Below are 72,089 nucleotides of genomic sequence, written 5' to 3' on the forward strand. Positions count from 1 at the left end.
ACCAAAGCCAGGTAAATCAATTAAATAGTCCCATATCCTCTAAGGAAATACAAGCAGTCATCAAAATCTCCCATCCCAAAAGCCCAGGACCAGATGGTTTCAGCTCAGAATTCTACCAGACCTTCAAAGAAGAGCTAACTCCAATTCTCCACAAACTGTTCCACAAAATAGAAACAGAAGGAATACTACCAAACTCATTCTATGAAGCTACAGTCACCTTGGTACCTAAACCTCAGAAAGACCCAACAAAGAAAGAGAATTTCAGGCCAATCTCCCTTATGAACATTGATGCAAAAATACTCAATAAAATACTTGCAAACCAAACACAAGAACACATCAAAGATATCATCCACTATGACCAAGTAGGCTTCATCCAAGGTTTGCAGGGGTGGTTCAATGTATGGAAATCCATCAATGTGATCCACTATATTAACAAACTGAAAGAAAAAAAACCATGATAATCTCCCTAGATGCTGAAAAAGCATTTGACAAAATCCAACATCCATTCATGTTTAAAGTATTGGAGAGATCAGTGATACAAGGCACTTATCTAAACATAGTAAAGGCGATATACAGCAAGCCTATAGCCAATATCAAACTGAACAGAGAGAAACTTAAAGCCATCCCTCTGAAATCAGAGAGAAGGCAAGGCTTCTCACTCTCTCCATATCTCTTTAACATAGTTCTGGAAGTCCTTGGTAGAGCAATAAGACAGTTGAAGGGGAGCAAGGGATAGAAATCAGAAAGGAAGAAGTCAAAGTATCTGTATTTGCAGAAGACATGATAGTATGCCTGAGTGACCCCCAAAATTCTACCAGGGAACTTCTACAGCTGATAAACACCTTAAGGAGAGTGGCCGGATACAAAATTAACTAAATGTATAAAAATGTCAAAAGGGCTGAGAAAGAAATTAGGGAAAAAAACGCCCTTCACAATAGCCACAAAGGACATAAAGTACCTTGGTGTCACTCTAACCAAGCAAGTAAAGACCTGTTTGAAAGACCTGTTCTTCAAGTCTCTGAAGAAAGAATTACAAGAAGATATCAGAATATGAGAAGATCTCTCATGCTCATGGATTGGTAGGATTAACATAGTGAAAATGGATATTCTGCCAAAAGCAATCTACAGATTCAATGCAATCCCCATCAAAATATCCACACAATTCCTTTACAGACCTTGAAAGAAAAATTCTCAACTTCATATGGAATAACAAGAAACCCAGAATTGCTAACACAATCCTCTACAATAAAAGATCTTCTAGAGAAATCTCCATTACTGATCTCAAACTGTACTGCAGAGCAACAGTAATAAAAACTGAATGGTCTTGGCATAGAAACAGAATGGTGGATCAATGGAACCGAATAGAGGACCCAGAAATAAACCCACACACTTATGGACACCTGATATTTGACAAAGATGCTAAAACCATACAATGGAAAAAAGATAGCATCTTCCACAAATGGTCCTGGTCTAACTGGATGTCTACAGGTAGAAAAGTGCCAATAGATCCATACTTATCACCCTGCACAAAACTAAAGTCCAAGTGGATCAAAGACCTCAACATAAAACAGGCACATTAAATTGGTTAGAAGAAAAAGTTGTGAAGAGCCTTGAACTCATTGGCACAGGAGACAACTTCCTGAACAGAACACCAACAGCACAGGCTCTAAGAGCAACAATCAATAAATGGGACCTCATGAAACTGACAAGCTTCTCTAAAGCAAAGGAAACTGTCATCAAAACAAAATAAAAGGCCTATAGATTGGGAAAGAATCTTCACCAACGCAGAGGGCTAATATCCACTATATTCAAAGAACTAAAGAAGCTGAAAAGGAACAAATCAAGTAATCTAATTAAAAAGGGGGGAACATAGCTAAACAGAATTCTCAATAGAGGAATATCGAATGGCAGAGAAACAGTTAAATAAATGCTCAACATCATTAGCCATCAGGGGGATGCAAATTAAAACCACCCTGAGATTTTACCTTTTAGCCATCAGAATGGCCAAAATGAAAAACTCAAGTGACAGAACATGCTGGAGAGGTTGTGGAGAAAGGGGAACCCTCCTCCACTGCTGGTGGGAATGTCAACTTGTACAACCATTCTGGAAATCTCACATTTTCTCAGAAAACAAGAAATAGCACTTCCTCAAGATCCAGCTATACCACTCCTAGGCATATATCCAAAAGAGGCTCAAGTATACAATAAGGACATTTGCTCAACCTTGTTTGTAGCAGCTTTATTTGTAAAAGTAAGAAGGTGGAAACAATCCAGATACCCCTCAACTGAAGAATGGATACAGAAATTGTGGTAAATCTACATAATGCAATATTACTCAGCAATGAAAAACAAGGAAATAATGAAAATTGCAGGTAAATGGTGGGAACTGGAAACTATCATTCTGAGTGAGCTGTCCCAGAAGTAGAAAGACACATGGTTTATACTCACTCATATAGACATATAATATACGATAAACATACTAAAATTTGTTGTATTTTAGGAGGGGATGCTTTGAGGTTTAATATGCTAATGTAAGTGACCAGAAAGAATGGAGTCTCTGTCTCTCTCTTTGTTTCTGTCTGTCTGTCTCTCTTTCATTCTTGGTCTCTCTCTCTCTCTCTCTCTCTCTCTCTCTCTCTCTCTCTCTCTCTGTGTGTGTGTGTGTGTGTGTGTGTGTGTCTCACTCTGCCTGACTCTTGTGGTTCAGTATGAAAAGCTATCAGCTCTACTAAAGCAAGACAACGAGAGGACTGCTTGCTGACATGACATCATGGACGGTCTCTGTAAAACTACAAGTAAGGTCCGGATTAAACGTTTTTGTTCAAAGTGTTGCCTTGGTCATGGGGCATTTTTGCAGTAAGCAATTCACTGACTATGGACATATCTGTGCATTTAACAAATACTAATGAAATGTGATAATGTGATAATGTGATAATGTGAAAGTCACATGCCAATGACATGTGACTTTATTAATGAAATATGTGACACTTTCCATGAATTAAAAATCTTGGAAACATGACCTGTCTCTCTGGGTTGTGTGTTTTCAGCTGCCCAGATTGAGGCATGTAGGACTGCTCAGGCTTTCTCTCAAGCAGGGTGTCCACTTGTCCCTTTTAATACATGGCTCCTGAACTATTACTGGCTTTCACCAGTTTCATGACATCATTCTCCCCCTCAGCCAATCAGCACCTGATAGAATCTTGAGGTTTCCATGGAGATGAGTAAACAAGCTTTCCTCAGTGTCCAGTAATCTCTGATCCTGTGCACACACGACTTTTTCTTGTGAAGCCCAACAAGCCTTTATCTCATCCCTTTATCCAGATCCTATACCCTTTACTCCTATTTACCTCCGTGACAATGTCAGGTAGGAAATGACACTTTAATGTTTATTTAATTGGACAGCTTCCTAAGTTGAAAAACTTCAAAATGATGTGGGACTAGGGGAATGTACCTAATGATAAGATGGTCTTCTACTGTGGTCTTAGATCTGAAATTCCCTAGGATTGTGACTTTCGACTGAAGAGTTACTCATGTACTCTCTAAAAGTACCTTCATATTCTTTTGATATAATAGGCTGGTAGGGTCTAGGGTTCCCTGAGGTACTGAGTCTTTAAGAGCAGGGAAAAGAGAAGGGAACTAGAGAATTCCTGGGACTGTTTTGGATGAAACAGGGAGAGAGAAAACAGTGTATGTAAAAGGAGAACTGAGAGGCAAGATACTCTTTGACAGCCGGCACTGTTCCACACTAGTGTTGTCAACTCTCTATGAGCAGGGTTGCCTTGCTGACCTGGCTGGATAGGCAGCTGTGTCCTACTCAGTGGTCAGTGAACAACTCTACTAGTCCTGGGTTTATAGTTAAAACTGGGCCTTCAGAGGAGAGAAATGGATCTGTGTTACATGTCTATGATACAAGAACAGCTGTGTTTCCTGCTGTGGTCCTCCAGACAAACTCTCTAAAAGTAATGTTAATGCCACGACTGCTTGTTCAGAGGTTCCACCTGAGCTCATGGGGTCTGAGGCAGATGGGTAACCACTAGTATATGGCTAGAATTCTCTGCTACATAATGAGTTCCTGGAAAGCATGCCTTACAAAGTAAAACTGCTCTCCTTTATTCGAATCTTTTCTTCATGTTAAAAGTCATTTTAAAAAATGTCATATTTTTGTGATTATTTGGGAATTTCATACAATGTACGCTACATTCCTTTTTCATTGCTCCCAGGTTCACATTCCTACCCATGTATCACACGCAAAATAAATTAAAAAGGTATATCAATTCAAATATATGTTGTTCATATACTCATGGGAACGTGGTCAAAGTCTCAGTGCTAATGCTCTTAAAGATAATTGGGTTCAAGCTTTCTGCAAGCTGGCCCCACCCCCTAACAGAAGCCAGCAGTCCTGAAGAGCTCCATACATCATCACCTTAAGCACATTTTTTTCTTTTTGTTTGTTTATTACAATATATTCACTTTGTATCCTCTCTGCAACTCCCTCCCTCTCTTCTTCCCTGTTCCACCCACCCTACTTCTTCTATCCCTATTTCCGTTCTCTTGTCCCCTGATATGGAAGGAATGACTCCTCCTCTTCTATCTGATCCTAGCTTATCAGGTCTCATCAAGGCTGGCTGCATATCTTCTTCTGTTGTCTTCTTTTCCCTTCATTCTCTTTACTTCTGCACTTCTTGCCTCCTTTTCTGCAGGGTTCCCAGAGCTCTGAGGGGAGGGAGAATATTGTAGAGAAATCCCATTTAGAGATGTGTGTTTTACGGTCTCTCTCTGCATCATATCTTACTGTGGGTTTCCGTATTCAATTCCATTTGCTGCAGAAGGAAGCATCTCTGTAGATGGAAGAATATGGCACTGAGCAATCAGTTGGCAGAGGGCAACATAGTTTAATAACAACAGCCTGGGTTGTTTGAAAATACCCATAGGATGCCCTGGCCCAGCAACTCAATTAACTGCAGCCCAGTCCCACTAGTGAAAGACTGGTTTGATGGCTTATTGGAACTTAAGCCAATAAGACAATAGATGGCTTATTGCAACTTTATCCCCCATTGTTAAGAGACCTCCTTAGGACCTCCTTCTTATATTTTAGGAAGTTTCCACCTCAGTAGGTTTTTATATCATATCTCAGATGTGACTCTATTCCAGCTGTATCTTTAAGGATTCTCTTCCTCTACCCTATCTCTCTTGCCACTCCTCATCTCATCCACCCATTCCCTTCCCCTACAGGTCCTGGTCGACCTGTAAAATCTATTGTATTTCCCCATCTCAGGGAGATCCAAGTGTCCCCTACTAGCTCATTCCTCTAGTGCTAACTTCTCTTGGTGAATGGATTGTACGTTGGTTTTTATTCATTTAATAAATAATGTCCACAGATAACTGAATACATACCATATTTATCTTTCTGCATTTTAGTTACTTCACCCAGGATGATTTTCACTGTTTCCATCCATTTCCCTGAAAATGTCATTTCTTTGCCTGAATAATACTACATTATGTAAATATTCCACATTTTCCCCAAAGGAGGTTGTCATTCCTGTGATTTGATCCTTGAAAGTTGCTGTGACTTCAATCATTATATTGAATGACAAACTATCAGGATGAGTATCTTCATTCAGCCTAGAGGTCTCCCTCCATCTTCTTCCAATTTCTGGGGATTTCAATGTCCCCATGAAGCTCATATATTTACATGTTTAGTCCCCATGAGGAACTGTCTGAGAAAGGTTATGATGTATGGCTTATATAATTCCTATTGGAGTTATATTATAGGAGGGGATGCTTTGCGGTTTAATATGCTAATGGAAGTGACCAGACAGAATGGAGTCTCTGTCTCTCTGTCTCTGTCTCTGTCTTTGTTTCTGTCTGTCTGTCTGTCTCCCTTTCTATCTCGGTCTCTGTCTCTCTCTGTGTATGTCTCTCACTCTGCCTGACTCTTGTGGTTCAGTATGAAAAGCTCTCAGCTCTGCTGAAGGAAGACAGCAAGATGACTGCTTGCTGACATGACATCATGGATGGTCTCTTGTAAAACTACAAGTAAGATCCGGATTAAACACTCTTTGTTCAAAGAGTTGCCTTGGTCATGGGGTATTTTTGCAGTAAGTAATTCACTAACTATGGACATATCTGTGCATTTAACAAATACTAATGTAATCTGTGATAATGTGAAAGTCACATGCCAATGACACATGACTTTATTAATGAAATATGTGACACTTACCATGAATTAAAAATCTTGGAAACATGAACGAACTGTCCTCTCTGGGTTGTGTGCTTTCAGCTGCCCAGATTGAGGCATGTAGGACTGCTCAGCCTTTCTCTCAAGCAGGGTGTCCACTTGTCCCTTTTAATACATGGCTCCTGAACTATTACTGGCTTTCACCAGTTTCATGACATCATTCTCCCCCTCAGCCAATCAGCACCTGATAGAATCTTGAGGTTTCCATGGAGATGAGTAAACAAGCTTTCCTCAGTGTCCAGTAATCTCTGATCCTGTGCACACACGACTTTTTCTTGTGAAGCCCAACAAGCCTTTATCTCATCCCTTTATCCAGATCCTATACCCTTTACTCCTATTTACCTCCGTGACAATGTCAGGTAGGAAATGACACTTTAATGTTTATTTAATTGGACAGCTTCCTAAGTTGGAAAACTTCAAAATGATGTGGGATTAAGGGGATTGTACCGAATGACAAGATGGTCTCCTACTGTGGTCTTAGATCTGAAATTCCCTAGGATTGTGACTTTCGACTGAAGAGTTACTCATGTACTCTCTAAAAGTACCTTCATATTCTTTTTGATATGATTGATTGGCAGGGTCTAGGGTTCCCTGAGGTACTGAGTCTTTAAGAGCAGGGAAAAGAGAAGGGAACTAGAAAATTCCTGGGACTGTTTTGGATGAAACAGGGAGAGAGAAAACTGTGTATGTAAAAGGAGAACTGAGAGGCAAGATACTCTTTGAGTATCAAAGAGTATAGTGTTGTCAACCCTCTATGAGCAGGGTTGCCTTGTTGACCTGGCTGGATAGGCAGCTGTGTCCTACTCAGTGGTCAGTGAGCAACGCTACTAGTCCTGAGTTTATATTTAAAACTGGGCCTTCAGAGGAGAGAATGGATCTGTGTTACATATCTAGGACAGAAGAGCAGCTGTGTTTCCTGCTGTGGTCCTCTAGAAAACTCTCTAAAAGTAGAGTTAGTGCGAGGACTGCTTGTTCAGAGGTTCCACCTGAGCTCATGGGGTCTGAGGTACCTGGGTAACCACTAGTTCATGGCTAGAATTGTCTGCTACATAATGAGTTCCTGGAAAGCATGTCTTACAAAGTAAAACTGCTCTCCTTTATTCAAATCTTTTCTCCATGTTAAAGGTCATTGTAAAAATTGTCATATTTTTGTGATTATTTGGGAATTTCATACTATATACATTACATTCCTTTTTCATTGCTCCCAGGTTCACATTCCTACCCATGTATCACACTCAAAATAAATTAAAAAGATACATCAATCCTAATATGTGTTGTTTATATACTCATTGGAACATGGTCAGTGTCTCAGTACCAATGCCCTTAAAGACAACTGAGTTCAACCTTTTCTGCAACCTGGCCCCACCCCCAAACATATGTCATCCGTCCTTTAGAACTCTATGCTTCATTACCTTGATCACAATTTTCCTATGTATTTGTTACAATATATTCACGTTGTATCCTTTCTGCAGCCCTCTCGTTCTTCTCCCACCTATCATAAGCACCCTCCCTCTTCTATCCCTATTCCCTTTCCCTAGTCCTCTGCTAGGAGGACTCCTCCCCTTCTATCTGATCCTAGCTTATCAGCTCCCATCAAGGCTGGCTGCTTCATCGTCTTCTGTGGCCTGGCAAGGCTGCACTCCCCATGGGGAGGTTATCAAGGAGCCAGTCAAGTGATCATGTCGCAGCAGTCCCCTGTTCCACTTTCTAGGGAACCCATCTGGAAACTGAGCAGCCTATGAGCTTCCTTTCAACAGGGGGTCTAGGTCCTCTCCATTCATGGTTCTTAGTTAGAGTACATGTCTCTGCAAGCCGTCCGGGGCACAGGTATTTAGACTCTGTTGTTCTCCTTGTGGAGTTCTTGTCACCTCTAGCACTTTCTATCTCCTTCTTTTTCCATTAGGATTCTGGCAATCTGCCTAAATCGTGGCTATGAATATCTGTATCTGCTTCCAACCCTGGTGGGTAGAGTCTTTCAGAGGTTCTCTGTGGAAGGCTCCTGTCCTGTTCCTTGTCTTCTACTTCTGATGTCTATCCTGTTTGCCCTTCTAATGAAGATTAAGCATCTTTCCTAGGGTCCTCCTTGTTTAGATTCTTTATGACTATAGATTTTAATATATTTATCTTGTGTGACTAATATCCATTAAAGGCGAATCCTCCTCCATTGCTGATGGGAGTGTAACTTTGTATAACCACTTTGGAAATAAATCTGGCACTTTCTCCGAAAATTAAGAGCAGCGCTACCTCAACATCCAGTTATACTACTCCTAGGCATATACCCAAAAGATGCCCCACCATTCAATAAGGACATTTGCTCAACTATATTCATTGCAGCTTTATTTGTAATAGCTAGAATCTGCAAACAAGTTAGATGTCTCTCAATGGAGGTATGGATACAGGAAGTGCGATACATTTACACGATGGCATACTACTCAGCAATTAAAAACAAGGAAATCATGAAATTTGCAGGCAAATGGTGGGAACTAGAGAAGATAATCAGTGAGGAAACCCAGAAAGACATATATGGTGTATACTCATATTATCAAAAAATTTAAGAACTCTCTTCAATGGCTTACTGACTAGCCTATATCTTCCTTTTGTTGTAGAGTCTAAGAGAATATGCACTGCCATATGGTTTCTGATGAGGCAAGGACCATGGAGACCACCATGGCCTCCAGGCACAACACAGACCATCTTGGTCTTTTGAGGGGGCCCTATCCAGAAAATGAACTCTTATCCAGTGCCAGCTGCTGTGACTCTAGTTTCACTTCTCTCTGCCCCATTATTGGGGATCTGCTCAGCCATTTTTATTTTCTCCATTTTCATGAGATCACTTTTTCAAACATTCCCCAAAGAAATGGCATTTTTGTTGTTCTGAAGATAGTTTGCTCTCTGTAGGATTGTTCTATGCTACAGTGTATCTCCTCCATGCCTTCATGGTTCTCTCATGCTCCTTTTTTGTTTTTGTTTTTTACTTTTCTAAAATTTGTTTATTGTTTCATTAATAACTGTTTATTCACTTTGTATGACAACTGTAGCCCCCTTCCTGGTTCCTGCCTAATCCCACTCTCCCTCTTTCTTTTCTTTTCCTCCCATGCCCCTCCTCAGTCCATGATTAGGGAGGTCCTCCTCCTTTTCCATCTGATCCTAGTTTATCAGTTCTTATCAGAACTGGCTGCATTTTCTTCCTCTGTGTCCTAGTAAGGTGGCACCTTCCTCAGGGGGAGGTGATCAATAAGCCAACCACTGAGTTCATGTCAGATACAGTCCCTCTTCCCATGACTAGGGAACACACTTAGACACTGAAATGATGTGGGCTAGATCCATGTAGGGGTTCCTTGAATGTTCCTTGGAATATCAGTCTCAGAAAAGTTTCCGGTGCCCCGTTTTTTTCTCTGCTTGTGGAGCTCCTGTCCTCTCCTGGTCTTTCTATCACTCCCTTCTTTCATAAGATTCCCTGCACTCTGCCTAAGGTTTGGCTATTATTTTTAGCATCTGCTTAGATACCCTGCAGGGTAGAGTCTATCAGAGTCCCTCTTTGGTAGGCTCCAATTCTGTTCCCTGTTTTTTCCCTCTTCTGAAGTCTATCTGGTTTCTTTTCTGAATGAGGATTGATCATTTTACCCAATTCCTTCTTCTTGCTTAGCTTCTTTAGGTGTATACATTTTAGTATGATTATCTTATATGTCTAATATCCACTTATAAGTGAGTATATACCACGTGTGTCTTTCTACTTTAGGGATACCTCACTTTGGATGATCTTTTCTAGCTCCCACCATTTGCCTGCAAATTTCATGATTTCCTTGTTTTTAATTGCTGAGCAGTATTACATTGTGTAAATGTACCACAATTTTTTTGTATCTATAAAGCAACTGAGGGACATCTGGGGTTTGTCCAGCTTCTGGTTATTACAAATAAAGCTGTTATAAACATGGTTGAGCAAATGTCCTTTTTATAAATATGAGTATCTTTTGAATATATGCCTCAGAGTGGTATAGCTGGATCTTGTGGTAGCACTATTCCTAATTGTCTAAGAAAGCATCGTATTGATTTCCAAAGTGGCTGTACAAGTTTAAATTCCCACCAGCAATGGAAAATGGTTTCCCTTTCTCCACATCTTCTCTAGCATGTAATGTTACTTGAGTTTTTTATCTTAGCCATTCTGATGTGTATAAGGTAAAATCTCAGGGTCGTTTTGATTTTCATTTCCCTGTTAGCTAAGGATGTTGAGTGGTTGTATAAGTTTATATTCCCACGAGCAATGGAGGAGTGTTCCCCTTTTTCCACATCTTCTCCAGCATGTGTTGAAACTTGAATTTTTGATCTTAGCCATTCTGATGGGTGTAAGGTGAAATATTTTTGATTTGCATTTTCCCTGATGACTAAGGATGTTGAACATTTCTTTAAGTGTTTCTCTGCTATTCCATATTCCTCTATAGAGAATTCTCTGTTTATCTCTGTTCCCCATTGGATTACTTGCTTTGTTTCTGTTGAACTTCTTTAGTTCTTTATACATTCTGAATATTAGCCCTTTGTCAGATATAATTGGTGAAGATACTTTCCCCATCTGTAGGCTGTCATTTTGTTGTCACGACAGTGTCCTTTACTTTATAGAAGCTTTTGTTTCATGAGGTTCCATTTATTGATTGTTGATCTAAGAGCCTGTGCTGTTGGTGTTCTTTTCAAGAAGTTGTCTCCTGTACCAATGATTTCAAAGCTATTCTTCACTTTTTCTTCTAACAGGTTTAGTGTGTTTGATTTTTTTTTGTTGAGGTCTTTAATCCACTTGGATTTTAGTTTTGTGCAGGATGACAAATATGGACCTATTTGCATATTTCTACATGAAGATATCCAGTTAGACCAGCACCATTTATTGAAGATGCTATCTTTTTTCTACTGTATATTTTTGGCATCTTTGTCAAAAATCAGGTGTCCATAAGTGTGTGGGTTTATTTCTGGGTCTTGTACTTGATTCCATTGATCTACCATCCAGTTTCTATGACAGTACCATGAAGTTTTTATTACTGTTGCTTTATAGTACAGCTTGAGATCAAGAATGTAGATACCTTAAGAAGATCTGTTGTGCAAGGTTGTTTTGGCAATTGTGGTTTTTTTTTTTTTCATATGGAGTTGAGAATTGTTCTTTCAAGTTCTATTAAGAATTGTGTTGGTAATTTGATGGGAATTGCACTGAATCTGTATATTGCTTTGGTAAGGTCGCCATTTTTACTATGTTAATACTGCCAAGCCATGAGCATGGGAGGTCTTTCTTTCTTCTGATATCTTCTATTTCTTTCTTTTGAGACTGGAAGTATTTTTTTTCATACAAGTCTTTGACTTGCTTGGTTAAAGTCCTTTATGTCCTTTGTTGCTATTTTAAAAGGTGTTGTTTCCCTAATTTCTTTCTCAGCCCTTTTGACTTTTGTATATAGGTGGTTTACTGATTTGTTTGAGTTAATATTGTATCCAGCCACTTTGTTGAAGGTGTTTATCAGTTGTAGGAGTTACCTGGTAGAATTTTTGGGGTCACTCATGTATACTACCATATTGTCTGCAAATAGTGATACTTTGACTTCTTCCTTTCTGAACTAAATCCACTTGATCTCTTTTAATTATCTTATTGCTCTAAGCAATGACTTCAAGAACTATGTTGAAGAGATATGGGGATTTTGGGCAGTCTTGCCTTGTCCCTAGTTTCAGTGGCATTGATTTAATTTTCTCTCCATATAGTTTGATGTAGGCTATAGGTTTGCTGTATATTGCTTTTGCTAGGCGATATTCCCTAAGCATATATTGCTTAGGGAAGTGTCTTGTGTCCTTAATCTCTTCAGGACTTTAAAACATAAATGAAATGTTGGATTTTGTCAAATGCTTTTTCAGCATCTAAGGAGATTATCATGTTTTTTTTTTTCTTTTGGTTTGTTTATATGGTAGATCACATTGATGGATTTCCATATATTGAACCACCTGTGAATACCTGTGATGTATCCTACTTGGTCATAGTGGATGATATCTTTGATGTGTTCTTGGATTTAGTTTGTGAGTATTTTGTTGAGTATTTTTGCATCAAAGGGAGATTGGCCTGAAGTTCTCTTTCTTTGTTGGTTCATTGTGAGGTGTAGTTATCAAGGTGACTGTGGCTTCATAGAATGAGTTTGGTAATGTTCCTTCTGTTTCTATTTTGTGGAATAGTTGAAGAGTATTGGTGTTAGCTCTTCTTTGAAGGTCTGGTAGAATTCTGTATGAAACCATTTGGCCCTGGGCTTTTATTGGATGGGAGACTTTTGATGACAGCTTCTATTTCCTTAGGGAAGATAGAAATATTTAAATTATTTACCTGGTCTTGATTTAGCTTTGGTATGTGGAATTGATCAAAGAAATTGTCCATTTAATTTAACTTTTCAAAATTTTTGGAGTATAGGCTTTTGAAGTAAGACCTAATGATTGTTTGGATTTTCAAAGTCTATTGTTATGTCACCCAAAATTCATGTCTGATTTTGTTGATTTGGATAATTTCTCTCTACCTTTTCTAACTATCTTGTTGATTTTCTCAAAGAACCAGATCTCAGCTTCATTGATTCTTTGAATTGTTTTATTTGTTTCTAATTGATTGATTTCAGCCCCAAGTTTGATTATTTCCAGCCATCTTCTTCTCTTGGGAGTGTCTGCTTCTTTTTATTCTAGAGCTTTCAAGTGAAAGCTTGAATGAGATGTTTTGAATTTCTTCTTGAAGTAATTTAGTGCTATGAACTTTCCTCTTGGCACTGCTTTCATTGTGTCCCATAAGTTTGGGTATGTTGTGCCTTCATTTTCATGAATTCTAGGATGTCTTTAATTTCTTTCTTGATTTTTTTCCCTGACCCAACTCTCATTGAGTAGCAAGTTGTTCAGTTTCCATGTGAGTGTAGGCTTTTTGCCATTTCTCTTGTTGTTGAACTCCAGCTTTAGTCCATGGTGTTCAGATAAAATACAAGGTATTATTTAAATCTTCTTGTATCTGTTGAGGCTTTGTGACTAACTATATGGTCATTTTTGGAGAAGGTACCATGAGATGCTGAGAAAAATGTAAATTCTTGTGTGTTTGGGTGAAAGGTTCTGTAGATATCTGTTAGGTCCATTTGATTCATGACCTCTGTTAGAGTCATTGTTTCTTTGTTTAATTTCTATTTTGTTGACCTGTCGTTTGTTGAGAGTGGGTGTCAAAGTCTCTCACTGTTAATGTATGGGGATCTATGTGTGGTTTAAGTTTTATTGGTGTTTCTTTTAGGAATGTGTGTGCCCTTGTATTTGGGGCATTGATGTTGAGAATTGTGATGTCTTCTTGGTGGAATTTTCCTTTGATGAGTATGAAGTGATCCTCACCACCTCTTTTCATTAATTTTGGTTGAAAATCTAGATATTATAATGGTTACTCCTGCTTGCTTCATGGGTCCATTTGCTTGGAAAACTGTCTTCCAGACCTTTAGTCTCAGGTAATGTCTATCTTTGTGACTTAGGTGTGTTTCTTGTATGCATCATATTGTTGGGTATTGTTTATACATCCATCCTGTTAGTCTGTGTCTTTTTATTAGACAGTTGAGTCCATTAATATTGAGAGAGATTAATGACCAATGGCTGTTAGGTCCTTTGATTTTGCTGTTGTTTGTGGTAGTGTATTTGTGTGCTTGGCTATTTTTAGTTTTTCTGTAGTGAAGTTATTTATTTTCTGTTTTTTTTTTCTGACTATTGCTAGCTTTCCTGGGTAGTATATATATGTATATATATATATATATATATATATATATATATATATATATATATATAGTAGTATCTCCTGTAATCTGTAATTCTGGATTTGTGGTTAGGTATTATTTTATTTTTTATTTTAATCACAGGTCATTCACTTGTATCCAAGCCGTAGCTCCCTCACTTTTTCCCCTCCCAATCCCACCCTTCCTCTTTCTTCTCCTCTCTGCCTCCTTCCACTGATACAGGAGGTCCTCTTCCCCTTCCATCTGACCCTAGCTTATCAGGTATCTTCAGGACTGTCTGCAGCATCCTTATCTGTGGACTAGTAAAGCTGCTCCTCCCACCAGGGAGAGGGGAAGTTCAATTAGTCATTCATTGAATTCATGTCAGAAATGATCCTTGTCCCCCTTACTAGGGAACCCAGTTAGATACTGAGCTATCATGGGCATGGGTAGGTATTGTTGAATTTTGTTTTTGTCATTGAATATCTTATTTTCTCCATCTATGATGACTGAGAGTTTTGCTGGGTATAGTAGTCTGGGATGACATATGTGTTCTTTTAGGGTCTGCATGATATCCATCCTGGCCCTTCTGGCATTCATAGTCTCTGTTGAGAAGTCAGGTATAATTCTGATGGGTTTGCCATTATATGTTATTTGGCCTTTTTCCCTTGTATCTTTTAGTATTTTTTCTTTGTTCTGTATACTTGCTGTTTTGATTATTTTGTGGATGGAGGATTTTTCTGTTTTGGTCTAATTCATTAGGTGTTCTGTAGGCCTCTTGTATGCTTATAAGCCTCTCCATTAGGTTGGGGAAATCTTCTTCTATGATTTTGTTGTAAATATTTTCTGGGCCTTGGAGGAGGGACTCTTCTTTTTCCTCTATTCCTAGATTTTGTCTTTTCATGTTGTCTTGGATTTCTTGGAGGGTTTGTGTCAGGAACTTTTTAGATTTAATGTTTTATTTGATGGATACATTGATTTCTTCCATTGTATCTTCCATTCCTGAGATTCTTTCTTCCATCTCTTGTAGTCTGTGGGTTATGCTTACCTGTGTAGTTCTTGTTTTCTTCCCTAAGTTCTTCCTCTCCATTTGTGTTTTCTTTAATTTTTCCCATTCTATCTTCAGATCATGAACTGTTTTGTTGATTTTCTCCACCTGTTTGAGTGCATTTTTCTTCAATTCCTTTACCTGTCTGTTTGAATATTCCCCTGTTTCTTTTATTTCTTTCAGTAAGGTAATTACTTCCTCTCTGAAGACCACAAACTGTTTGGCTGCATCTTCCTGTATTTCTTTACAGATGGCCATACTCTTTTTTATTTTGTCTTCCTCCATTTCTTTATCATTGGCAATAATCTGTTTGACTTTTTCTTTTCTATTTCTTTACAGATGGCCATAATCTGCTTGACTTTATGCATTTTATTTGTTTCCTCATTAACCTCTTCAAAAGTACAGATGTAAGGTCATATTCTTGAATTTCACTTATGACCAGAGGTGTTTGTTCTTGTATAACTGGATTCTGGAGATGCCATGTTGCTTTGGCTTTTGTTGGTTGTGCTTTTATGCTGGCCTCTCTCCATCTAGCTGTCTCAGGTGTTGGCTGTTATTTTCTGGCAGGAAGATGGTTGTTCCTGAAGGAGGTCTCCTCAGATTTTTGGTTATGATCACCGGAATGGTGGTGTTTCTCAGGAATTGCTACAGGTCACCTCAGGCGTATGGACCTGTGTGGTAACTGTGGTCATTGCTAGTCAATGGGGCTCTCCTCTGACGAGGAGAAGTCCTGGAGACAGCTACCCTGCCGCTGGGTTTCTTGCTCTGAATTTAGTGGGCTTCTGTGTTTGCTGGGAGAAGCCCTCTTGAGAACCAGAGAGCCCCACAAGTTGGTCAGTTTAGCTAGGGTGACAGGTTGCACCTTGGTGCAGTGTCTGGGGCTGATTCCATGGATCCCAGGCATCTCTACATTTGAGAATGAAGCTCCGTGTCCCAGTACCCAAGCGGTAATCAGTGGGAGGTGTGCACAGCACTCATGCATGCAGCTGGAGGTTAGAGCCTGGAGTCTGCAGCAGCCCAGAAACTTTTCTTGTGCTGAGTGTCCTGAGGTCGAATCAGATGTTTCCTCCCACCATGGGGTTTCCTCCCAATAGGGAGACCCAGTCTGTGGTGTTTGGGGTCCACAATTCAGTCTAAGATGGCGAGTAGAGCATGCAGGCACAGGTGAGTAGCTCCATGCTGGCAACCGAGTACCTGTAGGAACCTGAGAACTTTTTCCAAAAACGTTTGGAGGGACGTGTTCAGCTGAGTGCACTGAGGTTGGACATGTGTTTGCCTCACTGTAGGGTTTCCCCCTGACAGAGACATGCAGACTCTGCTGCCCTGCCGCCCACAGTTCTGTCTGGGAAGGTGAGTCCGGCACAGAAGTAGGTCTCTGGCCTGGTGGCTGAGCACCCACTGGACACTGGGACCTTTTCCCGTGATTGTCTGGGTGACCTGAGGTCAGTCCCTATTGCTTCCTTCAACTTGGGATTTTCTCTCAACTGGAAATCTCAGTCTCTGGTGTTGTGGGACTCACAGTTCAGTATGGGATAGTGATCAGAACACACAGGCATGTGGCTCTGGGCTGGTGACTGAGCCCCTGCCAGGACCCGGGAACTTTTCAGGTGTTTAACTTGGTGACCTGAGAATGGACCTGATTACTTCCTACACCATAGGGTTTCAACTTACCTGGGAAACACAATCGCTGGTTTTTGGGGGCCCAGAGTTCAGTCTGTTGGTAAAGGTGCAGTCACTGCTGTCCTGCTCTTCAGGCACAGTATCCTTTCCATGTGGCCATCTTGAATCTCTCTTTCTCTCAAGCTTCTTGTAGCTGCTCCAAAGTTCTTAGGATGATGCAGCTGTTGTCATCTTGAATCCAACTTCATTGTAAATCCTTATTTTAAAAAGAATGACTTAATCCTCTTTTTTTTTTTTCAATTAAAAATTGTTTTAAGTGTTCACTCTGAAATGGAGGTAGTGACTACCATCCTGCCTCAGTCAATGAATTGCAGGATGAAAAGCCTGTATCTCCACGGCCATAGTTGTCATTACTTCAGCAAGGCATAAGTTAATGTATATTAACATTAATTCCCAGAGAAGCAAAAGTTTCCTAAAAGCTTGTTTATCTGGTGACAGGAGGAAACTTTGTGATACCCAGACAATCAGACCACCAGAGTTGTCCAGATAATAAAGGACCTTTCACTACTGGAACAACAAATGTGGTAAGTCTTATGGCACTTTACCCTAAAGGTAATTTACATGAAATCATATTTGGAAATTTAAAATCCTAGTGTCTTTCTCTGTGTTTAAACTAAAGAATTAGAGTGTTAACACATCACCTTTTCTTTACATTGCCAGTGAGATAAAGAATAGAGGTCAATACTGTAAACAGGTAGTCTTTAGAGTACTTTGCATTTCTGCTCTCAAACAACCTGGCTCCCCTGAAAACATTCAGCATAAGATTGTGCAATGCTGTGGTCCAAGGTGCTGACAGTTCTCAAAGGTTTGTTTCTTTCTGCTGCTTCTCAACCTTAGTTCCCGAAGTCCTTCAACAGCAGGAACTGAGTTTTCATTTTTCATTATCACTCAGATGTTCTTGAAGATTTGACTATCATAGATACTAATTAAATAAGAGGGAGGACCCAATCCCAAAGCCTTTTGATTCTAGCTAGGATTGAATTATGGAATACATGGATATGGGTTCCTCCAAGCTCTGGTGCTCTCTAATTGTCTTGGTAATATCAGGAGAAGTCTCTGTGGTGAGTGCTGATTTCATAAGTATGCAGAATCCTCCAATGTGTGCACAACCACACATATCTATGTAAAGTCATGGTGCTAATCTCAATAAACAGGCTGTTTGTAAGGACCCCTCTTTAAGTTACATGCTACCTGAAAGCTCCTTTGCATTTTGCTTAAAACGGACACAGGGATCCCAGGTCTGGAATCTGTCACTTTACTACTATATTAAGGGGATCCTATGCTGTGCTTGTTTACTAAATTATTTATTGATCTGAATCACAAGAAATGTTGTTTTATTTGCTCTAATTTCTTTAGGGAGAGGTTTGTCGCTCAATCTGGCACACATACATGTGACACACACACACACACACAAGCACACACAAGCAAACATTGTGTACTAGCTAGCTGGCACAGCAGGATGGAAGGATGGCAGGAGATGGCTTTGATGTTTCCTGTCTCCTCTTTTGTCTTAGACCATCCGCAGACACGATGATGTCAGTTTTCCTCCCCAAGAGCGGTTCCAGATCTTAAGCGCTCTAGGGCAGGACATTAAAATCAACAAAAAATTTTCCAAGGCTTCTTACATGAGCCTGAGAGATGACTTTTTCAAAATGGCAGCTGACCTGGATGAATGTGGAAAAGAAGAAGCAGCCTTTATTCTCTACCATAAATTCCTCACGTAAGAACCTGCAGTTTTTATCTCCTTTTCTGGGACTGTTGTCTAACTTATGCTCCTCTCCTGTACATGTTTGTCACATTTGCTGACAGTTACTGAATTTGACAATGTCAGGTTTTAATCATATTTCTGGCAGTTCACACACAATCTTTTTCTCTCTATTCAAAGACACAAGGAGCAACGTTGCTGTGGTCACAAATAAAGAACTTAATGAGTAGGAGTTCCCTTAATTTTTTTTTATTAGTTATATTTTATTCATTTTGGATACCTGTGGTAGCCCCCTACCTGATCCCTGCCCAATCCCACCCTCACTCCCTCTTCTCCACCCATGCCCCTCTCCCAGTCCACTGATTGGCATGGTCCTCCTCCCCTTCCATCTGATCCAAGTCCATCAGGTCTCATCAGGAGTAGCTGCATTGGCTTCCTCTGTGGCCTGGTAAGGCTGAGCCCCTTCAGGGGGTGATCAAAGAGCCAGCCACTGATTTTATGTCAGAGACAGTCCCTGTCCCCATGAATAGGGAACCCACTTGGACACAGAGCTGCCATGGGCTACATCTGGACAGGGGTTCTAGGTTATCACCATGAATGGTCCTTGGTTGAAGTATCACTCTCAGAAAAGATCCATGTGGCCAGATTTTTTTTTCTCTCCTAGTGGATCTCCTGTCCCTTCCAAGTCTTTCTATCTCCTACCTCTTTGATAAGATTTCTTGTACTCTGCCCAAAGTTTGGCTATGAGTCTCACCCTCTGCTATGATACTCTGCAAGGTAAAATCATTCAGAGTCCCTCTGTGGTAGCTCCTGTCCTGTTCCCTGTTTTCTCCCTCTTCTCATGTCCATCCTGTTTGCCTTTCTGAATGAGGGTAGATCATCTTACTCAGGGTCCTCCTTCTTGATTAGCTTCTTTAGGTGTATAGATTTTAGTATGAATATTCTATATTATATGTCTAATATCCACTTACAAGTTATTATATACCATGTGTGTCTCTCTGCTTTGGGATGGACACAGAAATTGTGGTACATTTACACAATGGAATACTACTCAGCAATCAAAAAGGAGAAAATCATGAAATTTGCAGGCAAATAGTGGGACCAAGAAAAGATCATCCTGAATAGGAGTTCTTCACCTTTGCCTACATGGCCAGCTCTTTGAAAATAATAGTTGGCCAGGAAGTACAGCATATCTGAATTGGTGAATGGATTGATCAGCAAATGGCCTCTCAGGCACACTATTATTTCTCATGTGTAGCCAAACCCAGATCCCTTTTCTCTTCATCCTGTAGCCACTTGAGTTGTATAGGAAAGAGGGTAGCCCTCCTTTTAGCTACAGTCACCAGAGGATTTTAGAGCTCCTGGAGTCAGAGGGGTTCAGCACAGCACAGTCTTTTTCCCAAGCTCTTCATCATTTTTGTGCAGGCAGCTTAAACACAAAATTGTAGAGCTATCACCAGGGAATGACTCTTATAGGCTCAGTGACAAGAGTGCTGTGCTTGATGAAGTGAGTGATGTTAAGATCTCAGTAGTCATGTCTAGCCCTGAATTTGGTGAAACAGAACCTAAGGATATGCACAGGACTCTGAGGAGCTCAGGCAATGGGGTGGGGTTTTCTGGTCATGGCTTCCCTGATTTCAGAAGACTGTATGTGTTGAGTAGAGACACCACCTTCTTGTTCCACTGAGGAGGAGAAAGCTCAGGTTTAGTGATGAGTTCAGCAGGACAGTTTGCATTTCCCTGCTCTTACAACTGCAAGAAAAAGGGTTCTTTTGTTTGTTTTTCCACTGTTGGTTATTCTGCAACATGAAGGTATTCTTTTGAGCTCATGTTATATCTCCCTCTCATTTTCTTACCCTTCCAAATACAAATCACTCTTATAAGGGACTCATGTGTCCTCTGAGATATCTGAGATATCAGCTTTTCACACAGAGATGAAAAGCACATATGCACATAAAATGATTCTGATTGTACACTCCCCTCAAGCAGAGTTTCTGACATGCTCATGGATTGTTCTTGATTTTTGGGCTGATGTGAGGGTTGAAGCAGGTGAGCAGCATCCCTGGGTGCAGCATCCTGCCAGGTAACCACAGCACATGCACTCCTAACTCTGAGCACCCTCAGTGTCTCCTTTCATTACCTAATGGTCTCTCAGGTGAGGTTGTGCCCTGCTGGGAAACAATACACAAAGGTGCTCTGTGAGCAGCAATCCATATTGCAATTGGGAATGGAAGAAAGAGACCACTGCCTTTATTTCCTGTTCTGAAGTTCAGGGTTATGCCCTGTTTCCTCAAGGATTTGTGACTAATTCTATGTGCTTCCTCCTGAGTTCTGGGATGACAAGCATGCACATTTACAGCTTTGCTGTGCTTCTTGACAACTGATATTAGTTGAATGTGCCAGTTTATTATTACAATAAAGACACATCTCTTTCCAGACACTGGGATGGAAACTGATGCTGGATTTCAGGGTGTGCCTCTCTAAACTCCAGGAACTTCTGCTCTTCTGAAATTCTGCATGCAGAGGCCAACTTTCCTCTGGGCCTCATTTAAACATTTGAAAATTTTCTGTACATAGTATTTATTCTCTTTTATCCCTTTAGATTATATTTGGAAAAACTAAATATTGGCCTAAAACTTCGCAAAAGCGATGCCAAAGGAAGAAGATCAAACTTCATCAAGGTGGGTCTTTGTTGCCTAAGCTGATGAACAAATATCTCCAGAGCAGCCTGGAGCTACTCAAAGAAAATCCACAGATCCTGTCACTCGGTGGAAAGGGGTCAGATGCTGCCTCAGCAGAACAGTAAAGAGGAGAGGGGTGGCTGGAAATAGGGTTCAAGCTGTGCATGAGTTACTGTTGCCTTTCCCTACTTGTCCTTTTTATCCTCACAATAGAACTGTTCTAATTTTTCATTTTGATTTTGTATTTCAGATCCTAAAGATCGTTTTTGACAGGGCTGAGACTCTAAAGAGGAAACTAATAAACAAATACAATAGGGAATACGAAAGATACCTAATGGAGATGGTTAGTATGAGGAGCACAGAGACAGTGGGATGATATGGCAGCTATTCAGCCTCTTCGTGGACTGCCTTGTCATATTCCATTAAAGTCTGCGAGTCAATGAATAAGCTCCACAATCACTTGTACATAAATGCACTTGCTTCCATACTAGCCAACACACACACACACACACACAAAGATGGGTGGAGTGAAGAGAAGGCTGATTTTTAGGTATTATTAGAGACAGGCTTATAGGAACTAAGTAAGGTGCTATTTTCCACTACACCAGATTTATTGATCCTATTCTGAGATGTCAGACATGAACAGAATTAGGTTTTGTTCATCTCTGTGATGACAAGACTTTTTTATTCTGAGATTTCAAGTATTTACCTAAATCTTTTTTTTTTTTTTTTTTTTTTTCTGTAGAAGCAGAAAGAGGAGGAAGTAGCAGAGCGGGCATCCTTCTGGGAGGACATAAAATCAGGATGTTCCGGTTGTCGCTCTTTTCCATTTGACCCATTGAATGGACCTGAAGAAAAGAGAAGTGGAGAAGTAGGAGCTGCTATTACATTATCAGCAAAGGAAGCTCAACCTTCCTCAATACCAACGGAAACCTCCAGCCCACCACAGCAGTGTGCAATAGAGGAGAATGCTAAGGTCGTCACCCCAAGCACATCAACATCTGCCAAGCAGCCTGGGGAAAATGACCTAGAAAAAAGCACAGGTAAGTGGCTGGCTCTTTGACACCTCCCCCACGGGAAGAACAGCTTTGCTACCCCACAGAGGAGGACATTGCAGCCAGTCCTGATGAGACCTGATAAGCTAGAGTCAAATGCAAGGGAAGGAGGACGTCCCCTATCACTTGACTTAGAGAGGGGCAGAGAGGAGATGAGGGAGGAGGCTACAGGTGGGATACAAAGTAAATAAACTGTAATTAATATAAAAAATATAAATAAATTAAAAAATCAGGATTCTCTAGTTGTTACTCTATTTCTTTTGATCCATTGTATGTAACTAAAGAAAACAAAAGTGGAGAAGTAGGACCTGCTACAACAGTAAAAATAAAGGAAGCTCAACCTTCCTCAGTACCAACCCAAACCTCCAGCCCACCACAGCAGTGTTCAAGCGAGGAGAATGCTAAGGTCGTCACCCCAAGCACATCAACATCTGCCCAGCAGCCTGGGGAAAATGGCCCAGAGGAAAACACAGGCAAGTAACCACAGTTTCTGACTTGGAGAAGACTTGTGTGGAATTGGTTCCCCTTTTAAACACAGGAATGAGCTAATTGCAAGATGAAGTTATAGTATAGAAATGCAGGTTTATTGGGAGTAGCTCTTGGCTGCAGTACTGGGGAAGAAGGAAGATAGAAAGAGAAAAGCATGCACAGAGAGGGAATGAAGAAAGAGTGAGGAGAAGAAGAGGAGAGTGAGAGTAGAGAGAGAGAGATAAGGGAACCTAAATGTCTGGATTATATAATGAGGGTTATCCCCTGCCTCTGGGCTCGAAAGTACAGGGTAGGGGGTCATGCCTTCCTTGCCATGCAGCAACAGGTAGGGACCAACGGACCCTGGGAAACCTAGAGGCCAGGTGCCCTTTGGTATGGTCTGAAACCTAAGAGTCACCATTGCATCTGGTTCAGTCACACATGTGTGAGCCTGGAGCTCACCAGGAAAGTAGGGAACTGCTGGTGGACAGGTGTCTGAAGCACTGAGCACTATCACATAGAATGTTGCATGTTCCTGTCCATGTCCTCATTCTTTGGCTTCCATGGTCCACTGACACTCATCTCATAGTTACATCCAAAAATATTGCTCCATCCATTCAAGCAGACTATAAAGTCCATGGTCCCAGCTCCCAGTCAGCTGTACCCAGAACTTGGAGAAAACAAACCCTGCTCACTTTGTGATTCCATCATGGGAAGGAATTCATGGGGAGAATACCAATGACATTTCCTTTCTCTCCCAGGCTCTCAAGATGAGTTCTGCTCATGAATACCTGGCCTTGTTTTTCTCTTTCTTTTCCATTGCAGTTCAGGAAGTCAGAGGCCTATATCCTGTGATCCTCCCTCACGATTTATGTGAGAAATTTCTTAAGTCTGCAAGGAAGAACACTAAGAAGAAAATTGAGACCTGTGGTGTTTTGTGCGGATCCATGGTAAAAATATGAAAAGTCCTTCTTGATCTGAGGCTGTTACTTCTCCTTGTCTTCCCATGACTTTCAGAGAACATATCCAGGGTCTGTGTCCATAGACATCACCAGACAGAAGGAACTGTAGTTGACAAGGCCTGGAAACCTTGATTTGATGACTTTGTATTTGGTTGCTTTTCAGAATCCTTTGAACCATTTGCTTTGATGTTATAGTTAGAAATTTTCATTGTAAATGGTAGCTAATGCTGTTAATTCCTGTTACTGCTAAACTGAGGCTGGAGGCTTCCTAGAAGTTCAAACCAGCTTCACAGGGAGAATGAGACATTGTCTTGAAGGCAAAGTAAGCAGGCCAGCAGACAGACATGCAGATAGGCAGGAATGAGGCATGAAGACATTCATGTTGACTAATTCCTTTTGGGTCCTGGTCTGAGCACCTACTCTGTTAAGCCTTGGAATGTAAATTATGAACACCTCAGCCCCTGAGCAGACATGCTGAGTTTTGCAGGCAGGAGTCTATAGCTAGGATGTGCCAAGAGGGACATCTCAGGGTCATGTCACCATCTGTTCCTCTATACAGAACCTACAAGAGCTCCCAAGATTGTGAAACACTGAGGGGAGGGAGAACAATAAGGGTCATTCACTTGACAGATTCACTTACTTGTGATATGAGAGAGTGGGACTGAGAGTTCTAGGGAATTGTAATACATTATTTTCTCTTGGCAGGTAGGAGAGGAGTACCATATCACGCACATAGTCATACCACTCCAGGAAGGAGGCCCTGACTATTGCTATGCCACCAACGAAGAGGAACTGTTTTTTATTCAAGAAGAACTGGGGCTTCTCACCTTAGGGTGGATTCATGTAAGCAAATAACCTCTCTGATGGCAGGGTTCTCTTTTCTCTCTTAGAAACATCCTGCCTAAATCTTTCTCTGCACAGAGTCAATCCATTCCATATCATTCTTCTGTTTAAACATGCAGTCAGTAGTGTTCACGGTGAGCCATAGGACCATTTCCTATTGTTTCAACAGCTTTTAAAATTTTACCTTTTAATGAAAGCAATTCCACGAAATCTCTGTTCGTTGAGAGTCTGTGTCAACAGTGGAACCTTGCCTAGGCTGTAAGGGAACATGGTATAGGGATCATGTCCCCCCAAATTATATAAATTACACTATTTTAAATAATACAAGAGAGTTATTTGTAATGATTGTATTTTGTATTCATGAAGTAGCACTTTTTTTACACACCCAAAGATATCCTACCTGTGAGATTTTTAAGTGTTTGCACATGCTGAACATACTTCTGTTGATTTTCGAGTAAACACACTAACTTGCCTAGATATTTCTTTTTAATGATTCTCTCATTATCAAGTACTGAAGCTCACAGAACAAGAAGCTTTTCTTGTAGTAGTTATCGGAGTAAGCCACAATCACATGGTTTATTTCCAGGTTTTAAGATATCATACATACATATACTCAGAATATGAGAAGTTGAGATTTCTGAAGCAGTCTCCCATGACTTCATGATTTCAGTTCAATACAAATTCTTACTGTTTTGCCTAAATCAATAACATACTATGCATTAATCAAAATTTGGCCCTTTGTTTCTGGTAACACAAATGGGCTATCCCACATAACTTAGTGCTAATTCAGATGAGCCATTTTGGACTACATTTTTCAGGAGGTAATTCTGGATCCCTGTGAGTTTCAGAGAAGAGGGGCCACACTTGAAGTGACTTATGATGACTTGTAAAGATGGGCCAGAAGGGGCTCAAGGGAGAGGGTTGAACATTGGATATCTACTCTGGGTTCTTGCATCAGTGAGCAGTTCTGTTGGTTGGTATTTGTGTTTGGTATCAGCAAAAGATGACATATATTTGTTGATATGACCTATCAAAGCCATGGACTCAATTGTCTAGTGTAGGCAGGAAAAATAGTGGTGATTTTGAACAGAGGGAGAACTGTTTGGGTTATACTGGCTAAAACAATTTCATGACTAAAAGCACTAAAAGCATAGTCCAGAAGTGAAAATGAAGAAGATACAATGCTGACTGAGATGTGAAAATCAGTTAAAGTTTGGGAGCTGCTAACATCCAATGAGAGGGTGATAGCAGTGTTTTGAGGAGAAGTGAGATTTCAGAGATCCAATTAATGAGGACCAGAGGCTGGGACAGAGCAAGTTTTCAGTTGGGCTCATGGTGATGGCAATGATCCTCTCATAAGGATGAGTAGGGCTTCTAGAGAAGGGCTGAGATTGGAAGAGGAGATAATTCTTACTGTGTGGAATTTAAGGCGTTGTCAGATATCAAATCTATGTGGCCATTGGAAGGAAGTTTTGGGAGGCCAGGGGAAACGAAGAGAGGGACCTGGGAGGCTTCTGCATGGAGTTGACCTAGGAAATGTGGTAAATGGGGAGAGCTGGCTGCAAGAGAATCCATTTCCTGGCAGCTGAGGTAGAGGTCTTATAAGAAGAACATGGAACAGAGTGGGTGATGAAACAGCAACAATGATGCAGGAGTACTTGTTAGGAGGCTTTCCTAAGCCCCATAGCAAGGAGAGTTGAAGAATTAATTCAGCATGTGACTCAGAGACAGGCTCCAGCAGGGAGAGTATTCATATCTCCTCCTGTGGTTATGAGAATATTGGCTAATGAATTTTAAGCCATTTTGGGTAAAGAATTCAAGGTTTAGCAGATTCTTAGAAATCTGGGTATAATGGCACCCTCATGGGATTCTACCACTCAGGAGGATGAGGCTGTTGGATGGTGACTTCAGAACCAACTTGGGCTAATAGAAAGACTGTGCCTCAAAACAAAAGTCATCTAATGAAGGTTATGGCTATTTTTAGAATCTGTCATGACTGCCATACTAAGGCTTGGATCTAATCTGTAGATTCTAGGAGAAGGAAGAATTATGAGTCTGCTCTTAGCAGAACTTTGTTAAGAGAGTACTGAAACATGACGGAACTATCAGATGGTATGAACATGGTTTTATCTTATTTATGTTTGTTTTGTTGATTTTACTTTTCCTTTAACTTCACTTTATATTTTTAAATGAGTGATATTTAAAATATAGCTTCTTTGTGAGTGTATGCACATGAATAGTACAGTTTAATAGCTCATTGAATAAATATGACATGCATATACAACTTATCGCAGGAAACAGGAGCCTAGTCCAAATTCCTTCCTTCCTTCCTCCAGATTGAATTTTGCTTTCATCATCTATTCCTGGATTTCATTAGTGATCACATCCTACATGTGCTGCCCATTGAACTACAATGGCTAGATATGTAACTTTTCCCTTTGGCTTGCTTGCCTGAACATCTGCAGGATTCATCCCCACTCTGGCATTCAGTTGTCTGATGTGTTTTTACACTGTTGATCCAGTTAAAAGGGGGAGGGAAGAAAAGGAAAATGGGGTAAATCAAGCGACAATAGTACAGAACCACATCTGAAGGGCAGAAGGGTCTCCTCTTCAAATAGGGAGTAACCACATGGGTTTTAGAGGCAGGAGTGAAGGCAGACAACTGAAGACCCAGAGAGATTGTTAAACCAATATTTGTAGTGGTCATCCAAAATCTTGATGAGGTAGGACTCAGCCTGCTGTTTGCAGCAGGGAAGCAGATATGGGTTAGAAGTTGAAGGACAAAATTGAAATGGTTACCTTTGAGACATCAGGTATAACTAAGCATGGATGAATAAAAGAGTCTTGTTCTCAGTGAGGGAAAAGCCAAATGTGATAGAGAAAAATTTAGCTTATTTTGACCTTTGTATGTTAGGAGGACAAAGCAGATTGTCCCCTCTTCCTTCTCCAGCTAGCAGATGAGTGTTTCCCTTAAATGAGTTGAAGAATCTTGGTAGGGGCCAATTGTTGAAGTTGGTTGGACTTGTCTTTCTTGGTGGATCAGACCTGGCTGGCTATGCTCACTTGCAACTCTTGTCTTCTTTTGTTTTCATAGACTCATCCAACCCAGAGAGCATTCTTATCAAGTGTGGACCTACACACCCATTTTGGCTACCAGCAGATGCTGCCTGAGTCCATCGCAGTGGTGTGTGCCCCCAAATACAAAGAGTGAGTGTGTAAGATTCAAATCTGTTAGGTACAAGTGCAAAATACTTTCATGGTTAAAAATTATTTAAAATTTATCTATAGAGTGTCTTAACATTGCTATGAAAGTTAAGTTCAACATTCTAATTTATATTAGCAGCTCTTAAAAAATAAGGTGATATCACTGCTGATTTTCTAGGACAAACTATCAAGAAGTAACCTCAAGAGGCAGAGATTGAAGAAATTCTACACCAAACATTGTACATGAGTGTCCTCTCTTTTCATTCCCAATGTCAAGTTATTCTGAATTCCTCAGCAGATCTAGTATTGGAAAAGCAATGAATTATCTTGTTTTCCTGACTAAAAATAATTTTGAACCATTGATGTTGTTCCATAGTGACAAGAAGACCCTGAATTTAGCATTTTTATCCCTTTTTCCTCACATTATTGATCTAAATAAACCTAATGCATTGCTTGGTTCTTCTTCCTACTCATTTCTACTGTTGAATTCTTCTGCCCAGTTTGGTTATGGTGAAATAAAGATATTCAAAATAAGAGAGAGATAGACAGAGGGGTAATAATCATACAGGGGCAAGAGTAGGAGTATAAGAACAAGAGGAGGAAGAAAAAGCAAAAAGAAAGAATGAAAGGAAGGAAGGAAGGAAAGAAGAAAGAAAGAAAGAAAGAACGAAAGAAAGAAAGAAAGAAAGAAAGAAAGAAAGAAAGAAAGAAAGAAAGAGGAAAGGAGAAAGGAAAAAAGAGAGGATGAAGAGTATAATTATTAGGATTAGCACAAGGGGGACAATGTCTAGGAGAAGATAAAAATGGCAGTGAATTGGAGGAGGTTCACAGGTTCTAGCAATGGGAAGAAGAGTTATACAGAAAAAAGAGATAGGAGAAGGGGTGAAAAGAGTGAGTGAATGAGAAACACCGAAAGGGATCTAAGAAAGGAAGAAAAGATGAGGGAAAGGTGGACAAGAGAGAGGGAAGAGACCTAAGGGCATATCTCCTTGACTGTGAGTCTGCTTTTTCATTTCAGAACTGGAATTTTCTCACTGACACCTATTGGGCTAAAAGAAATTTCCTGCTGCCCCTGGAGGGGGTTCCATCCTCATAGAGAAGACACTCCTCTCTTCTGCGTATGTGTCTTTGTACAATGAATCAGGACCTTGGTCTTAGCCTGGACATAGAGCTGATAAGGTTTCTCATCTTTTCTGATGCACTTCGAAGTTCAGCATCATCAGTCACATTCCTAAAAATCCATATTAACTGTGTAATTAGAAAGCAGTGGGCAATGAAGAGAAGTTTTCTCTCATTACAATCTGATCATTTATGGCCTTTGAGGATATTGACCCTTACTGATCCTTTTACCAAATATCTGTGGATTTTAATACTATGTACTTTCCAGTGTTCTGGAGAGAATAATGGAAGAAGGACTGGGATGTACATCAGGGTCAGAGTGTTAGCTCAGCATGCTTGAGACCCTGATTTCCATCTCCAGTATCATGGGGAAAAGAAGTAACAGACAGAGTATGGACTCCATTAGTTTATCCAATGCTTGTTACATGTTACCTTGTCCTATACCAGTATCAGTTACAAAGTTTCAGTTAGACATATGAATACAAAGGAAAAGTCCATGTAAGATACGTAAATTAAGCATCTTTTTAATTTTTATTTTTTTATATTAATTACTGGTTATTTACTTTGTATCCCAGCTATAGCCCCCTCCCTCATTCCCTCCAATCCCACCCTTTCTCCCTCACCTCCTCCCTGCCAGTCTTTTAGTCCACTGATAGAGGAGGACCACCTTCCTTTCCATCTGACCCTAGTCTATCAGGTCTCATCAGGACTGGCTGCATTGTCCTCCTCTGTGGCCTAGAAAGGCTACTTCTCCCTTGGGGGTGGAGGAGGGGTAAAAGAGCCTTCCACTTCGTTCATGTCAGAGACAGTCCCTGTTCCCCTTACTAGGGTACCCATTTGGATGCTGAGCTGCTGAGGGCTACATCTGAGCAGGGGTTTTAGGTTATATCCATGCATGGTCCTTGGTTGGAGAATCAGTTTCAAAAAGACCCCTGTGTTCAGATATATTTGATCCTTCTGGAGCTCCTGTCCTCTCCAGGTTTTACAAATTCCCCCTTCTTTCATTTGATTCCCTGCACTTTGCCCAAGGTTTGGCTATGAGTCTCCGCATCTGCTTTGATACACTTCTACATACAGTCTTTCAGAGGCCCTCTATGATAGGCTCCTGTCCTGTTTCTTGTTTTCTTCTACTTCCAATGTTCATCTCAATTGTCTTTCTAAGTGAGGATTGATCATCTTAACCCAGGTACTGCTCCTTGTTTAGTTTCTTTAGGTGTACAGATTTTAGTATGTTTATCCCATCATAGAGGTCTGGTATCCTCTTATAAGTGAGTATATACCATGTACATCTTTCTGCTTCTGGGATACCTCACTCAAGATGATGTTTTCTAGATCCCACCATTTGCCTACAAATTTCATGATTTCCTTGTTTTGTTTTATTTTTTTATTAGTTACACTTTATTCACTTTGTATCCCCCCTGTGGTTCCCTCCCTCGTCCAGTCCCAATCCCTCCCTTCCTCCACCCTCTGCATGCATGCTCCTCCTCAAGTCCACTGATAGGGGAGGTCTTCTTTTCCTTCCTCCTGATCCTAGTCAATTAGGTCTCATCAGGAGTGGCTGCATTGTCTTCTTCTCTGGCCTGGTAATTCTGCTTCCTCATCAGGGGGAGGTAATTGAAGAACAGGCAATCAGGTCATGTCAGAGACAGTCACTGTTCGTATTACAATGGAACCCACTTGGATACTGAACTGCCATGGGCTACATCTCTGCAGGGGTCTTAGGTTATCTCCATGCATAGTCCTTGGTGGGAGTATCAGTCTCGGGAAAGACCCCTGTGCTCAGATGTTTGGTTCTGTTGCTCTCCTTGTGGAGTTCCTGTCCTCTCCAGATCTTACTGTTTTTCACTTCTTTCCTAAGATTCCCTGCACTCTGCCGAAAGGTTGGCTATAAGTCTCAGCATCTGCATTGATAGTCTGAAGGGCAGAGCCTTCAGAGGTCCTCTGTCAGGCTCCTGACTTGTTCCCTCTTTTCTCCTTCTTCTAATGTCCATCCTCTTTGCCTTTCTGGATAGGAATTGAGCATTTTAGTCAGAGTCCTCCCTTTTGATTAGTTTCTTTAGGTGTACAGATTTTTGTAGGTTTATTCTATATTATAAATCTATATGAGTGAGTATATACCGTGTGAGTCTTTCTGCTTCTGGGGTAGCTCACTCAGGATGATCTTTTCCAGATCCCACCATTTACCTTCAAATTTCATGATTTCCTTGTTTTTCATTGCTGAGTAATATTCCATTGTGTAGATGCATCACAATTTGTGCATCCATTCCTCCACTGAGGGGCATCTGGGCTGTTTCCAGCCTCTGGCTATTACAAATAAGGCTGCTATAAACATGGTTGAGCAAATGTCTTATTGTAACGTTGAGACACTTTGGGGTATATGCTTAGGAGTGGTATAGCTGGATCTTAAGGAAGCGCTATTTCTAGATGTCTGAAATTGTTTTCCAAAGTGGTTGCACAAGTTCACATTCCCATCAGCAGTGGAGGAGGGTTCCCCTTTCTCCACAACCTCTCCAGCATGTGTTGTTCCTTGAATTTTTGATCTTAGCCATTGTGATGGGTGTAAGGTGAAATCTTAGGTTTTTTTTTTTATTTGCATTTCCCTGATGGCTAATGAGGTTGAGCATTTCTTAAAGTGTTTCTCTGCCATTTGATATTCCTCTATTGAGAATTCTCTGTTTAGCTCTGTATTCCATTTTTTTAATTGGATTACTTGATTTTTTGCTGTTTAACTTTTTAAATTCCTTATATATACTGGATATTAGTCCTCTGTCAGATGTAGGGTTGGTGAAGATTCTTTCCCAATCTGTAGGCTGTCATTTTCTTCTGACGACAGTGTCCTTTGTTTTATAGAAACTTTTCCGTTTTATGAGGTCCCATTTATTGATTGTTGCTCTTAGAGTCTGTGCTTTTGGTGTTCTGTTCAAGAAGTTGTCTCCTGTGCCAATGAGTTCAAGGCTCTTCCCCACTTTTTCTTCTAAGCGGTTTAGTGTGTCTGGTTTTATATTGAGGTCTTTGATCCACTTGGACTTTAGTTTTGTGCAGGGTGATAAGTATGGATCTATTTGCGTTTTTCTGCATGTAGATAGCCAGCTAGACCAGCACCATTTGTTGAAGATGCTGTCTTTTTTCCATTGAATGATTTTGGAATCTTTGTCAAAAATCAGGTGTCCATAAGTGTGTGGATTTATGTCAGAGTCTTCTATTCTATTCCCTTGATCCACCAGTCTATTTCTATGCCAGTACCATGCAGTTTTTAGTATTGTTGCTCTGTAGTACAGCTTGAGATCAGGGATGGAGATACCTTCTGGAGATCTTTTACTGTAGAGCATTGTGTTAGTAATTCTGGGTCTCTTGTTGTCCCATATTAAGGTGAGAATTTTTCTTTCAATGTCTGTAAAGAATTGTGTTGGTAATTTGATAGGAATTGCATTGAATCGTAGATTGCTTTTGGTAAGATGGCCATTTTTACTATATTAATCCTGCCACGTCATGAGTATGGGAGATCTTTCCATGTTCTGATATCTTCTTCTATTTCTTTCTTCAGAGACTGGAATTTTTTTTTCATACAAGTCTTTGACTTGCTTGGTTAGGTTCACACCAAGGTACTTTATGTCCTTTGTGGCTATTGTGAATGGTGTTATTCCCCTAATTTCTTTCTCAGCCCTTTTGTCTTTTGTATACAGGAGGGCTACTGATTTTTTGAGTTAATTTTGTATCCAGCCACTTTGCTGAAGGTGTTAATCAGCTGTAGGAGTTCCCTTGTAGAATATTTGGGGTCACTCAGGTATATTATCATATCATCTACAATTAGTGATACTTTGACTTCTTCCTTTCCAATTTGTATCCCCTTGATCTACTTCAATTGTCTTATTGCTCTAGCAAGGATTTTAAGAACAATGTTGAAGATATATGGAGAGAGTGGGCAGCCTTGCCCTGTCCTTGATTTCAGTGATAATGATTTAAGTTTCTCTCCATTGAGTTTCATATTGGCTATAGGCTTGCTGTATATTGCCTTTACTATGTTCAGGTATGTGCCACGTATCCCTGATCTACTATGTTCAGGTATGTGCCATGTATCCAAGACTTTAAACATGAATGGATGTTGGATTTTGTCAAGTACCTTTTCAGCATCTAAGGAGATGATCATGCGGTTTTTCTCCTTCAGTTTGTTTATGTGGTGGATCACATTGATAGATTTCCATATATTGGACCACCCCTGTATGCCTGGGATGAAGCCTCCTTGGTCATTGTGGATGATGTCTTTGATGTGTTCTTGGATTTGGTTTGCAAGTATTTTTCATGTATGTTCATAAGGGAGATTGGCCTCAATTCTCTTTCTTTGTTGGGTCTTTCTGAAGTTTAGGTACCAAGGTGACTGTGTCTTCATAGAATGAGTTTGGTAGTGTTTCTTCTGTTTCTATTTTATGGAATAGTTTGAAGAGTATTGGTGTTAGCTCTTCTTTGAAGGTCTGGTAGAATTCTGCGCTGAAACCATCTGGCCCTGTGCTTTTTTGCATGGTAGACTTACTTTTGATGACAGCTTCTATTTCCTTAGGGGATACAGGACTATTTAATTGGTTTACCTGGTCTTGATTCAGCTTTGGCATGTAGAATCGGTCAAGAAAATTGTCCATTTCATTTAGATTTTCAAATTTTGTGGCATATAGATTTTGGAAGTAAGACCTAATGATTGGATTTCTTCAGTGTCTATGGTTATGTCCCCCTTTTCATTTCTGATTTTGTTGATTTGGATAGTGTCTCTCTGCCTTTTAGTTCATTTGGCTAAGGGTTTGTCTATCTTGTTGATTTTCTCAAAGAACCAGCTCTTGGTTTTATTGATTTTTTGAATTGTTTTATTTGTTTTTATTTGATTGATTTCAGCCCTGAGTATGATTATTTCCAGCCGTCTTCTCCTCTTTGGTGTTTCTTCTTCTTCTTTTTTTTTTTTTTTTTCTAGGGCTTTTAAGTGAGCCATTAAGTTGCTTGCATGAGATGTTTCAAATTTCTTCTTGAAGGCACTTAGTGCTATGAACTTTCTTCTTAGCACTGCTTTCATTGTATCCCATAAATTTGGGTATGTTGTGCCTTCATTTTCATTGAATTCTAGGAAGACTTTAATTTCTTTCTTCATTTCTTCTCTGACCCAGCTGTCATTTAGTAGCAAGTTGTTCAGTTTCCATTTGTGTATAGGCCTTTCGCTTGTTGTCATTGAGGTCCATCTTTAGTCAATGGTGATCAGGTAGGATACAAAGGATTATTCCAATTTTCTTGTATCTGTTGAGTCTTGCTTTGTGACCAACTATATGGTCTATTTTGGAGAAGGGTCCATGAGGTGCTGAGAAGAAGATAAATTCTTTTGTGTTTGTGTGAAAGGTTCTATAGATGTCTGTGAGGTCCATTTGATTCATGACCTCTGTCAGAGTTATTGTTTCTTTGTTTAATTTCTACTTTGTTGACCGTTCCTTTGTTGAGAGTGGGGTGTTGAGGTCTCCCACTATTAATGTATGGGGGTCTATGTGTGGTTTAAGTGTGGTTTAAGTTTCTTTTACAAATGTGGGTGCCCTTGAATTTGGGGCATAGATGTTCAGGATTGTGATATCTTGCTGGTGGGGTTTTTCCTTGATGAGTATGAGTTGGCCTTCTCTATCTCTTTTGATTAATTTTGGTTGAAAATCTATTTTATTAGATATTAGAATGGATACTCTTGCTTGCTTCTTGGGTCCATTTGCTTGGAAAACTGTCTTCCAGCCCTTTACTCTCAGGTAATGTCTGTCTTTGTGATTTACGTGTGTTTCTTGTATGCAACACATACAAAATTTGTTTACGCATCCATTCTGTTAGTCTGTGTCTTTTTATTGGAGAATTGAGTCCATTGATGCTGAGGGAGATTAATGACCAGTGGCTGTTAGATCCTTTGATTTAGATGTTTCCTGTGGTCTTGTGTTTGTATGTTTGCCTACTTTTTGTTTTGCTGTAGTGAGGTTACTTATTTCCTGTGTTTTCTTGAAAGTAGTTTGTTTTCTTGGGTTGTATTTTTCCTTTTAGTATCTTCCACACCTGAGATTCTTTCTTCCATCTGATGTAGTCTGTTGGTTATGCTTACCTTTCTAGTTCCTGATTTCTTTCCTAGGTTCTCCCTCTCCATGATTTCCTCCATTTGTGTTTTCTTTGATTTTTCCAATTCTATCTTCAGATCTTGAATCATTTGTTGATTTTCTTCACCTGTCTGATTGTATTTTCCTGTTTTTCCATCAATTCCTTCAGCTGTTTGTTTGAGCATTCCTCTGTTTCTTTTATTTCATTCAGTGATTTAATCATTTCCTCTCTGAACGCCACAAACTGTTTGGCTGCATCTTCCTGTATTTCTTTAAGGATGACCATAATCTTTTTTATTATATCTTCCCCTAATTCTCTACGCATTTTAGTTGCTTCCTTCATTAACCTCTTCATAAGCACTGATGTAAGGTCATCTTGAATTTCACTTATGTTAGTGTGTCCAGGGCTACTTGCCCCTGGTTAACTGGGTTCTGGGGATGCCATATTGCTTTGCCTTCTGTTGTTATGCTTTTTTTTTTGCTAGCCTCTACCCATCTCTCTGTCTCAGGTGTTGTCTGTTAATTTCTGGTGCCTGCTGGGTCCTGGGTTGGGGAGAATCCACTTGGTGGGGTTCTGAAGTTCTCCTCTGCTTTTTGGATATGGATATACCATCTGAATGGTGGTGCTTCTCAGGAATTGTCACAGTTCACTTCAGGTGTATGGACCTGTGTGGTAACTGTGGTTTTCAGGAAGGCTCTCCTCTCATCAGGAGAGGTCCTGGTGATGGCTGCCCTGCTGCTTGGTTTCTTGCTCTGAATTTAGTGAGCAGCAGCTGTTGCTCTTAATGTGTAATTGTTAGGTGCAGCCCTCTTGATGAACCAGGGATTCCCACAGTTTTGTCAGTTTAGCTAGGGATAACTGGTTGATCCTTGGAGTTGTATCTGAGGGCTGCTGTAATGGCTCTCTGGATTTTGTAGGTCTGAGGATGCAGCTGTGTGCCCCAGTGCCCTAGCGGTACTCAATAATGGCGCTCATTATTGAGAGCTCATGCCTGCAGTAGAACGCTAGAGCCTAGAGTTTGCGTGAATCCAGAAAGTCTTTTGGAGCTGGGTGTCCTGAGCATTGGACCTGATGATCCCCCCACTGTGAGGTTCCCTCCTGACAGAGACACCCAGTTTTTGCTTTGGAGACAGGCATTCTGTCTGTGATGGCGAGTAGAACCCACAGGCACAGACTTACGTGGCTCTACCTTTCTGCCTTTCTGGGGATTGGGTGCCTGGGCGTCTGCTGAAACTGGGTAATTTTTCCCGGTCTCGGGAAGGTGGTATCGGCTGAGGGCTCTGAGATCAGACTAGCAGTTCCCCTCCCTGTGGGTTTGCACCCGACAGAGAAACTCAGTCTCTGGTGCCCTGGGTCCCGAAGTTCTATTTGAGGCAGCGAATCAGGTGTGCAGGCAGGGCTCTGTGCCAGTGCCTGGGTTCTTGGCTCTGGCTCTGGGCTGGCTCCTGGGCACTCATGGAACCCTGAGTCTTTTCCAGGGAATGTCTGTGTGACCTAAGGTTGGTCTCAATCGTTTCCTGCACTGTGGGGTTATCTCTCGACTGGAAATACCAATCTCTGAGGTTGTAGGGCCCACAGTTCAGTCTGGGACAGTGATCAGAGCATGCTGGCATGTGGCTCAGGGCTGGCGACGAGGTACCTAGTGGAACCAAGGTCTCTTCCGATGTTTAGCTGGGTGAATTAAAGCTGATTAAATCCCCCACCATGGGGTATCCTCTTACCTGGGAAACACAATCACTTGTGTTTTAGGGCTGCAAGTTCTGACTGCTGGTCACTGTGCCTATCCTGCTGTGCTGCTGGTCAGAGCAAGAGTCATCCCCACGCTGCCATCTTGCCGAATCCCGATTTCTTTGTTTTTAATTGCTGAGTAGTATTCCATTGTGTAAAAGTACCACAATTTCTGTATCCATTTCTCCGTTGATGCATATCAGGGTTGTTTCCAGGTTCTGGCTATTACAAATAAATCTGCTACAATCATGGTTGAGCAAATGTCCTTGTTGTGTACTTGAGCATATTTTGGGTATATGCCTAGGAGTGGTATAGCTTGATCTTGAGGTAGCACTATTCCTAATTGTCTGAGAAGAGCCAGATTGATTTCCAAAGTGGTTGTACAAGTTTGCATTCCCACCAGCAATGGAGGAGGGTTCCCCCTTCTCTGCAACCTCTCCAGCATGTGTTGCCACTTGAGTTTTTGATCTGAGTCTTTCTGATGGATGCAAGGTGAAGTTTCAGGGTCGTTTTGATTTGCATCTCCCTAATGGCTAAGGATGTTGAGCATCTCTTTAAGTGTTTCTCTGCCATTCTACATTCCTCTACAGAAAATTCTCTGTTTAGCTCTGTACCCCATTTTTTAATTGGATTACTTGACTTGTTACTTTTTAACTTCTTTAGTTCTTTATATATTCTGGATATCAGCCCTCTGTCAGATATAGGGTTGGTGAAGATCCTTTCCCAATCTGTAGGCTGTCATTTTGTTCTGATGACAGCCTCCTTTGCTTTACAGAAGTTTTCAGTTTCATGAGGTCCCATTTATTGATTGTTGCTCTTAGAGCCTATGCTGTTGGTGTTCTGTTCAGGAAGTTGTCTCCTCTGGCAATGAGTTCAAGGCTCTTCCCCCTTTTTCTTGTAGCTGATTTAGAGTATCTGGTTTTATGTTGATAAAGTCCATGTGGTTTTATGATCCACTTGGACTTTAGTTTTGTGTAAGGTGATAAATATGGATCTATTTTCATTTTTTTGCATGTAGACATCCAGTTGGACCAGCACCATTTTCTGTCTTTTTTTTCCATTGAATGATTTTGGCTTTTTTGTAAAAAAAATCAAGTATAGGTGTGTGGGTTTATTTCTGGGTCTTCCATTCACTTCCATTGATCCTCCTTTCTGTTTCTATGCCAATACCATGCAGTTTCTATTATTATTGCTCTGTAGTACAGCTTGAGATTGGGTATGGTGATACCTCCAGATGATCTGTTTTTGTGCAGGATTGTTTTGGAGATTCTGGGTTTTTTGTTTCTTCATATGAAGCTAAGAATCTTTTTTTCAAGGTCTCTAAAGAATTAAGTTGGTGTTTTGATGGGAATTGCATTGAACCTGTAGATTGCTTTTGGCAGGATGGCCATTTTCACTATGTTAATTCTGCCAATCCATGAGCATGGGAGATCTTTCCATCTTCTGATATCTTCTTCAATTTCTTTCTTCAAAGACTTAAAGTTATTTTTTTTTTCAAACAGCTCTTTCACTTGCTTGGTTAGTGTTATCCCAAGTTGCTTTATGTTGTTATTGGCTATTGTGAAGGGTGTTGTTTCCCTGATTTCTTTCTTGGCCCTTTTGTCTTTGGTATATAGGAGGGCTTCTGATTTTTTTTAGTTGATTTTGTATCCTGCCACTGTGCTGAAGGTGTTTATCAGCTGAAGGAGTTCTCTGGTTGAATTTTGGGGGTCGCTCATGTAGACAATCATATCATCTGCTAATAGTGTCACTTTGACCTCTTCCTTTCTGGTTTGTTTCCCCCTGATCTCCTTTAGCTGTCTTATTGCTTTAGCTAGGACTTCAAGTACTATGTTGAAGAGATATGGAGAGAGTGGGCAGCCTTGTCTTGTCCCTGATTTCAGTGAGATTGATTAAAGTTTCTCTCCATTGAGTTTGATGTTGGCTATAGGCTTGCTGTATATTGCCTTTACTATGTTTAGATATGTCCTTTGTATCCCTGATCTCTCCAAAACTCAGAATGGGCATTTTTCCTATGTTAATCCTGCCAATCCAATGAGCATGGAAGATCTTTCCATCTTCTGTTATCTTCTTCAATTTCTTTCTTAAGAGACTTGAAGTTATTTTCCAACAGGTTTTTTACTTGCTTGGTTAGAGTCACACCAAGGTACTTTATGTTTTTAGTCGCTATCGTGAAGGGTGTTGTTTCCCTAATTTATTTCTTGGCCCTTTTGTCTTTGGTATACAGGAGGGCTTCTATTTTTTTTTTGAGTTAATTTTGTATCTAGCCACTTTCCTGAAGGTGTTCATCAGCAGAAGGAGTTCTCTTGTTGAATTTTTGGAGTCGCTCATGTAAACCATCATATCTGCAAATAGTGATACTTTGACTTTTTCCTTTCTGGTTTATACCCCCTTGATCTCCTTTAGTTGTCTTAGTGCTCTAGCTAGGACTTCAAGTACAGTGTTGAAGAGATATGGAGAGAGTGGAAAGCCTTGTCTTGTCCCTTATTTCAGTGGGATTGATTTATGTCTCTCCATTGTGTTTGATGTTGGCTATATGCTTGCTGTATATTGCCTTTACTATGTTTAGGTATGTACCTTGTAACTCTGATCTCTTCAAGACTTTAAACATGACTGGGTGTTGGATTTTGTCAAATACTCTTTCAACATTTAAGCATCTTTTTTTTAATTAAAATTTAATTTTAATTTAAGAAATATTTTGTAATGTGAAGAGGGACTGCCTCTGATATAATCTGATTGGCCTGCTCTTTGATCACCTCCCCCTGGGGGGGAGCAGCCTTACCAGGCCATAGTAGAGGACAATGCAGCCACTTTTGATGTGAACTGATAGACTAAGATCAGAAAGGAGAGGAGAACCTCCCCTATCAGTGGACTTGGGGAGTGGCATGCATGCAGAGGGAGGAGGGAGGGTGGGATTGGGAGGGAAGGAGGGAGGGGCTTATGGGGGGATGCAGAATGAATAAAGTGTAATTGATGAAAAAAAATAAATGATAAAAAAAGAAATATTTAACACTATTAAACTTGTTATTTGCTGAAAATTCAGTTTGGACAACAACACCTTTGTTTCCAAATGGATCTAGAACATACATAGATAATTTTATCCTTATTAGGCAACTGCCATTGTTTCCATTTACAAGCAAATAAAATAAGGTAGGGAAAAAGGTCAGAACTATTAAGCATCATGTGGGACTTAGCATCTGCTTGTCTGTAGACTACAGCACTCTCCTACCTCCCTGAGCACCTGGAGTAGCTCAGGTCTCTATGAACTAGAATGAAATCCTTTTTAAAATCAACAAAGGAATGGACTACTCAAATAGCATTCAATTCTCTAAATACAACTTGGAAAGGAAACACATTGTCTTCCTCTCCTCTCCTATTTCCACCCAGCCCTAATGTCCTCTGTGCTTCCTTTAAATGACATGACTTAAAGGTATCATAAACTCAAGTTTCACAGCTCGTGGGTCTGAAAGGGAAGTCAGTTGCAGAGTACAAAAGGTTGGTGGGAACTGGCCCTTCCCCCAGGCTGTGTCACTTCTGGAGGGTGGTCTCATATACACTCAAACCAAGTTTAAAGTGGCCTGAGTGCTCTGCTTGGAATGAAATTAAGCATCTTTTACCCTGGATAAGCATCTTTTATGCCTAGATATTTGGGTTCTCACTTGCCAAAGGAGGTGGTTTCTTCTCCCAGGCTGGGTTCAGTGATAACACACTTAGCATGATCAGATTGATCTCTGTGTCAGATCAGCCTCAAGTCAATGATATTCTGGCACTTTATATCAGTCTGGACTCTTCTATACAGTTTGCATTCAGAGGAAAGGCAGTAACATAGTGAAAGGACTAGAACCTGCCCCATAAAGTATACAAGATCCAGAGATGAAGCCACAGAGATCCAATGAGATGTAAAATCCTGGGATCATATTGATTAAGCCTTGTGATTTTGTTTTACGTATGAATACCCTCAAGGACTCTTCATACGGTTATCATCATAGCACCAAGATTGCATTGGACTTACTGGTTCCTTTTAATAAAGAGATATTTCACAAGTGGCTCTGGAAAACATGTGCAAAGATATATGGGAGACACTGACTCTGTCTATGAGGAGTACTATGCAGGAGTGCTGGGTCCCAGACCTTTGTCCATGTTACTCACTGATATCACAATCTCACCTCTAAGCTAATAACTACTGGCCTTCAGAGAGCTTCTTACAGTAGAGGCTTATGTCTGGGGACATGGCTCAGTTGGGGAAGAGCTTGTATTTCAAGCACAAGGTCCTGGATTCCACTTGCAGTGCTCCTGAAATATGTCACGATGGTATTCATCTATAGCACAGCACTGGGAGCTAATGGCAGGAAGATAAGTTCAAGATCCTCCACAACTACCTAGGTTATATGGTCTAGACTATGTCAGAAGAGCCATTATTTTGGTATAATATCATAAATATAAGTTGTTTCAAAACAGGAATTTTCCATGCTTTGATCTTGTTTACTTTTCTTCAATTGCAGGACTGTGGCCATGTCACTACATGGAAAACCAAAGTGATGGTCACCGATTTACGATGAGTATAATCACACTAACCAACAACAGTGGGAATCTGTGTGTGTGTGTGTATGCATGTATTTTATATATATGTGAGGGTGACACAAACATACATATATATATATACATACATATGTATATATGTGTGTGTGTGTGTGTGTGTGTGTGTGTGTGTGTGCGTAGAGTGGTGACGTATCTTTGTGCATGTTCAACTTATGTCACGTATGTTACTTGTTTGTCATGGTTGTTATTTGTATGTCTTGTATGTTATATCTGTGTCACCTGTGTGTTCACAATGTGCTTATTACTGAACACAGTGCCCAGAGGAAAACACTGATGTGTTTTATTTTAAGGTTTATTTTATTTTATTTAGTAGTTCGTAGTGAGTGGAATTTGATTTTTGTCAGATAGTATATTTGCTAATAAATTAAGACATTTTCTGGCCAGGAACCCATACTAGTATAAATTCCCAGTGCACCCGACACTTGCCTGCCTCAACTGCTGGGCTCCCTGAAAAACAATGAAAAGAAATCAGAAATATTATTCCTTAAATCACCTTCAAAGACACTTAGCAATTACATTTACACAGTTTAAAGCACATGTTTAGAACCTCACAACTTAAGCTTTTCTATCCTCAGACCTTTACAACTTGTATTTACACACTCTGCATGAAGCAGTTGATCTGACTCTCCTAAAGTGTGTAAGGGTTTATCTGCCTCTTGATCCTACCATTATGGGTAACAGTAGACAAAGCAGGCAGCTCAAGGGTGACATTTACTCACTGACAAGAAGATCTTAGTGGGTAGAGCAGATAGAGAAGAAAACAACTGGAGAGGGAGACTGAGAGAGGATTTTTTTTTTTTTGGAAGAGAGTAGTTTCAATAGAGGAAGAGGAAAGCATCTTAGTAAGGGCAGACACCCAGCCCATAATGGTAGGATCCAAGAGGCAGACAGACAGACAGACACTGAATAGTAGAGGAGAGTCAGATGGATAGAGCATGTGGGATGTACTGGCAGGTTGTGTGTCAGAAGCCAGCAGAAACACAGAATCTGAACATTGCTGTGTAGTTATTGTTTAAGTTTAATTTTGTAGTAGAATATTTTGTTTACTTCTACTGTTTTGATTGAAAGATTTGCTGTGTATAGTAGTCTAGGTTGGCATCTGTGATCTCTTAGAGTATGCATGACATCTGCTGAGGCGCTTCTGATTTTCAAAGTTTCTGTTGAGAAGCCTGGTGTGAATCTGATAGGTCTACCTTTATATGTCAGTTGGCCTTTTCCCCTTGTTGCTTTTAGTATTTTTTTCTTTGTTCTATAGATATAGTGTTTTGACTATTTTTGTGATGCAAGGAGTTTCTTTTCTGGTCTAGTCTATTTGGTGTTCTGTAGGCCTCTTGTATGTTTATGAACATCTATTTCTTTACGTTGAGAAAATTTTCTTCTATCATTTTCTTGAAAATGTTTTCTGGACCTTGGAGCCTGGAGTCTTCTTTTTAATCTATTCCTATTGTTCTTAGATTTTGTCTTTTCATGGCGCCCTTGATTTCTTGGATGTTTTATGTTTAGAACTTTTCAGATTTTACTTTTTCTTTGAGGGATGTATCAATTTCTGCAAGTGTATCTTCAGTGCCTGAGATTCTCTCTTCTATTTCTTATATTCTGTTGGTGATGCTTACCTCTGTGGTTTCTGATCTTTTCTCTAAGTTCTACAGCTCCAGGGTTTTCTTTGTTTGTGTTTTCTCTATTGATTCTAATTCTGTTTCCATGTCTTGCACCATTTCCTCCATCTGTTTGAATGTGGATTTCTGCCTTTCCATAAAGGCCTTTATTTTTATTTATTTATTTATTTTTGTTCATTTAATTTCTATAGTCCACTCCATGTGCCTCTATTTGTTTGGCTGTATTTACCTGTATTTCTTTGAGAGCTTTGTTCATTTTTTTATGTGCCTCTAGTAACTGTAGAAGCATAGATTTGAGATATTTCCTGTGTTTTCGATGAATTAGCTTATCCATTGGTTTTTGGGGTTGCTGGTGAAGCCATGATACCCTGTTTTTTTGTTTGTTTATTTATCTATCTATCATCTATCTATCTATCTATCTATCTATCTATCTATCTATCTATCTATCTATTTATTTATTTTGATGTGTTCTTATGCTGACCTTTGGCCATCTGCTAATCTATAACTGTCACTGTTTGTTCCTGGACTCTATACTTCAGATTGGGTCTTTCTGTCTCTGGTGTGTGGAGTATTCTTCTGGAAGATGAGAGAGGTCCACCGGTTTGAGAGTGGATGTTGGTGTTTCAACTCTATCTAAGGGAGGAAGGTTGCAGGTACACATGTACAAGTGTGAGTATGTGCATGGAAGTGTGCCTTGAAGGACAGGATGCTAAAGTGTGTAGATACTTGGAAGGGTGGAACTTAAGCACAGGATGGGTGTACATGTTGCCTCCTGTTCTCAGGAGCAATATGCATGCACAGGTGCTCTAAATACCTCAGTGGCCTACAGGCCTGTCTTACTCTCATCCTGGTATACAAATAGGTCTGGGCTCCAGGAATTGTTTGCCTAGACTCCACTGGGAGACCCACAGAACATGGGCTTAAATGTTGAGAACGCTGTACCAAGGATCCCTCTCTTGCCCACAGTGGGGTTGAGGTGGGAGGGATCTAATATCTGGTTGCTAGCACAGAGGGACCCTTCATATGAGGCCCTGCAAGCACTCATTTAAAAGTGCACTCAGTCACTTGCAGGCCTGTGTACAGTAGAGAGTAGAGTAGAGTAGAGTCTGAGAGTAGAAAACAGGGGGAGCCCATGTGCTTTCTGATTAGTCCTGCTAGTGAGTGAGTGTGCTTTCAAGTGAGGGCATGCAGAACCCAAGATACAGGGACCCTCTGTGCTAGCAGCCAGATATCAGACCCCTCCCACCCATACCCACACTGTGGGCAACAGAGGGATTCATGGGACAGAGGTCTCAACATTGAAGCCTCTGTTCTGTGGGTCTACCAGTGGAATATAGGCAAGCAATTCCTGGAGCCCAGAAAGATTAAAATACCAGGAGGAGAGTAAGACAGACCTGTAAGCCACTGAGTTATTCAGGGCACCTGCCTATGTGCATTGAGCTTGTGAACAGTGCCAGCACCAACGCCCCCTCCTGTGCTTAAGCCCCACATTCCAGGCATCTACACAGTTTACCATCCTGTCCTTCAAGGCACACTCCATGCACATACACTGTACTCGTGTACCTGAAACCTTCCTCCCTTAGATAGAGCTGAAACACCAGTATCTACACTCAAACCAGTGAATCTCATCTTCCAGAAGAATACTCCAGACACCAGAGACAAATGGACCCAGTCTGAAGTACAGACTCCAGGCACAAACAGCAACAGTTATGAATAAGCAGATGGCTAGAGGTCAGCATAAGAACACATCCAACAAAAACCAGGACATCGTGGCTTCACCAGCAACCTCCCAAATCAACAGATAAGCTAATCAATCAGACACACAGGAAAATTATCTCAAATACATGCTTATCCAGATATTAGACGCACATAAAAAGGACATGAAAAAAGCTCTCAAAGAAATACAGGCAAATACAGCCAAAAAATAGATGTGCAAGTAGAGGCGCAATTAGTGGCATATAGAGAGGAAACAAAAAAATAAAAAAATAAAGGCCATTATGGAAAGACAGGAATCCACATTCAAACATATGAAGGAAATGGTGCAAGACAAGGAAACAGAATTAGAATCAATAGAGAAAACCTGGGAGCTGGAGAAATTAGAGAAAAGATCATGAACCACAAAGGTAAGGATCACCAACAGAATACAAAAGATGGAAGAGAGAATTTCAGGTGCTGAAGATACACTTGCAGAAATTGATACATCTCTCAAAGAAAAAGGAAAGTCTGAAAAGTTCTAAACATAAAACATCCAAGAAATCAAGGACGCCATGAAAAGATGAAATCTAAGAATAATAGGAATAGACAAAAAAGAAGACTCCAGGCTCCAAAGGCCAGAAAGCATTTTTAAGAAAATGATAGAAGAAAATTTTCCCAACTCTTTAAAGAAAGAGATGTTCATAAACATACAAGAGGTCTACAGAACACCAAATAGACTAGACCAGAAAAGAAACTCCTTGCATCACAAAATAGTCAAAACACTATATCTATAGAACAAAGAAAAAAATACTAAAAGCAACAAGGGGAAAAGACCAACTGACATATAAAGGTAGACCTATCAGATTCACACCAGATTTCTCAACAGAAACTTTGAAAACCAAAAGCGCCTCAAGAGATGTCATGCAGACTCTAAAGAGACCACAGATGCCAAACCAGAGTACTATATCCAGCAAATCTTTCAATCAAAACAGATGAAGAAAACAAAACATTCCAGGACAAAATCAAACTAACCAATATCTACATAGCAAACCAGCCCTACATAAAATACTAGAAGGAAATTTACAATCCAATGAAAACAACTACACCCAAGAAAACACATGTTATAGATACCTTCACAACAAAAAATTAAAAGAAAAGAAGCATTGAAACACAGTAACATCACCAATTCCACAATAAAAGGAACTAAAATTCATTAGTCACTATTATCTATCAACCTCAACGGACTCTACTCTCCAATAAAAAGACACAGACTAAGAGAAAGGTTTCAGGAACAGGATCCAACATGCTGTTGCATCCAAAAAAAAAAAAAACACATTTCTACAAAAAAAAAAGGTAAACAATATCTCAGAGTAAAGGTCTGGAAAATTGTTTTTCAAAAAAAAAAAAAAAATGGACCCAGAAAGCACACTGGGGTGGCTATCCTAATATCTAATAAAATAGACTTTCAACCCAAATTAATTTAAAAACATAAGGAAGGACATTTTATTCTCATCAAAGGAAAAATCTACCAGGAGGAAATCCCAATTCTGAACATCTATGCCCCAAATACAAGAGCACCAACATTTGTAAGTAAAACATTATTGAAGTTTAAATAACACATCGATCCCAACACCTTAATAGTGGGAGACTTCAACATTCCACTCTCACCAAGGGACAGATCATTTAGACAAAAGCTAAATAGGGAAATAGTGACACGTACAGAGGTCCTAAATCAAGTGGACCTATAGCTGTCTATAGAACTTTTCACCCAAACTCAAAAGAGTATACCTTTTTTTCAGTACCTCATGGAACGTTCTCAAAATTAACCATATACTCAGGCACAAAGCAAGCCTCAACAGATACAAGAAGATAAAATAATCCATTGTATCCTATCAGACCACCCTGGTCTAAAACTTGATCTGAACAACAAGAGAAACACAAAAATCCTGCATACATATGGAAACCAAATAACTCTCTATTCAATGACAGGAAGAAATGACAAAAGAAATTAGAGACTTTATAAAATTCAATGAAAATGAAGGCACAACATCTCAAAACTTATGGGACACAATGAAAGCAGTGCTAAGAGAAAGTTCATAGCACTAAGTGCCTCCAGAATGAAGTTTGATACATTGCATACAAGTAACCTAATGGCACACCTAAAAGCCCTACAATAAAAAACAGACACACTGAAGAGGAGTAGAGGATTGGAAATAATCAAACTCAGAGCTGAAATCATTGAATAAGAAACAAAGAAAACAAGAGACCAAGAGTTTTTTCTTTGAGAAAAATCAACAAGATAGACAAACCCATAGCCAAACTAAGTAAAAGGCAGAGAGAAACTATACAAATCAGCAAAATCAGAAACAAAAAGGGGGACATAACAACAGACACAGAGAAAATCCAAACAATCATTTGGACTTACTACAAAAGCCTATATCCCACAAAACTTGAAAATGTAAATGAAATGGACATTTTTCTTGGTATCTTTCATTACCAAAATTAAATCAAGATCATTTAAACAGATTGAATAATCCTATATTTTCCAAGGAAACAGAGCAATTATAAAATCTCCCCCCAAAAGCCCAGGACCAGATGGTTTCGGAGCAGAATTCTACCAGACCTTCAAAGAAGAGCAAACTCCAATTCTCTCCAAACTATTCCACAAAATAGAAACAGAAGATACATTACCAAACTCATTGTGTGAAGCCACAGTCACCTTGATACCTAAACCACAAAATCATTCTATGAAGCCACAGTCACCTTGATATCTAAACCACAAAAAGACCCCAAAAAAACAGAACTTCAGAAATATCTCTCTTATGAGTTCTTGCAAACTGAATCCCAGAACACATAAAAGATATCATCCACTATGGCCAGGTAGGCTTCATCCCAGGCATTCAGGGGTGGTTCACTACATGAAAATCTGTCAATGTAATCCAGCATACAAACAAAGTGAAGGATAAAATCCACATGCTCATCTTCTTAGATGCCAAAAAAGCATTTGTCAAAATCCAACATCCATGTATGTTTAAAGTCTTGGAGATATCAGTGATACAAGGCACATACCTAAACATAGTAAATACTATATACAGCAAGCCTATAGCCAACATCAAACTGAACAGAGAGAAACAATACATTCCCTCCAAAAGCAGGTGCAAGGCAGTCTACCCACTCTCTCCATATCTCTTCAACATAGTACTTGAAGTCCTAGCTAGAGCTATAATACAACTAAAGGAGATCAAGGAGATACAAATCAGAAAGGAAGAAGTCAAAGTATCACTATTTGCAGATGATGTGATAGTTTACATGAGCGACCCCAGGGAACTCCTTCAGATGATAAGCATTTTCAGCAAAGTAGCTGGATACAAAATAAACTCATTAAAATCAGAAGCCCTCCTGTATACCAGACAAAAAGGCCAAGAAAAAAATTACACAGTAGACACTAATAATATAAAGTACCTTGGTGTTACTCTAACCAAGCAAGTGAAAGACCTGTTTGAAAAAAATGTAAAGTCTCTGAAGAAAGAAATTGAAGAAGATATCAGAAGATGGAAAGATCTCCCATGATCATGTATTGGTAGGATTAACATAGTGAAATGGCCAACCTGCCAAAAACAATCTACAGATTCAATGCAATTTCCCATCAAAATTCCAACACAATTCTTTTTTTTTTTAAAATTTAATTTTATTTTATTTTTCTCAGTGCAGTTTTTTCAGGAACCTTGAACAATCATCTCATCCTGGGGAAAGCCAGCCCACAGCTTAAATAGCCTCTGGGTAGCCAACCCCAGCATGCCACGTGGGCAATGCAGATAGGTCCATATACATGGAAGCAAGCCAGATCCTCAGCCTTAGCCAAATATGGAGTTGTTTGTGACAGAGAGCACTCACCATCGGGAAGGTAGAAGGCAGAAACCAGCTCCATCTTTAAGGCACGGCATTACGCAGCTCTCTACAGTTCCCCCTTTTTGTTTTAGATGCATCAGGCAAGAGTAGAGGTCTGATCTCTGATATTAGAAATAATTGGGACTTTGTACCAATGTTCATTTAGGTGTCATCCACCTAAAGAGCATCAGACCTGTCCAATACCTTTTTCTCAGAGGCAGGACCTGGGGTGGCAACCCTCATGCAGTCAGACATGCTCTTCTCTGAGTCGAAAGTGCCTGACCCTGAGTGCAGTGCTTAGCCTCACATCCTGAGTGTAACATTTTAGCTTTTTATGGTAGCCAACCATGCTTGGGGAGACTGTCCTGCTTCAATGGCTGTAAAGGCCTGAATGATCATGGCTGCATTACGCTCCAACACAATTCTTTACAGACCTTGAAAGAACAATTCTCAACAGCATATGAAAAAAACAAAAAACCCAGAATCTCCAACACAATCCTCTACAACAACAGTTTGTTTGGAGGTATCAACATCCCTGATCTCAAGGTGTAATAGAGAGCAATAGTAATAAAAACTGCAATGTCATTGCATAGAAACAGAATGGTGGATCAATGGAATTGAACAGAAGACACAGAAGTAAACTCACATACTCACAGATACTTGATTTTTGACAAAGAAGCCATAGCCATACAATGGGAAAAAAACCAGGACCTTTAACAAATGGTGCTGGTCTAACTGGATGTCTGCATGCAGAAAAATGCAAATACATCCATATTTATCACCCTGTACAAAACTAAAGTCCAAGTGGATCAAATATCTCCACATAAAACCAGTCACACTAAGTCGCTTAGAAGAAAAAGTGGGGAAAACCGTAGAATTCATTGGTACAGGAGACAACTTCCTGAACAGAACACCAACAGCACAGGCTCTAAGAGCAACAATAAATGAGACTTCATGAAACTGAAAAGCCTCTGTAAAGCAAAGGAGGCTGTCATCAGAACTAAACGACAGCCTACAGAATGGGAAAGGATCTTCGCCAAACCTATATCTGACAGAGGGCTAGTGTCCAGAATATATAAAGAACTGAAGTTAAAAAGCAACAAATTAAGTAATCCAATTAAAAATGGGGTATAGAGCTAAACAGAGAATTCTCAATAGAGGAGTATTGAATGGCAGAGAAACACTTAAACATGTAGTCAAATCAAAGTGACCCTGAGATTTCACCTTATACTCATCAGCATGGCTAAATTCAAGACACAATACATGGTGGAGAGGATGTGTATAAAGGGAAACCCTCTTCCATTGCTGGTGGAATGTAAACTTGTACAATCACTTTAGAAACCAATCTGGTGCTTTCTTAGACAATTAGGAATAGTACTACCTCAAGATCCAGCTATACCACTCCTAGGCGTATATCCAAAATATTCTCAAGTATACAACAAGGACATTTGCTCAACCATGTGTAACAGCTTTGTTTGTAATAGCCAGAAGCCTGAAAAAACCCAGATGTCCCTCAGGTGAGGTATGGATACAAAAATTGTGGTACATTTACATAATGGAATATTATCCAGCAATTAAAAACAAGGAAATCATGAAATTGAAGGTAAATGGTGGGAACTGGAAAAGATCATCCTGAATGAGGTATACCAGAAGCAGAAAGACACACAGGGTACATACTCATTCTTGGGTGGATGTTAGACATATAATATAGGATGAATGTACTGAAATCTGTATACCTAAGGAAGCTGATCAAGAAGGAGGACTCTGTCTGGGATGCTCAATCCCTATTCAGAAGGGCAAAGAGAATGGACATCAGAGGAGGGAGTGGACAGGGAACAGGACAGAACCCTGCCACAGAGGGCCTCTGAAAGGCTCTACCCTGCAGGGTATGGAGACAGATACTGAGACTCATAGCCAGACTTTGGGCCAAGTGCAGGGAATCTTATGAAAGAAGTGGGAGATAGGAAGACCTTGAGAGGACAGGAGCTCCACAAGGAAAGCAACAGATCCAAAAAGTCTGGGTACAGGGGTCTTTTCTGAGACTGATACTCCAACCAAGGACCATGCATGGAGATAGCCTGGAACCCCTGCACAGAGGTAGCCCATGGCATTTGAGTGTCCAAGTGGGTTCCATAGTAATGGGAACAGGGACTGTCGCTGACATGAACTGATTGGCCTGCTCTTTGATCACCTCCCCCTGAGGGGGAAGCAGCCTTACCAGGCCACAGAGGAAGACAGTGCAGCCACTCCTGATGAGACTGATAGAGTATGATTAGAGGGAAGGGGAGGAGGACCTCCCTTATCAGTGGACTGGTGGAGGGACAGGAATGGGGAAGAGGAAGAGAGGGCAGGATTGGGAGGGGAGGAGGGAGGGAGCTACAGGGGGGATACAAAGTGAACAAACTGTAACTAATAAAAAAATAATATTAAAAAAGAAATATATATATATATATTTAGCTCTTTTATTTCTTGACTTTTTTTTAATGATATGTTTGTACAAACAAAGAGAATAGTATTAAAATCACTCACTATTATTGTGTTCAGCTCAGTTTGTGCCTTTACATGCAGTACTGTTAATTGTCTGAAATTGGGTACACAAATGTTCAAGAGATATAAGGTTAAAATTGTAACTATAGATAATGCACCCTCTTGGTAAAAAATTTTGCCCTTAATTAGTGTGAAATACCTTGACTGATGTCTAGTTTTAGATATTAGTATCATATGGCTACAGGCCTTGCTTTCTAGTTCCATTTACTTCAAATATCTTTTTTTCATCTGTTCACCTCATGGCCACAGTTTTCTTTGCCAATGAAGTTCATTTCTCATCAGCAATAAAATGATGCATCCTGATTTTGAACCCAACATCCTAGTATGTATATCGTGATTAGATAGTCAAGACAATTCACGTTCCTATTTAGTAGAGAAAGGTGTGCAGTCACTCCTGTTTCTCTGCTGTTTTATAATATTTGGTATTATTCTAATACACTTTTGCTTATCTACCATTCTAATGTGCTCTCTTTTGCTCTAGCATAATTTCTATTTCTATGTGTATGTTTATTTTTCCCTATGTGTGTAAGATTTCTCCAAGTTTTCTTTAAGTATGTTTTGTAGTGCTGCTTCGTTGGGGGTCAAGCCCGTCTAGGATTTTTCCTCATGTATCCTGATGTAAGGGCTAGGGCCTTGGGGGGCTTCAGCTTCAAATAGTGGGACCCAACTGTTCCCACTTTAAGGGGCTGTTGTAATCAGGGTCTGTGATGCACTTGAGATACCCTGTGCTCCCCTTCTACAATACTCCTCAATTAGTTTTCTGCTGACTTTGTCCCACTGTATGATACTTTTCTGCTGACTTTGTTCCATTTCTCCACTAAATCCTGTATATAAGATGATATGCTTCCTAATAAACGTGCTTGGCATAAATCATCAAATTATGCAAGACTCCTGGTCCCAGATTTCTGTCTTTATTTTATCATCTCCTGTCTGTCTCCTTAGGATCATGTCACTGAAGAGTGACCTGCTGGTTCAGGTGACTACTCATTAATACCTTTAATTTATGTTTACTGTGGATGCTTTTTCTTTCTCCTTCAATTATGAAGGATATTTGGCTGGATATAGCAGCCAAGTTTCACCAGCATTATCTTTCAGAGCTTGAAATATACCGTTTCATGTCCTTTTAAAAGTTTCTATTAAAAAAATCTGCTTTTGTTCTGATAGATTTGCACATATGTATATGTATATGTGTATACACACACAAACACACATATATAAGTCATATATATGTGTATAAGTCATATATATGTGTGTTTGTGTGTATACACATATACATGTGACTTATCTTTTCATCTTTCAGAATTATTCATTCATTCTGAACGCATAGTATTTTAGCTATAATACAACGTAGGAAGTTTCTTTTTTATCTTGTATGTTTGGCAACCCAAGTGCCTCTCGTATTGGTTAGCCATCTCCTCCTCCAGATTTGGGGTGGTTTAAATATGATTTTATTGAATATGTTCGTGTTGGTTAGTTTCTGCTTTGTTTTTGTTAACTTGACACAAACGAGGTCCATCTTGGAAGAGGGAACCTCAACTGAGAAAATGCCTCTAAGATATTTGTGTGTAGTGAAGTCTGTGAGGCACTTTTTTAGTGAATTAATGACATGGGAGGGCACAACACTGCGGACAATGCCACCCTGGGCAGATGGTCTTGGAGTACAGGTAAAATCAAACTGAGCAAGCCATGCGGAAAAAGCCGGTCAGCAGCATTTCTTCATGGCTTCTGCTCTAGTTCTTGCCTTGGCTTCTTTAAATAGACTGTGAACACCAAGAGAAAACAAACTAAGAAAATGTTTTCTACACCTTTAGCTTGATTAATTTTCCTTCTTTATGATTTACAGAGCTGATACTTCGGTGGTATCCAATAGGTAGTATATGCTGTTTTCATATGCATAGTTATTTCCCTGGCAATTCTTTGAACGTTCTAATATATCTGCTTTCTGTTCAGGCACCTCTTGGTCTGTCTTACACTTGATCAGGATTTCTGCTGAGCTTTATATTTGACTTATTGAGATTTTCACTTCTAAAATTTTCATTTCAGTGTCTTCAATATTTCTCTTTATTGAATCTTTTATGTCCTATAATAACTTTCTTATTTCACTTATTTATATTCAGAAGTTTATTTGTGTTTTCTTTGATTTTAGAATTGAACATTCTTCTTTTCTTTTGAAACAAATTTGAAGAAAGCTTTATTAAATATGGGGATTCCTGGACTAGAGCCCAAGTTACATTAGATGGGGGCTTACAAAGGCAAAACTCAGAAGGCTGGATGTTGAGGAAGCATATTTCTAATTGTCTGAGAAAGCACCAGATTGATTTCCAAAGTGGTTGTACTCTTAGGCACATATCCAAAAGAGGCTCAAGTGCACAACAAGGACATTTGATCAACCATGTTTGTAGTAGCTTTATTCATAATAGCCAGAACCTGGAAACAACCCAGATGTCCCTTAACAGAGGAATGGATACAGAAGTTGTGGTACATCTACACAATGGAATATTACTCAGCAATGAAAAACAAGGAAATCATGAAATTTGCAGACAAATGGTGGGATCTAGAAAACATCATCCTGAGTGAGGTATCCCAGAAGCAGAAAGACACACACAGTATATACTCACTTATAAGAGGATACCAGACCTATAAGATAGGATAAACATACTAAAATCTGTACACCTAAAGAAGATAAACAAGAAAGAGGACTCCAGGTAAGATGATCAATCCTCACTTAGAAAGACAAATGGGATGAACATTGGAAGTAAAAAATGTAAACAAGAAAACAAGTAACAGGACAGGAGCCTACCAGAAAGGGCCTCTGAAAGACTCTACCTATCAAAGCAGATGCTGAGACTCATAACCAAACCTTGGGCAGAGTGCAAGGAATCATATGAAAGAAGGGGGTGTTAGTATGACCTGGAGAGGACAGGAGCTCCACAAGAATGAAATATATATGAGCATAGGGGTCTTTTATGAGACTGTTTCTCCAACCAAGGATCATGTATGGATATAACATAGAACCCCTGTTCAGATGTAGCCTATGGCAGCTCAGCATCCAAGTGGGTACTCTAGTAACGGGAACAGGGACTGTTTCTGACATGAACTCAATGGTGGGCTCTTTGACCTCAACTCCCCGCCCCCTTAGGGAGGAGCAGCCTTGCTAGGCCGCAGAGGGGGACATTGCAGCCAGTCCTGCAGATACTTGATAAGCTAGGGTCAGATGGAAGAGGAGGAGGACTTCCCCTAACAGTGGACTTAGAGAGGGGCAGGGAGGAGATGAAGAAGGGAGGGGTTACAGCTGGGATACAAAGTAAATAAACTGTAACTAATATAAAAAATAAAAATTTAAAAGACTCACAAGGCTGGGTACTTCTTATCGGTGCCCAATCAGCGGCAAGCATACGTCCTTATGTGCTTCCTGTCTACATGTGATCAATCACACCCTGTGCAGCAGAGGGCAACCAAACTTGTTTACAGAAGTGAAAACATGAACAATAGCCTGTAGCATTCCAGGAAGTTATCTGTCCTTGGACAAGAGAGACTTAAGAGGTTAGAGACATTTTTGTTTTTCAGATCTCTTTTATATTTTTCTTTATTATTATTTGTTACATTTTTTTCATTTTGTATGCCTACTGTAGTCCCCTCCTTCATCTGTAGTCATCTCCTCCTTGTCTCCCCTTCCTTTACCTCTCCCTCCCCCATATTCCTGTTCTAGACTCTCCTCCCCCTCTATCTGACCCTAGGCTAACAGGTCTCATCAGGACTTCTTGTATCGTCTTTCTCTGTGGTCTAGTTAGGCTACCTCACCAGGGAGAGGGGATTCAAGAGCGAGCCACTGAGTCCATGTCAGAGACAGCTCCTGCTCCCCTTAAAAGGGAACCCACATGGAGGGTGAGCTGCCCATGGGCTACATATAAGCAAGGGTTCTAGTTCCTCTCCAGGCATGGTCCTTGGTTGACTTACCAGTCTCTGAAGACCCCCCTGGGCCCAGTTATTTTGGCTCTGTTGATATCCTTGTGGAGTTCCTGTTCCCTTTCTATCTCCCTCTATTTCTATAAGATTCTCCACACTCTGTGCAAAGCATGGCTATGAGGCTCAGCATCTGCTTTAACACCCTGATGGGTAGAGTCTTTCAGAGGCCTCCTGTGGAAGGCTCCTGTCCTGTTTCTTGTCTTCTACTTCCAATGACTATCCTGTTTGCCCTTCTGAATGGGATTAAACATCTTCCCTAGGGTCCTCCTTTTTGTTTAGCTTCTTTAGGACTATAAATTTCAGTATGTTCATCCTATATTATATGGCTAATAGCTATATAAAATAGGATATACCATGTGTGCTTTTCTGCTTTTGGGTTACCTTAATCAGAATTATCTTTTGAGTTCCATTAATTTGCCTGCAAATTTCATGATATCCTTGTTTTTAATTGCTGAGTAGTATTTCATTGTGTAAACTCACCATAATTTCCATTCCTCCGCTGAAGGACATCTAGGCTGTTTCCAGATTCTGGCTATTATTGATAAAGCTGCTATGAATATAGTTGAGCAAATGTCGTTGTTGCATGGTTGAACACCTTTCTGATATATGCCAAGGAGTAGTATAGATGGATCTTGAGGTAGCACTATTCCCAGTTTTCTGAGAAAGAACCAGATTGATTTCCAAACTGGCTGTACAAATTTACATTCTCACCAGCAATGGAGGAGGGTTCCTCTTTCTCCACAACCTCTCTAGCATGTGTTATCCCTTGAATTTTTGTTCTTAACCATTCTGATGGGTATAATGTGGAATCTCAGGGCCATTTTGGTTTGCAATTCCCAGATAACTAAGGACACTGAGCATTTCATTAAGTGTTTCTCTGCCTGTGATTTTCCTCTTTTGAGAATTCTCTGTTTAGCTCTGTACCCCATTTTTTTTAGGATTTCTTTTTTTTTAACTGTTATTAATTACATTTTATTCACTTAGTATCCCTCCATAAACCCCTCCCTCCTCCCCTCCTAATCATACCCTCCCTTCCTCCTCTCCACACATGTCCCTCCCCCTCCCCAAGTCCACTGATAGGGGAGGTCCCCCTCTCCTTCCTTCTGATCCTAGTCTATCAGTTCTCACCAGGAGTGGCTGCAGTGTCATCTTCTGTGGCCTGGCAAGGCTGCTCCCCCCTCAAGGGGAGGTGATTAAAGAGCAGGCCAATCAGTTTATGTCAGAGGCAGTCCCTCTTCCCATTACTATGTAACCCTCTTGGACACTAAACTGCCATGGGCTTCATCTGTGCAGGGGTTCTAAGTTATCTCCATGCATGGTACTTGGTTGGAGTATGAGTCTCAGGAAAGAACCCTGTGCTCAAATTTTTTGGTTCTATTGCTCTCCTTATGGAGCTCCTGTCCTCTCCAGCTCTTATTATTATTTCCCATTTCTTTCATAAGATTCCCTGCATTCTGCCCAAAGTTTGGCCATAAGTCTCAGCATCTGCTTTGACAGTCTGCAAGGCAGAGCCTTTCTGAGGCCCTCTGTGGCAGGTTCCTAACTTGTTTCCTGTTTTCTTCTTCTTCTGATATCTACCCTTTTTGCCTTTCGGGATGGGGTTTGAGCATTTTAGTCAGAGTCCTCCCTCTTGATTAGTTTCTTTAGGTGTACAGATTTTAGTACGTCATCCTATATGTCTATATGAGTGAGTATATACCATGTGTGTCTTTCTGCTTCTGGGACAGCTCACTCAGGATAATCTTTCCAGTTCCCACCATTTACCTGCAAATTTCATGGTTTCCTTGTTTTTCATTGCTGAGTAATATTCCATTGTTTAGATGTACTACAATTTCTGCATCCATTCTTCAGTTGAGGGGCATCTGGGTTGTGTCTAGCTTCTGGCTATTACAAATAAAGCTGCTACAACGTGGTTGAGCAAATGTCCTTATTGTGTACTTGAACCTCTTTTGGATATATGCCTAGGAATGGTATAAGTTTTTATTAATATTGCTGTGTAATATATCTTGAGACCAGGGATGGAGATACTTCCAGAAGACCATTTATTGTACAGTGTTATTTTAGCAATTTTAGGTTTTTTGTTTTTCCATATGAAATTGAAAATTTTTCTTTCAATGTCTATAAAGAGTGTTGGTATTTTGATGAGAATTGCATTAAATCTGTAGATTGCTTTTGGTAGGATGGCCATTTCCACTATGTTAATTCTATTGATCCATGAGCATGGAGATCCTTCCATCTTCTGGTTTCTTCAATTTCTTTCTTCAGAGACTTTTAGGGTTTTTTTGTTTTTGTTTTTGTTTTTGTTTTTTTTCTTACAGGTTTTTACTTGGTTGGTTATAGTTACATTAAGGTACTTTATATTATTTTTTGCTATTGTGAAGGGTATTATTTCACATTCTTGTCATTACTCTTTTGAATTCCTTGTCTGGTGCTTCATCCACTTCATTTTCATTGGTGTTCACTATTATTGATTTAGTAATTTCCTGAGAAAAATTACCACATACTGATATATTGATTTTTCGTGTTTCCTATATTACCTTCCTAAGACTTGTACATCTATGATTAAATCACTTTTTGGGTTTTTAATTAAATATGCTTTCACTAGAAGAGTTTGCAACGTTAATGTAGAGCTAGACTGTATTACGACTGAAATCTTACCTTTCCTTCCTAGACTGAGGATAGGATAGTATATAGCTATGTAGCTGATCACTGAACTCACACTCTTGGGGCACTGGGCTTGATATCCAGCTCTTATTCTGAAAAAATAAGTGACCAACTACAGAAATAACTCCGACTAATTGACAAGGTTTCTATAAAAATATAGTAATATCTTATTAAAGTAATTTCCTATTCAAAGTAAAATTTGGATTTTAGAAGACTAAATGAATAAGTATAGTTCATCTTATATTAAAGTATTAGTTATTGATCCTAGGATTAAAAATAAGAAAAGTGAGACTATTGATATTATTGGAACAACATATACAAAAAATAGAAGAGAGTAAAGTAAATAAAAGGGGAGATAATAAAGATGATGGAAGAAGTAAGGCAATTCAACTAAAGTTAGAATAGAAAGAGGAAAGAGATAAATGTAATTGGAGAATAAAAAACAAGACTAAGACTGTGGAGGCTCAAGAGAGCCTATGATTTTTGAGAAAGGTTATTAAAAACAAACAAAAGAGTATACTTTAAATTTTCTGGGATTCTCTCTCTCTTAAAGCATGACTGACACTCTTCAGCTTTACTTGGTGCCCTGGGAGGACAGTCTGAGACTGGAGCTGAGCGAATGGATCCTAAATGCATCCTGGACTCCCTCCTTCCTCTCTGTCTTACAGTTTTCTTTCCTCCCTAGTGTTTCCCCACCATCTTGTAGGATGAGTGCTCTCTGCTGATTGACAGGTTATCCCATGGTGAATTTAGCAACCCATACCTAGGTATTGCCCCCTTATTCAGGGCTCCACTTCATGAAATGTTTATTTTATTTTATGCTGATTCATATGATCTCCTTAAAGCTATAATTTTATTTCATAATAATCTGAGCATAGGAAAAATAGTAACTGCTGGAGGATGTTTAGTATTTTCCTCCAAATTGAGACATTTCCTTCAGGAGGGATACTCCAGCCAAGGACCATTCATCAAGATAAGCTAGAACCCCTGCACAAAGGTAGCCTGTGGCAGCTCAGTCTTCAAATGGGCTCCCAAGTCAGGGGAACAAGAGCTGTCTCTGACATGAACTCAGTGGCTGGCTCTTTGATCACCTCCCCCTGAGGGAGGGGACAGCCTTATCAGGCCACAGAGGAAGACAATGCAGCCGGCCCAGATGAGACCTAATAAGCTAGGGTCAAAGGGAAGGAGAGGAGGACCTCCACTATCAGTGGACTGGGGAAAGGGCATGGGAAGAGATGAGGGAGGAGAGGGAGAGCAGGATTGGGAGTGGAGGAGAGTGGGGCTACAGCTGGGATAAAAAGGAAATAAATTGTAATAAATAAAAATTATATTAAAAAAGAATCCAGAAGTAAGCAGAAATTATTTATCTGGAAAGTGGAAATGGAAGATTCTCGAGGGTTCTCTACAGATTTATAGAAGGAATAAACAATTGCAGCAGGCATGTTTAGGAGTGATCTCACTGAAGCCCAGGGATGCAGCTCTCAAGACTCTCATTCGTTTAGGAGTGGGCGTTTGTGTCTTCTCCACTCCTATAAGAGCCTTCTACCCTATACTCCTTTGGTGTTCCCAGCAAAATCTCACTAATTCACCAAGTTCAATCAATACTTTGATTTGTCATCTGTTCCCTCTCTGGGGAGAAGACTAGTGTTATGTTTCCGAAGGAATAGACATATTTTTCAATTATTAGTCAGAACTATGAAAAGAAATATTTCCTACTTTGTTTATTTATTTATTTTTACATTTTAATTTAGTTTTATTTATATACTTATTTATTACAATTTATTCACTTTGTATATCCCCTGCAGCTCCCTCATCTCTTCCCAGTCCCATGCTCTCTCCCTCTTCTTCCCCTAGCCATTAGCTAGACCCCTGACAGTGGAGGACCTCCTCCCCTTCTATCTGACCCTAGCCTATCAGGTGTCATCAGGACTGGCTGCATCATCCTCCTTTGTGGCCTGGCAGGGCTGTACCTCCCAGGGGGAGGTGATCAAAGAGCCAGCCACTAAGTTCATGTTAAAGACAACCCCTGTATCCTACTTGTTACTGCTGTAACTTATACTTACAATGTATGATCTGGAATTCACAAGTTAGTGGACTCTCTTTGTTTCAGAATGGATTATCAAATTTAAACTATGACTTTGTGAATTGACACCAATTTTTTTCTTGATTAGTACAGAAAGAGAAAGACAAAAAAAGTCATTTAAAATAAAAATATGTAATAAACATACCTCTTTATCCAGAACCTTACCCATTCTTGTTATAATTTGGAAAAAGAGGAAAAGAACAAGTATAAATAATAAAAAAGAGGAAGCAAATAAGAGCAATGTAGCCAGTCCTGATGTGACCTGATAGGCTAGGTTCAGATGGAAGGGGAGGAGGACCTTCCCTATCAGCAGACTTGAGGAGGAGATGAGGGAGGGAGGGTGGGATTGGGAGGGAATGAGGGAAGGGGCTACAGCTGGGATACAAAGTAAATAAACTGTAATTAAAATAAGAAAGAAAAATAAAAAAGAGCATCTCCAAGGTTATAATGCTTTTTTTTTTTTTTTTTTTTTTTTTTTTTTTTGTCTTGTGATGTTGAAAAGTAGGAAATTATTCTGTATTGTGTATTTGGGAGAACACAGATAAGTGACTATCTTAACCTAAGTATCATCTCCCTTTCTATCTGGACACATGAATGCTTGTATTTTTATGTTGAGGTTGTATATACCTCCTGGAATAGCTTTGATTTTTTTTAAATTTGTTGATAATTTTCAATAAATCTGTAGCATGTATAAAAATACCCTTTGGGTATATGAATGTGCTAGAACTTGAAGAAATTACATTTCTGTCTTAGTTCCTACCATCACAAAGCTTTTCATTGGGCTGGAGGGAGAAAAACAGATTCCTCTGGATAATACTTTCATTTGATGCCACAGTACTTAAGGCTCCCTCCACCAGGGAGAGAAGCCATCATTTCTTGCAGTTTTTCCTTTCTTGGTTGAGGTATAGACTGAGCTACTGAGAGAGACTTCAAAACCCAAGGACTTAATCCCAATAAGAGTTTATTCTTCCACATGAAATAATCTAGCAGTAGGAGACTGGAGCTGGTGTAGTGGCTCTACTTGACAAAACCATTCGAGGACTCAATATTTTTCTTCAACTGTCCCCTTTGGGGCTGTAAGCATTCTTACTTTCCAAGACTGGTCAAAGCCATTTGCATGTTTTGTCTTTTGGTTAAGTAAAATCAACTCTCTGGCATGCAATCCCTTTTTATTTGAGAATAATAAACATAACTAAATATCAAGTTCTTTTTTCTTTTTTGTTTATGAGCACACAGAGATTCATATTCCTTCATGCCTGTGGTTAGCAATAGCCAGGTGACAAGTTTAGTGTGAGCATGGCGTGAGTCCCTTCTGTACTGAAGTTTCAGTTGCTGGTACATGATACTTCATCCCTCACCTTCTTTTCCACAATAGCTAAACCACACAGATGGATGTGGAGGAGCTGCAGATTGGAGACCTGCAGGAATCTCAAGCCAACATATAAAGGAGCTACCCCAGAGAGTAATCTGCACTTGTAGCAGTTTTGTTCTGTTTTTCTTGACATATATACTCTGTTCATTTCACATCAATAACCATCCTATCCTATTGTAGATGGTGTGCAAATTGTACATAGCTTTTCTGCCCACAGTCTACTCCTGAAGATAGTCCCATGGCTTAAGAGCTAGCTGGGCTGCTCATCACAGTGGAAACAGAGGAGATCAGACACAGCAGTGGGGAATTAGCAGTCCGCTTTGCTTGCTTGCTCAGTGTTGTGCTTTCTTGGCATGCCCTTCCCTACTTCTCAGTCTGTGAGCATCCTGATTATCCTTCAAAGAACATGTTTCTGAAAACTCTTTGACTCAGATTTCTTGGTCTCTTAAGTTTTGGTTGTGAAATATTTATAAATTCTTATTATTCAATTCATTCAAAAGGGTTATGAGCTACCTGCCCACATCTGGGCATTGTACTAGATACTGAAGTTGAGACGTAATTTCAGTTTTCTGAGTTTACATCCTCCTGCCTAATAGAATACCCTACACAAATTGCATAATCAATAAACAGTTCCTGATGGAACATATAAATAAGTCAACAACATGTCAGAAAACAACTGAATGCTAAATAGCAGAGAACTATTGGCAGACATAAACAGGGAGAAAATATGAAGGTAGACTGTGCCTACATGAGGTCCGCAATCATTTCTGCTCCCAAACTCACCTCCCATGCTGGTCATGGCAACAAGGTGCACACTTAATGTGCATTTTCTGTTCAGATACAGAAATTTATATTCTCCAGGATGTTCTCAGGGAGGAGTTGCAATGTGAGGAAAAGATGAAATACCTCTAGGATGGAGAACTCTGAGGTAAGTGACATAAGAGGGGTGATATGGTGCCTTGAAGAATCTGAAGGCATAAATTTGGATGAGCTCAGAGAACCACTCTAAATTCTGAAAAGCTTGTCATAGATTTTTGGGTCTTCATATAACAGAGAAATTAGAAATGTGGACCATTGTTTTTTAAAAAATGGACTATATAGAAACTAAATAGATTTGCCAAATAGATTGTTTTAAATATAGGAATAGTAGATAATTTGGCAAACACTGTCCTAACAAAAGCCTATGAGAGATAAGCAAGAGTAGACTCACACAGAACATTTCAAATCAAATAGATGTTTTAAAGCTAGAGCCAATAGGTTTGGTGACACAGAATGTAGAGGCTAAGGGGGAAATTGATTTTTAAAGAAACACTTCCATACCCAACCTAGAATTCTGGAATCAATATTGCACAACTGAAGAGGTAAATGTGCCTTACATGAGCAGCCCATGAGGAATTAAATTTGTGCTGTGCTACCTTGCCAAGGCAGGAGGAAGTCCATGTGGGAAGATTGGGCAGGCAGCTGAGGCCTGGGTAGCAGGTGGTTTTATCAATGTGGATATAGCCTTGGAAGCCACTTTCTGTGGACATGCAAGGCCCATACGGACATCTGCTCAACTCTAATGGCTTCTGGCACATGTGAAAATAAACACTGGTCCTCATCACAACTGCCAAGTGTCTTTCCTTACACACAGTCTCCTTTTCTAGGGAAAATTCTCCACCCATCTGTACATGATGGGAAAATGATGTCAGGTTACTGAGAAGAAAGTGGGGCAGTGGTGTGAATGCTGGAAAGATAGAGAGTAGCAGCAAGGATGCATTCCAGAAGAGAAGATGGCTTGTAACAGAGGAAAAGGCATATAGCAGAGGTACACAGCAACCTCTACAAACTAAAGCTAAAAAAGATGTGTAACTATCCATGTGCATTTATATGTGTCTATACGAACCATAGCACATAGACTCAGGGTCAGAAAATATGTTTTCCCTTTAATTCTTGTCAAGTAACTTACTACTGTCTTATTTACTCAATAAAGGGCACTTATGTGCCTGGGACTGCTGGAAAAATCCAGGGTGTCTCTGCTTCATGGGATGCATTAATTAAAGGGAAACAATAATTAATTCAACAAAAATTATAGCAGGTCTAAAGAAAAAAAAAACTAACTGATTTATTTCTATTGTTTTTACACCCAGGATAGACCTCAGAAGCAGGAGAAGACAGGGAACAGAGGTCCTTTCCCAGAGGACCTCTGAAAGACTCTACCCAGCTGAGATTCATAGTCAAATTTTGGACAGAGTTCAGGGAATCTTATTGAAGAAGGGGGATATGAAAAGACCTGGAAGGGAAGAGCTCCACAAGGAGACCAACAGAGCCAAAAAAGTCTATCTGGGCCAGGGGTCTTATCTGAGACTGATACTCCAAACAAGGATCATGTATGGAAAGGACCTAGACCTTCTGCTCATATGTAGCCCATGAACAGCTCAGTTTCCATGAGGTTCCCTAGTAAGGGGAGGAGGAGTTGTCTCTGGCATGAACTTGGCTGCCTGCTCTTTGATCACCTCCCCCTGGCAGGATGTCCTAACTAGGCCACAGAGGAAAAGGATCCAGACAGTCTTGATGAGACCTACTAGGCGAGGGTCAGAGAGTAGGGGAGGACTTCCCCTATCAGGGGACTAGGGCAGGAGCATAAGGAGGAAAGAGAGAGGGAGGGTGGGATTGAGAGGAGATGAAAAAGGGGGCTACATAGTGAATAAATTTTAATTGATGATAATAATAAATGGAAAGAAGTTTAGGTAGACCTCAGTAGAAGCAAAAAGAAACTTGAATTGTAAGGAGTTTGAAAATATCTCATTTAGGTAGTACTATCTTGATGCCAAGAGTATAAATGATGACTATTTAGAATCATTTCCATATCTCTTCTGTTCATAATCCAAATACTTTGCTAAAAAGACAAGTTCAATGAAGAGATACCTATGATATGTGGATACCTGGAATTATCTATTTATTTCTTTATCTGTACTTATCAACTTATTATTTATCTATTCATCTGTCTACCATATAACCCATATTTTCCTCATTTACTTACAACTTTGGCCTTCCTTTTAAGCTTAGGAAATAAGGAAGTTTAGGGTGACAGAAAGATGTTACATGAATGTTGAGAGAAAAATGATAGTAGTGAAATTTTTGGATAAGAGCCAAAGCAACACATAGAAAAAATTGGTTTTGATTCAGTTTCTGTTTTTTTTTCCCCTTTTACTTGTTCATTGGTTGAAAGATTTATTGGGTATCAGAGGCAGGATTGTTACTAGTTCCAAAGGATTTAAAGTAAAGCAGCCTGATGCACACAGATTCCTGTTTTCAAGATATAGTTGAGAGCATCCTGTTATTATTGAAAATTGAGCCCATTACCATGGGCTGCAGCTTGGGGTTTAGGCACAGCCTGCTTTATTTGAATCTGTATACACTTTTAGTCCCTCAAATAATGACATCTCAACAAATATAATTTTAAATTTCAGGGCTCCTGATACTTGTGCTCTAAGGGTCTTCAGGGAGAAGGGTGTGTAACAGGCAAGATGGAAGATGGATATTTAGAGAAACAATTGATGTGAACAAATTGTTCATAGTATCTTTGTAAGAAGAAAAGGTAGCTTGAGAAAAGATAGTAATACATGTTTTAAGCACATGAGAGAGAAGGTTTGGGTGCATAGAAAGGCTTTGAAGAATACAGATGAAAAATACCTTTGTTCTACTTCTGTTTGAGTTAATATATTGAGTTAATATGTATATATCATAAGGAGAAAATCTAAGGTACCCAAGAGACCTTTAAGTGATAATTCATAATGTAGTTATTAAATTATTTTAAGGACTTAAAGATATTCTAAGTATCAGAGTCAACAGTCATTTAAACACATTTATCCTTATGGAGCTCCTGTCCTCTCCAGGTCATATTAACTCCCCCTACTTTCATATGATTCCCTACACTCTGCCCAAGGTTTGGTTATGAGTCTCAGTATCTGTTTTGATACACTTCTAGGTAGAGCCTTTCAGAGGCCCTCTGCGGTAGGCTCCTGTCCTGTTACTTGTTTTCTCCTACATCCAATGTCCATCCCATTTATCTTTCTAAGCGAGGATTGATTATATAACCCCAGGACCTCTTTCTTATTTATCTTTTTTAGGTGTATAGATTACATTATGTTTATCATATCTTATAGGACTATATAAGTGAGTATATAGCATGTGTCTTTCTCCTTCTGGAATACCTCACTCAGAATGCCGTTTTCTAGATCCTACCATTTGCCTGCAGATTTCATTATTTCCTTGTTTTTTATTGCTGAGTGGTATTCCATTGTGTAAAAATACCACAATTTCTATATCCATTCCTCTATTGAGGGACATCTGGGTTGTTTCCAGGTTCTGGCTATTACAAATAAAGCTGCTACAAACATGGTTGAGCAAATGTCCTTGTTGTGTACTTGAGTATAACTGGGCACAGGGGTCTTTTATGAGACTGTTTCTCCAACCAAGCACCATGTATGGACATAACCTAGAACCACTGCTCGGATGTAGCCCATGATAACTCAGTATCCAAGTGTGTACCCTAGTAAGGGGAACAGGGACTATTTCTGACATGAACTCAACGGATGGCTCTTTGACCAACCACTGCCCCCAAGGGAGAAACAGCCCGGCTAAGACACAGAGGAGGACTTTGGAGCCAGTCCTGCAGACACCTGATAATACAGGGTGAGATGAAAGGGGAGGAGGTCCTCCCCTGTCAGTGGACTTGGAAAGGGGCAGGAAGGAGATGAAGGAGGAAATGTGGGGTTGGGAGGGAAGGAGGGAGTGGGATGTGGAATAAAAAGTTAATAAACTAACTAATATTAAAAAATAATAAAATGATAATAATAAACATTAAAAAAATAAAAAATAAATAAACCCACTTATCTTCTCTGCTTAACTATAACTTAGTTGGAAAACATCCATTGATAACGTCTGATGTAGAAGCAATTTACTTTTTAAAGTTTGGGTAAGGAATAGTCCTTGATTTCAACATCAGGCAGTGCTATAGAGAGATACCCTCCCCACCCAAGAGTCATACAGAATTCAAAAAATTGGTTTTGAGATAAAGTAATTGGGTAAAATACCTTGAAAGAAGGAATGTTTGAACTGAAGTTTTTGTGTGGAACTATTTCAACATGTCAGCTAGTAATGACTGGCATTCCAAGATATGAGAATCCAATGTGTTAAAATCTGGAAGCTCTCACAAACCAAATCACTGGGCATTCCATCTGTGAAGAATCAGTGGATTTGGTAGCCTGACTTCATGACTTGGGGAAGTCTGGGACCATTTGGAGCACCACAGTTGAATGTTAGAGTAGTGCATTAAGAAAGTAACTCTTGTACCAGGTTGAAGAACAGAGGCAGAGAATAAACAGAGATAGCTAAGGAAATAAGATTCTTCATTGTGCCAGTGATTCAGAATAGGGCAGACTTCATAAACATACAATCAAAAAGGATGTGCAGATAAAACAAAAACTAATGGTAAAAATAGAACTATTACGGGGGTTCAAGAGATGGCCCAGCAATTAAAAGTACTATCTGATCTTCCAAAAAGTCTTGAGTTCAACTCCCAGCAACCACATGGTGGCTCACAACCATTTACTGTACTGTACTGGGATTTGATGCCATTTTCTGACATGCAAGCGTGCAGGCAGATAGAGCATTGATATACATAAAATAAATAAATAGACCTTTAAAAAATTGAGCTTGTAGTCTTATAAGGCAACAGAGGAAGACAATGCAGCCAGTTCTGATGAGACCTGATAGGCTAGGGTCAGATGGAAGGGGAGGAGGACCTCCCCTATTAGTGGACTGAGGAAGGGGCATAGGAGAAGAAGACAGAGGGAGGGTGGGATTGAAAGGGGATGAGAGAGGGGGCTACATCTGGGATACAAACTGAATAAATTGGAATAAATAAATTAAAAACTGATAAGCTAGGGTCAGATGAAAGGAGAGGAGGTCCTCCCCTATCAGTGGACTTGGAAAGGGGTAGGGAGAAGATAAGAGAGGGAGGGTGGGGTTGGGAGGGAAGGAGGGAGCGGGACACAGCTGGGATACAAAGTTAATAAAATATAACTGATATTAGAAAATAAATTAAAAAAATAAAAAATATATAAAAATAGAATTGTCTAAAATGATCAAGGAAAGTATTTAGCCCATAAATGAAAGTTAGACAAATCACACAGAGCAATCTGAGAATTAAGGTGGAAATATAAGTTTAAATTCAATTTGAATTTTCTTAAAAGGTATATTTTTATATTATCAAGACAAAAATATAAAAAGTTGGGCTAGTTTAACTATATATTTCTACAACAAACATTTCAGAAGCAAAATTAAACATATTATATACACAATTATTTATCAATCAAGATGTACTGGCTGGTTTTGTGTGTCAACTTGACACAAGTTAGAGCCTCTGTTGAGGAAATGCCTCCATGAGATCCAACTGTAAGGCATTTTCTCAATTAGTGATCAATGGGGTGAGGGCCCAGCCCATTTTGAGTGGTGCCGTCCCTGGGATGTTGATCCTGGGTTTTATAAGAAAGCTGAGTAAGCCATGGGGAACAAGTCAATAAGCAGCATTCTTCCATGGCCTCTGCATCAGCTCCTGCCTCCAGGTTTCTGCCCTATTTGAGTTCTTGCCTTGACTTCTTCCAATGATGGATTATGATCAGGAAGTGAAGCCAAATAAACCCTTTCTTCCCCAACTTGCTTTTCTGGTCTTGGTGTTTCACTGCAGCAATAAAACCCTAACTAAGACACAAGAATCAAATCATTGATAAATATTTGTCACAAATGTGACAAAGCTGAAAGGCACGTGTTAACCTCAGAGACCAAGAATGTCCTGGTCTTGGCCCATATTTTTTAAGACACATGCCGAAGGCAACATAAACACGAAGGGAAATTTAATTCTGACTTAACTTTTACAGAAACCTAAAAAGTTCAGTCAAATGTAGCTGAGCCACAGTAATGTAAACATTTTACTTCCTATCAAACTCCTGACTTCTTTGCCATCTCAAGGAGGAGAGCATCTCTTGTTAAAATGGGAGGCACTTGCAGTCCTACGTTTGATAACTGTCTCAACAATCTGCAGGCTCCAGCTAGGGAATATCTGTCATAGATATTACAGCTACCTATTCATCCATCCTTCCCCTAGATCCACAGGATTTTGTGTAAATAAATAAAACTAGATAATGTTCATAAAATTATTTTGTTTATAAAATATGCAAATATTTGAATATGAAATATGTGAATAAGATATAAAATATGTGTGTAATACAATATAAATATAAAATGCTATTTAATTTTTATGATGGCAGGATACTCTGTGGTTGTTTGGGTTTCTTGCTTCTATTTTGTATTAAACCAGGCAACAAAAAAGAATTTGGGCTAGTTTAGTCTACTATAGAAAGTAGTTTTCTATAGTTTATCATTTCTTAGAACTTCCTAAATATATTGATAAAAGTTATGGAGGTAAAGGAGATATTCTAGAGTTGAATACAGTGACATACACTTGTAAATTCTAACACCCAGGAAGCTAGGACTGAAAGATCATGAGTTTATGACCATCTTGGGCTATACAGTGAAACTGTCTCAAAAAGTGAATAACAAATGCAAATGTTTTAAACTAAGAAGGATTCAACTACAGCAATGGCATCTGCCCAACACTGGTGTGGTATCCACAGTTACATCTCTGCAGCTTAACCAGGGGATGAATTATAACCATTGCCCTCCAGGACACAGTGATTCTAAGAATGTTTCAAATCACAGTGAGTAATGTAGAGGGCATGCCTCTGACTCAGGCTTTGAGAAGAGACTTTTTGACCACACTTAAGATTCCAATTATTCAACACACAGTCTCAATAATATATGCACCTAGTTCTGCTATTTTAAAGAAGGTGAAATGTAGGAATTGGGAAAGGATCTTTTTCAAATCATGAAATATATGCCACCACTCCTCACATAACCTCATAACACACAGTGGGTTAGGGTGTTTAGAAAAGAATGTGTTCAGTTTAGAAATAGTTTCTGTCCTTGGATACATTTAAATGCTGTTTTCCAGCTATAGATTGACTTGCTTTCTTATTCTCAAGCTATTTGATTTATGCTCACTTGTTTATCATACAATAATGACAAGATTTTGTAGACTCAGAATCGGTGTGTTGAGGGTATCATGATACAGGCATTCCAGTATCTTTTAACTTGCTTCCAAGACAGTTGATGGGTGCTCAATTTAGTCAAGCATTCTGTACATCTTTACAGATTTTCTCACAACCTTTTTGTGGAACACCTATTGCCATCTTTACTTTATAAATTGAGCCAAAGCATGCAATACATTCTAAGTAAACCACTAGTAAAAACCTAAATATGAACAAGCATAAATTTAATTGTGTTTCTGGAACAGAACTCAGTTCTTACATTCCGTTTCTTTTAATGTCAGAGATTAATGCATTTTCTTCTAATTTTATCTTAGTACTGTCTGAGTTGATCAGTCACTCTAGGATTTTCTTCCTCCTTATTCTTCACTCATACGTGTGGGTGATATGGGTTTTAGAAAGTTTAGTTATTTGGGAGATAAACCTATCCAGGCAGGTTTAAATGGAATGTACTACCGTTCTGCCTTTGACAATTTTCCTACACCCAAGAGAACACCGACTAAGTTTTCCAGGTCCACAATCAAAGCCTCAGTCAAAAGAAATTTTAGATACTCTTCCTGGCTAACAGCAGTGTGTCCCTTGTCCCTCGGTTACCATATTGGATTGGCCCCTTCAGATACCATCACTCAGCAGTCCAATGCCTGTTGCATTGTAGCTCCTCTGACACTTCTTCACCCTCTCTGGTCCATGCCTGGACACTTTAAACACCATTTCCTAACTGGACAACAGTTCTGTTACCACTTCCTTTATGAGCTCGGGACCTATGAGAGGTGACTAAGTTCAGGAGCACACCTCAGAGCACTTGCCAATATCTACCTTTATTGTGTTAACACAAATTCTCCTCACTTTTGCCGGTAGAGTTTTATTTTAGTAGTCATTATACTTTCTATGGCTGTCATCTGACAAGGCCTACAAATGATGTCCAGTCTTTGAATCCTCAGAGTTCAGATTGAAGCCTTGAGAAATACCATCTATTAAAGAAACCAAGTTTTCTTAGAGAAATGTTAACGAAAGATCTGGGACAGCATAGGTACATAGTTAACCTGAAATGCCTTGTAGGGTCAGGTGCAAGGAAACCATCAAAGGACACTGTTGTCAGAACAAAACTACAGCCTACAGATTGGGAAAGGATCTTCACCAGCTCTATATTTGACAGAGGGCTAATATCCAGAATATATATATATATATATATATATATATATATAAACTCAAGAAGTTAAACATCAACAAATCAAGCAATCCAATTAAAAAATGGGATACAGAGCTAAACAGAGAATTCTCAATAGAGGAATATTGAATGCCAGAGAAACACTTAAAGAAATGTTTAATGTCATTAGTCATCAGAGAAATGCAAATCAAAATGACCTTAAGATTTCACCTTAAACCCATCAGAATGGCTAAGATCAAAAACTCAAGTGACAACACATGCTGGAGGGGTTGTGGAGAAAGGGGAACCCTTCTCCACTGCTGGTGGAATGTAAACTTGTACAACCACTCTGGAAATCAATCTGGCGCTTTCTCAGACAACTAGGAATAGTGTTAAGTCAAGATCCAGCCATACCACTACTGGGCATGTACCCCAAAGAGGCTCAAGTACACAATAAGGATATTAGCTCGACCATGTTTGCAGCAGCTTTATTTGTAATAGCCAGAACCTGGAAACAACCCAGATGCCCCACAACTGAAGAATGGATACAGAAATTGTGGTATATCTACACAATGGAATATTACTCAGCAATAAAAAACAAGGAAATCATGAAATTTGCAGGTAAATGGTGGGAACTGGAAAAGATTATCCTGAGTGATCTATCCCAGAAACAGAAATATGCACATGGCATATACTCACTCATATAGACATATAATATAGGATAAACCTACTAAAATCCGCACACCTAAAGAAACTAATCAAGAGGAAGGACTCTTGCTAAAATGCTCAATCTCTATCCAGAAAGAGGAAAGAGAATGGACATCAGAAGAAGGAGAAAAGAGAGAACAGTCAGGAGCCTGACATAGAGGACCTCTGAAAGGCTCTGCCCTGCAGACTATCAGAGCAGATGCTGAGACTTATGGCCAAACTTTGGGCAGAGTGCAGGGAATCTTATGAAAGAAGTGGGAAAGAGTAAGATCGGGAGAGAACAGGAACTCCACAAGGAGAGCAACATAACCAAAAAAATCTGGGCACAGGGGTCTTCCCTGAGACTGTTATTCCAAGGACCATGCATGGAGATAACCTAGGATCCCTGCACAGATGTAGCCCACGGCAGTTCAGTGTCTAAGTGGGTTCCATAGTAATAGGAACAGGGACTGTCTCTGACATGAACCGATTGGCCTGCTCTTTAATCACCTCCCCCTGAGGGGAATGCAGCCTTACTAGGCCACAGAAGACAATGCAGCCAATCCTGATGAAACCTAATTGACTAGAATGAGAAAGAAAGAGAAAGAAGACCTCCCCTAATAGTGGATTTGGGGAGGGGCATGCATGCAGAGGGTGGACAGAGATTGGGACAGGAGGAGGGAGGGAACCACAGGGGGACTACAAAGTACGTAAAGTGTAATTAATAAAGAATTAAAAGAAAAAATATGTAAATGTGAAAGAATATTAAAATTTATCACAGGGAGGTTTTTGTTTGACCAAACAACTAAGAAATGTTAAGTTTTCAGTTAAGAAAGAAAATCAATGTAGATATGTTTTCTCTTTTCAGGAGATTTGGTATAGATGCCTTCAGGGTCCAAATCTTCCCAGTATCTCTAATGATACCGAACAATTGTCATTAGAAGCCTTTCCTCAGGATGTTGCAGCCAGTCTTGATGAGACCTGATAAGCTAGGGTCAGATGGAAGGGGAGGAGGACCTCCCCTATCAGTGAACTTAGAGAAGGACAGGGAGTAGATGAGGGAGGGAGGGTGGGATTGGGAAGAAATGAGAGAGGGGGCTACAGCTGGGATACAAAGT

The 72,089-nt window shown here is 39.8% G+C and overlaps 1 protein-coding gene across 1 annotated transcript; it reads left to right on the plus strand.

Annotated features, from left to right (window-relative positions):
* Positions 1-16,168: 16,168 nt before the first annotated feature.
* On the plus strand, positions 16,169-41,116 carry LOC110542988 (STAM-binding protein-like). Its single transcript, XM_060388331.1, has 11 exons — positions 16,169-16,180; positions 18,211-18,416; positions 21,004-21,082; positions 21,333-21,425; positions 21,828-22,125; positions 22,422-22,610; positions 23,431-23,555; positions 24,273-24,410; positions 27,505-27,617; positions 28,633-28,732; positions 41,060-41,116. The coding sequence occupies exons 1-11, from the start codon at positions 16,169-16,171 to the stop codon at positions 41,114-41,116; spliced, it is 1,410 nt and encodes a 469-aa protein (XP_060244314.1).
* Positions 41,117-72,089: the final 30,973 nt, after the last annotated feature.

This window comes from Meriones unguiculatus, chromosome 7 (assembly GCF_030254825.1).
Source record: "Meriones unguiculatus strain TT.TT164.6M chromosome 7, Bangor_MerUng_6.1, whole genome shotgun sequence".
Lineage (NCBI taxonomy): Eukaryota > Metazoa > Chordata > Mammalia > Rodentia > Muridae > Meriones > Meriones unguiculatus.

Bases quoted from the DNA above. Each gene is read 5' to 3' on its own strand.
- LOC110542988 (XM_060388331.1), top strand. The intron at 22,126-22,421 runs GTAAGTGGCTGG...ATGTAACTAAAG, and splicing joins TGACCTAGAAAAAAGCACAG to AAAACAAAAGTGGAGAAGTA. The intron at 27,618-28,632 runs GTGAGTGTGTAA...TTTTCATTTCAG, and splicing joins TGTGCCCCCAAATACAAAGA to AACTGGAATTTTCTCACTGA.